Source organism: Paramisgurnus dabryanus, chromosome 2 (assembly GCF_030506205.2).
Source record: "Paramisgurnus dabryanus chromosome 2, PD_genome_1.1, whole genome shotgun sequence".
Taxonomy (NCBI): Eukaryota; Metazoa; Chordata; class Actinopteri; order Cypriniformes; family Cobitidae; genus Paramisgurnus; species Paramisgurnus dabryanus.
In genome coordinates this window covers 4139864-4211952 of record NC_133338.1, presented here as the reverse complement: position 1 = coordinate 4211952, position 72089 = coordinate 4139864, and the positions used below count along the sequence as shown (strand labels likewise).

Below are 72089 nucleotides of genomic sequence, written 5' to 3'. Positions count from 1 at the left end.
CAGGCCTTGTAGAGCAGAAGTCAACAATGATGTTATCACAACCCTACAAGATATTTTATATAGGAAAAAAATAAAAGCTGAAAATCTTTGACCAATCAGGTTCAGTTTTTGTATAAGCAAATGTTAGTCACCATAAAGTTTTACAAGGCAAATATGTTCAAATAAAGAAAACAAAAGAGATCTACGGCACAAAAAAGTGGAAAAGGTGTAACTATATTCAAATTGTAACCTCATCAATCTGAACTAATATCATATACAACAGTCGTGTCCTATAATCCTTACAGCCATGAGCAAACTATCTGAATTGGGCTCTTGACCCCTGACTTTTATTAAAATTGTTTCCTTTAAGCAATTGCAGGAATGTTTCATTCAAAACACTGGTGACTTGGGAAGGAAAGAGTTTGTTTAAATTAATCCGCAAACTCATTTGCCTGACTTTAAAGAAGACTAGAAGTGACAGACAAGAAGAAGGAGCTTCCGAGATTTATATAGAGGTTATTTTGTTAAACAAATTTGGGGTCGGTTTATATGTACTGGGACAAAGTAAGCAGCTTTTTTACTGATGTAAACCTCAACAATGGTGAGAATCAACAAAATAATTCAGACAACAAGATCGACGACAATGTATATACGGTTTCAGCAGTAACAACATAAACAAGCAGCTTCGTGGTCATCACGTAACTTGTATCCGGTAATCTCCATGAAGAATAAATAACAACAAATTCCTTTTAAAGTAGGCTAGTTTATTTATATAACAAGCAAAATAAACAACACATATAGGACCCCAAAACATTTGTTATTTTCGATGAGGTATTTGTTTAAGAGTTCAGTTTCAGCAACTAGTCAGACCATTAAACAAACGGAAACCGTAAGTAAAGTCACCGCACGTGCGCCCGATGAAACCGTCTATACATGACTTGAACTCTTGTGTAAGTTAGTTCAACATACTATTCCTGTTTTACTTTATTTGGTTTAATCAAAGGAATTTGGTTTGCATGCTTTTTTGAGTAAATTAACTTATTGGATTTTACAGTGTAATTTATCCAGTAGGTCTAAAGTTTTGACCACAAAGCGTGCCGGGCAGCCCCAAATCACAGGTGTACTCAGAGCATGGTGCAGATAAAATACAGTAATATGCAATTACTGTACCAAGAGTATGTGAAGTACTGCATTTTATGACAAAATGTAAAATGGACGATGCCCCAAAATGGTCAACCAGGAATATTTGGTATCATTCATCCCGGCATGATTTAAGCACTCTAAGGAGGGCACTCCTATAATTTTGGAGAGAGATATGTTCAAAAGAAAGTGGCAAAATAAAAAAATGTATATCTCCCCTCAGAATCATGTCTTGCCATATCCAAACATCCTTCTTGGATCTGAAATTGTTTAATGCCAAAAGTTGCTCTTTTTTTTAAATAAACTTGCGTTAGAACCTACTATCTAAGGCTGCATCAAAAAGTAACTTCGCATCTGTTGCCATGTTGGATAAACAAAACTGCTTCGGTGTGACGCATAGACGTCGTCATCGTCTTGCTGCCTCCTCCCTGTTATGTGATTGGTTCCCTATTTCAGGGGCAAAAAAGGTCCATAGTTTCCATGCTAGACTTGCAGCGTGAATAAATTCGCGCACAAGGCAGCATGGGGAAACCTAGCTGAACATTGGAACCGATCAAGGTCCATGACCCAATTATCTCTGGGATTCTCTGGAGGGGAAAATCGAGTAAGTTCAAAAACCCAGTTTACATTAGGGGAAGTATATATATATATTTTTTTCAATCTCTTGAGGTAATTTTTTTTTTATTGCAATCAACAAGAAGATACATCAATAAATAATCATTTCTCATTAAGATCATAAAGGGGAGAGAAAAAAAAAAAAAAAAAAAGAAAAATAGAGAGAGCATTTTACAAGCAAATTAAAGTAAAAGTACATTAGGGGAAGTAGCACTGATCTTTGTAGATTTAAGAGGTCAATGGGAAAAAATCACTTTCATATATGACAGCATGAAATTTTTTTTATAGAAAAACCGTTTAATAAAAAGTTGCAACCAGAAACATTTTATATCGAATATTTTATTTGCTGCTTACATTGTATACCCAACAATAACAGGAAACAAGCAAACATTAATAAAATACTAATATAGTTTGGTATTTTGCTTATTTTTATTTTATTACACAACATAATATAACATATTTATGCATATTAACATGTTTTTTTTCCTGTTATAAAAACATGAATTTATGTTTAATCGTTGAACTGAAGGTTGGATTAAACATGAAACCCGTGTTACCGTTGTCATCAGTGAGGCGACCAATCACGAAGAGCTGTGTCATCATCACAACCAAAGAGTATTCACCTTATTCCGCCACGCCCCTTTTCAATTCTTCGCTCTTCCGCATTTTGTCAACCGACTTCCGCTGCTAATATGGCACAGTTCATTCGGTAGTTAGTTTGGTGGTTAGAAGATTGTTTGTAGTTCACTATAACTTTAGCAAAATGACAAATATCGCACCTGCTGTAAATGTTTTAAATTAGGAGCACGGAGAAAACTTCATACGACGCTCGGATAGTCTTATAATGTCCCATCAATCGTCTCGTGGTTAGACGATATGAAGCAGCCGCGGCAAGTAACCTATTGGACATATTTAATTACCTCGTCCTTTCAGAAGGAGCAGCATTGAAAATTATTAAAGTACCAATATTTACACAGTGATTTTGTCTTTTTTAAAGCAAATGTGCACCTTAGCCAGTCCAATAACTATTTCGTTTTTATGTGGTAATGTACCATGATAGAATTCATTTGCAAACTTGCCAACACTTATTCCTTCAAATCAGGAGACTTAAATCCTTTTAAGTGGAATCTACAAAGCTCACATATGGTTTAAGAAATTCCTTACAGATAATATCTGATCACATAGTAAAGGTTTATATAACTGCATGACAGGTAACATCTGATCACATAGTAAGGTTTAATATAACTGCACAACATCTGATCACATTGTAAAGATTTAATATAACTGCACAATATCTGATCACATTGAAAAGGTTTAATATAAATGCATGACAGGTAACATCTGATCACATTGTAAAGATTTAATATAACTGCACAACATCTGATCACACTGTAAAGGTTTAATATAACTGCATGGCAGGTAATATCTGATCACATTGTAAATGTTTAATATCACCGCATGACATCTGATCACATATGAAGGTTTAATGTAACTTTACAACAGGTAAAATCAGGTCACATTGTAAAGGTTTATAAAAATAACTATGGACTAAGAAACTTTTCAGCAAGACCACCCTGCAATGAATTAAGACGCAGCTTTATCAGAGTCATCAGGAGCTGATCCCAAGTGTTTATCTGGAAGCTGTTGGTGTATGTACTGGTGATGTGCTTAGCGACTGTGTAATGCATGCTATATCAACCCTGCGCAAAGCTGACAAAGATGGTTGTTTCTCAGCAGAGTTATGTACATTTGTGCCAGCTCAACACATTGAAGCAGTTTCTCGGACAGGGTTTACAGGACTAGGCCTTAATTATATTAGGACATTTTAGTTTTTACAAACAAACCACATCTTGTGATAAAACAATGGCACTCATATATGTTGAGGTATGTCAGTACAAGGCGTTTTTAAATTATCGTAGCTCAAATAAGCATTTTAGCCTGGGACCAGCATAAGCCCTGTCCGGGAAACCGCAAGGTTGTTTTCCCATATCACAGTGGTTCTTAACGTTATTCCTCGAGGCCCACTGCTTTGCACATTTTGTATGTCTCTTTTATCTGACAGACTCAGTTCAGTTCATTGAGATCTCTTCTAATGAGCTGATGATTTGAATCAGGTGTGTTAAATAAGGGAGACATACAAACTGTGCAGGGCAGTGGGCCTCGAAGGAATAATGTTAAGAACCACTGCCATATCAGATGTAGGTTGCTTCAGGTTGAGTTGTGATTTTAAAGTGTAACTTGTGTTCAGAGACGGATGGATCCTCCCATTGTGTTTCTGCATCACAGTTTAGGAACACGTTGATTGTATATCATCCTCACAGTTGTCCATTGCATCACTAAACATCAATGCATCTGTGAAAATAATATAACCATAAACATTTTTATGTTAGTATTTAAAAGAAACTTGCATCATGAGAATTAATATATAAATGATATCCATACCTAAACAGAACAGTGTGTGAGAGACCGATGCATTAAAGAGAGACAGTAACATTATACACACAATCTCTAACTTCAGTGTTAAATAAGATGTCGTTTAATATGTCATTATCATCAATATCTGAATGAGAAATGAACTGACCTTCTAGCATCTGAAATCTCGGTAACTTGTATGAATCACGTGAGCTACTGTAAGAATGTAATGTACTAATATATTGTTATCTTATCTTAAATATAAAAATATAGGTGGGCAATCAAAATCATTCAAAATAATTGCATTTTATAAACTAACGTTACTTATCTTAAGTGTATTCGTAGAACGGACATCACAAATCTAACGTTAGGCGAAAGAGCACATCTTACCTGAAACTGACCACCTTTTCAACACCCGGCATGGCTTCAAGTTACCGGAACATCGTAGTCAAACCATTTCTTGGGATTAGGGTGTTCCTCAGTCGGCTCCCCGTCCATTAAAATTGGTAAGAAACAAACATAAAGGCGCTTCAGTGAGCTTTTTAAGTTTAACGCGTCGCCTTCCGCCACTGCCTCAGCTGCTCATCATATGCAGCCGGAAGTACGTTGACAAAATGAGCGCAATGGCGCTGCCCTTGTTGTCGTGGAAAATAAGGTGAATAGAAGCCCAAGAGGCGAAACTTTGTTGTGTTATGGGTAACAGTCTGTAGATGGCGCTGCGGAGCCACGGCCGCCATTATGGACTGTAAGCATAGACTGTAAAAAAAGATGGACGACGCCTGTTCACTCTCTTCCATTGGTGAAAAGTGAAGCCGCAAGTGTCCCGATATGGCGCTGACATCTTGGGTCTTGAGTCTGCGCACTAGCGATTTCGGGACCAGTCATGCGCACTAGTGAGCAGGAAGGGAAGCCGCGAAGTCAAAACCCCGCCCTCGCTCTCGTAGAATGCGCATATCACACGATATCACAGCTGTCAATCATGACGTGACACCACCGTTTTTATATCATTAAATAACTAACTAAACACAAACCTATTTTAAAAACAAACATTTGAATTTACATCAGCGTGATAAAAACTACAGTAAATGACAGAAACCAGCTTCGGAAAAAAGATAATTGAAGTGTAATTAATTTTTTTAGTTGGTCCCAAGTCCCATTGAATAACATGGGGAGGCGGGGTTTATGACCTATACTGGGACCAGTCACTGGGGGGCGATCGAGACGTTTTGGCTTCACTTTTCAGGGCTTGTGCGGCACGCTTGACTGTAAGCTGCTGAAATCGTTAGCGCGCCTCACAACTGTTCCACACTCTTCCATTCTATGTCAGTGCCTCTTCTCTCACAAAAAGAAAAAAATAAAACAAAACTTCTCATACACAAATGCTCACACAATAGATGGTGGTGTCTGATTAATTACTGAGATCTTATGGCTCCATTTTAGTACTGTTTATAGTTCATGTGTGCACTTGCTAGATTGCACATCTTTTTTGTACCTTTCCGCCTGTAATAGGACATTCACAGATTGTTTTTGTTCTTGCCATTGAAACGTTCACTGTGTGCACTTTCACTGAAGATGTTGAAAAAACTTGTTAATATTTTTGTGATATTCTATGTAAAAGATTAACTCTTAAGAAATGTTCATTTATAATTTATTTATTTATTTTTCCAAATCATATATATATATATATATATATATATATATATATATATATATATATATATATATATATATATATATGTGGTGATGTTCACTCATTTCAAAATCAACATTTGAATAAATATCTTATTACTGTGTGTCTGCCTATATATTATTTCATGAATTTCTGTTATTCATATAACAATGAAAATGCATAATAGAACATAAATATTGATAGATTAAAGGTTTGCAGTAATTTTATAATTGTATCTTTGCAAACCGTAAGTGGTAGGCTAATGAAGCCGATTCGGTGGGGGACATACCCTTACGAAAAAGTACTATAGGAATCTTATAGTATTTTGGGACAAAATAGTATAGTAATAGGAACACTATAGTAATTTGGGACATACTATAGAAGTACGATAAGACTACTATAGAAATACTATAGCAGCTTTAAAATATTATAGAGGTATTAGAACATCACAGAAGTATGTTATGTTCTGTAATACCTCTATAATATCCTAGAGCCACTATAGTATTTCTATAGTAGTCTTATCGTACTTTAATAGTAATATTTTGTCCCAAAATACTATTTTCCTAAGGATAATTAGGCCATGCATAAACTCGTTGTTTTCGTATTTAGATATGATGACCAGAAAATAAGTTATGCCAAGTTTTTGTTATGTTAAGTTGGTTCAGTGCCATTGACTCTCATTATTTTTCGGCGTTTTCCTTCAGTTTTTCAGTCCATAATGGCGGCCGCGCCGTCACGTCAAGGGGGCAACTGTTGCTATGGAGCGTTCTATTGAGCTTCGCCTCTTGGGCTTCTATACTCTTTGTCACAACTCCGTGCAGCCGCTTTAAAACCATATGACACACATGCCTTCACGTGACAAGAAATTGCAATACTTGTTAAATGCACAGTATGGTAACGATCATACAAGACCATTTCTTTTACTATGTTTGTTTATGCGTTTGTACTGTACAATGCAATGCAAATTACAGTATGATTGTAGTTCAAAATAACACTTGAGACATAAAGAGACAACCTATACTGAGCATTCATGGTTTTACCACGGTAAACATGGCTCAACTGCAGTCTTTGTACCAAAACCAGAGTAACTTCACATTGTTTTATTACAGTAACCATATTTTAATCATGATATTAGTAAAACCATGGTGGTAATGCTAATTACAACTCGTTTTCCAAAACAAGACTGAAAAAAAGCTGACTATAATAACACCACGTTTACTTGTCATAAAGGACAACAGTAGTCGTGGAACTACTGTATTAACCCCAAAATAATGTAAAATATGTGACTTAAATTAAGTTACACTAGATGTCTAAAAGAGCAAACGGACGCGTTACAGCCGATCAAGCGATGCAATTTAGTTTTACATAGCGGATACATCGTTTACAGTATAAACAGAAAGCAAAGTACACAGAAGCGGTGCAAATTTTATATCGTTCTTACCTGTTGAGTTGAGACGTTAAAGATGAATGTCGAAATATGACAATAAAACGCGAAGTATAAGTTTGTTTAAGTTTGTGAAGAGACGCCGACACGTCAAAACACTGTACAGTGCTGAGGCGTCACACCCCCGCTTCACAAAACGCGCAGTCTGTGTGCCCGCCCACCGGCCAATCACCTCGATCAGAATTCGGAACACTGACCAATGGCGCGTCTCATGCACAAACGCGTCACTACCAATCGTGATGCAGAAAAGTTGGAAAAAAAAACCCTGCGGACCAATCACGGCCCCTTACGTCGAAAGAATGAGGATGCCGGTGTCGGTCCCCCCCATAGACAGTAAAAGAAATGGACACAGCGACCCCATTGGATTCAACGGAGACAAGTGAAGTCAATTTGAAGCATGCACTTCCTGGGTGTCGAGCGTACTGCGCAGACTCAAACTGAGCTCAATGACGTGGATGTCACGTGAGCAACCTGTCTGGCAATTGTAAGTCTTCTAATAGCCGTGCCACGGGAAATCTGAATCACCTACTGAATCTTGCAGAGACGGCGAGCGTGAACAGGAGCACATTTTGGTTAGTATTCTGATTAGTAATCTCCCTTGACTTTATGCCTTCACGTCCACCCGATTGCCTCATAGTCAGTAAAAGATTGCCTGTGAGCTTCTCTCCCAGTCCATACGGTAATTTCTCTACTGTGCGACAGAAAGTCGCAGGTTATGACGCAATCGTTAGCCTATTTTTACAAAAACTGCTTCTACTGGGACATAACGTAAGATACATGGTAATGGAGCCTTTTATACATTTTCGTGTTTCTTTAGAAATAATTAATGGACAAATGGAGTCTTTAAACGCCTCAGATGTAAAGTTATTCGCTGTCAAAGTGACGCCAAAATGAATGGGAGTCAATGGGATGCTAACAGCAGATGGGTGTTCGCTAAGCAGGGAAGCTTCAATAAAATATGAAACCCTGCCCCCCTGGTCCCCCCGGGCAATTCGGTCTCCCCTAGGACCCCGATTGGTACCTAGCACTAATGCCTGCCCAAAAATGTGTGATTGCGAAATCTCGTCTGCGTAAGCGGTATAGCAAGCTAATTACGTTGTACAAATACAAAATAGAATCATAATTTTTTTTAAATAAAAGTTAACCAAAAAATAATATAATAAACTAATATTCATGTTGCAGACACGTCAGTACTTTTGTGTCATCATCTGCTTTACAAAAACAATACTTTTATTTTTACAAATTAAAAATTTACATACCTTATGGAATATATTTTTTTAATAGTAAAAGTGTAGTAATCATGGCTTATAAATTATCATTTAAATGTGTGATTCAACTATGTAGTAATCATGTTTTGTATAAGTAATTAATGAGTAAGTAATTGTATAAGTAGACAGTAAAAAGTGGAAATGGTACAGAATATAATATCAAAATAATATGACACAAGCAATGTGTAGATCTCCCACCTATAGCCTCATTTATATACTACTATATGAAACATCATTTAAAAGACATCAATTGTAATTTTAACAACGTTCTAACTACATAAATCATAACGCGATTTTGTAGGAATTGTAATAAGGCTCTAAGAAAACTACCCATGAGGAGTTTTTCCAGCCAATGGAATCACGCGGGGGTCCTAGGGGAGACCGAATTGCTCGGGGGGACCGAATTGCTCATGACACCTGGAATTCGGAACAGTGGGGACAAACCATAGGGACAAAAGGAACACAAAGATCGTCTCGGCCGAGGCGGAAAACTCTTTATCTTTATAAGAAAGAAGATATTTGAGACATTTAAAGCCATACATGATCACATCTGATACTTATTCACAGGTAACATGATGGAAATATATGAGAAATTTCTCTAAACAAGTTACTAACAATGTTAGTGTTCTGGTTCAGTTTATGTCTAAGACACATTAGACAATGTCTGGATAATAAATGAGTTAAACTAGTTTAATATACACTGAAAAGTTAATGTTTTAATCAATGTAGACTGTCATTTGATTCATTGTAACTTAAAGTTTAGTGTTGCCATTAAGTCACATGGCTTTAAGAGTTTAAACAGGAAGTACAGTATGTGGACTGTAGACAGAATGAAAAACAGAAGATGAAAATCACATTAATAAGAAGAGCGATACATGATTAGCAAATCACATGTGTTTATACATTAAACATACGGTATGTAAACTCATACTCATTCTGAGAAACATTTATTTGTAGCACTTTACAATAAGGTTGTATCTGATTAGTAAAATACATTAACTAACATGTAAAGAATAATTGACTACAGGCTGTTGAATTATAGGAAAATAATGCACACCCAAGGTGGTAATACACCACAGGTGTGCATTATTTTCTAATAATTCAAAGGACCGGAGTCAATTATTCCACTTATACCACGGTTACCAAAACAATTGCTCTGGTGTCTATTTTTGACAAGTTAGGTGTGTGGTTTACAGAAAAATAATCAACACACATGGAAACTTTCTTAGCCAATCAGAATAAAACATTCCACAGCCCTGTGGTACAAGAACCAATAATGAATACTTCTACAGCATTTATTAGTCTTTATTCATGTTTATGTAAATTCACCGCCAGCGTTTTTCATGATTTTCACCAAAGTTTAATGCCTTCCAGAAAATGTTTTTCTTTAAATATGTAAACATACAATATACCAAATGAAAGAACAGACCCTCTGCTTTCAAACAAAAAAAAAAACGTTTCATCCTACCTTCAGTAGTTCTTTTGTAATCAGCTTTTGAATGTAGGTTTCTGCAAAAACACCACATTTTGAGCAAAAAGCAGAGATAATTCCATTTTTGTGACGGACTTTTCATAGAGATCAGATGCAGATCTATCTTTTAAACAGACACGGACATGCAGCCGCTTGCCATAGGGCAATACTTCCGGGTTTAAAAAGTTGCGGAAGGGCGCGGTATTGCGGAAAGATGGAAAATCTCGTCATTGGCGAGTAGTATATTGGGGAGTGATCAGTGAGAAGTGAAAACAACAGTGACTGCGACAGACTGTTGTTTACCAATAGAGGGCGCGTGTGGCGGCTCACAACCCAACTAACAGTGGCCGTTTCTCAAATATGAAGGCTGCAGCCTCCGGAGGTCGCAAATGCAGGCTGCATACGTCATCAAGTCCGGTTTATTTAAGTTAACTGAGCATTACCTTCGCAGGTCATAAACATATTACAACAATTTACCATTAACTAAGCATAACACTCAACTTTTTGATTGTTAATATTCTGAAATAAGACAGTCTTGATGACGTATGCAGCCTACGAATGCGACCTCTGGAGGCTGCAGCCTTCGAATTGAGAAACGGCCAAAGAGCCGCATTCAGAAGGCAATGCTTTATTCACAAAATTGATTCAGTAAAACACACCTGTTTCTAAATATTGTTACTAGATATATTAATAGAAATATGCCTCTGAGATATCTATAATAACATGAATTCAGAAATACCTTATTATTTGGTAATCACAAGGGTTTGATTGAATCCCCATCAGCTCTGAGTAAAGTAACACTTGACAAAGCGACTACTAAAACTGATGCTATCCAAGACAGCAATTCAATTACACCTGCATAATCAATAAATATTAATGTACACAGTACAAAGATAAAATTATTTTTAAGATCTATCTATCTATCCATCCATCCATCCATCCATCCATCCATCCATCTATCTAGCTACCTTATGTCTATATCTATTATGTTTTGTCGCCCTCTATCGGTTATAACTCAGACTGCAATACAAGTGATATCTGGAAAAGTCATTTTTTTCTGAGTTACAGGCAAAAATTGAGCACCGCATCAACAGTGTATGACAAATTTAAGACAGATTTGTATATACAAAGTGGAAAACAACAAAGTACTGCATGTAAACCTGTATCTAATGCAGTGATAATGTTTAACATCAACACAGTTTACAAATCACAATACATATACGAGATTGTCTTGCCCTGAAACAAACATCAATCAACAAGTCCACTCTTAATGAAAGTTCATTAAATCCGTAACCCTTAAAAAACATTGTGTAATTGTATGGGGACGCATGTGAGCAAGTTCGATGCGAATAGTGAGCTTCATGGCAGGTACTTCCCCAATTTGTCTTCAGAGTTCTGGTGTTAGATAAATAATGAAACAGTGGAAGAAAAGACTGCTTCATGTCACACTGAGCTGCACTTCAACGCATTTTGGATAGTTGGAGGAGGAAAAGCATGGGGTGAATTTCAATCTTGCCTGCCATCCTTTGTTCCAAACAGCAATCAAAAAAGAGAGACGGGAAACGAGTGGCACAATAAAGTACATCGTCAGCTTTGTCCCATCACAAAAGTTGTTTTGTACACTGAAGGATTTGCTGGAGGAGTGATGGTAACAGGGTGGGCTGTCAAGACTTTGGCCAGCTGTGTCAAAGTTGATTTACAGTATGCAGACTGAGAAGTGAGAAGAAACAATGGTTGCCTACAGTGTGGTCTGCTGCATCCCTCAAAGTAATCCACACTGGCATCCATTTAGGCAAGGGTCAAACTGTGTTGTCTCAGGACAAGGCAAGCTATCACACTTTTCAAATAATTTTATTTCTCAAAACTCTTTTTCGAGCATCAAAACAGCAAAAGTAAAAGTTTTGTCTGTGATAATAATTTCTTCATGCTTGAATAGCTTGCCTCATTTAGTATACGCAGATCTATGAATATGCAAATTAGTACCCACCTCTAATTAATCGCACCAGCTTGGACCTTATTAGATATGAATATGCAAATTATTCCCAGCCACCATTCGATATATATATATATATATATATATACATATATGCACATAGATGCACATTCAGCAGTTTCAAATTTGCACACAAGCCCTTTATTTAATTTTGTTGGGCTCTATTTGAAGTATGTTTACAGTTTATCATGGGGTTTAGATTTCTTAAACAACTTTTACAAAAGTTACAGCAGTTAACATTAGGGGCCCTATTTTAACGATCTGAAACGCAAGTGCGAAGCGCAACGCGCAAGTGAGTTTGTGGGCGGATCTTGGGCGCTGTTGCTATTTTCCCGGCGTGAGAAATAACTCTTGCGCCGGGCGCAAATCAATAAGGGGTTGGTCTGAAGTAGGTTCATTATTCATAGGTGTGGTTTGGGCGTAACGTCAAATAAACCAATCAGAACGCTAGCCAACATTCCCTTTAAACGCAAGGGCGCAAGTTCCATGGCGGGTTGCTATTATTATGACGGATTTACCAGGCGCACGCCAGGAGCGGTTCACAGCCGAGGAGACCGACGTCCTTGTACGGGGGAATCCCACGCTTGCCAGCATAAATCGGGCACGCCGTGTAACGGGAGGTGGATCTGCCTCAGGACTTGACGCCAGCAGAGGACATCGCTGCGTCCACCCTCACCGCTGAAAGGGTTTGGGGGCTTTGAAATCGGACCCAAGAAACGCAAGCAAGGTCCAACCCCAAAGTACTCTTACAAATCAAGTTCATATACATTAAGGTTTCTTAAATAAACGTAATACAGCCACACAACAAAGTTATGGAAATATTTTAATCGTTATTTGCATGAGAATAAATAAAAACTATCACCACAATGCTCACCACTATGATTCCCCTTATCTCGTGTATTAATATTTTTAAGTGTAACAATTTATGATTTGCAAAAATAACTGTTGCATCTGTGTAGATTAGATAAGCAAAGTGTATGCGCGTTGTGCACCCTATACATTATGGTCAAGCATGTGCCCTTAAAATAGCATAATGAACAACGCGCAACGCGCCACTGACTTTAAACTTTTTTTTTCTGGTCAGTGGCGCAATTGTTTTTTGAAACTGCAAAATAGCATCAGGGATGGTTTGCGCCGGAACACGCCTCTTTTTTTGCGCTGAACCACCCAGGGAGCGCAAGTTCATTCTCTAGTTTGCCGACGTGCTTCTGTGACGGGAAAAACCCGCTGTGCGCCGGGGCAAAATACGAATGATACATGCGTCACGGACAAAGTCAATTGCGCTGGGTGCAAGATAGAGCCCTAGATGTTTTGCTTCATTTAACTCTTTCCCCGCCATTGACGAATTATTTTACCAATTAAGAGAAAACATTTCCATTAAAAAATATGTGTTCCTGATGAATTTATGTTAATCTGCAATACCGCGATTATGCACTAGATGGACCCAATTTATGAAAAAATTAAGACAAAAAGTTATTTACTCATTTTTAACTCTGTGTATGTTTTGATAATCGTTCTGAATCTGATCTCTTACAAAATTAATTCACAAAAAAGCATTGATTTCAGTTTTTTGCTAAAGTAATTGTATTTTTAAAGAAAATTAACCATAATTAAGAGTTTGTAAGGAGAGAAAAAAATATAGATAACATGAAAGTTTTCTCCAGGTTTTTTTGTTTGTTTGCTTGCTTGTTTGTTTGTTTGAAAAGCGGAGGGTCTGTTGTTTCATTTGATCTCTTTGTATGTTTATATATTTTTGGAAGACAAATTTCCTGCACTGTAAAAAAATTCTGTAGAAATGACAATGTTATTGCAGCTGCGTTGCCGGTAATTTACCGTAGATTTAAATTTATGTCATTTACTGGCAAGAGTTTGTTCAAAGTTAAATACATTTTAAATATTTAAATATTAAGTCTTTATCTTTACAGAATAAAACTATACAATAACAGCCTCATGCAAATCATCATCAACCTTTTTCTGTTTTTTTGCTTCAGATTTAGTTTCCCAGAATGTTTTTCTTGATGTTGTTTTTTTAGTTTTACTCTGTAAAGACAAAGACTTGTAAATGCTTAATGTTCATTTAATTTTGAACATTTAATGTTGCCACTAAAAAACATAAATTTAAATCTACTGAAAGTTCCCGGCAACCCAGCTGCAATTAATTTTTTTACAGTGTGGAAGGCATTTTTAAAACATTTCTGAAAATCACACAAAATGCTGGCGGGCAACTTTTCAAAAAATGGCTTGCGGGGAATGAGTTAACATTCATGTGAGAAATGTAAAGTGTAAAATTCAGCCTTACATTACACTAGTAAAATAATTTGGATGTAGCTCAGTAACTGGTCTTGAGAAACCAAAATGAAAGTAAATTGTACCAAGATGCCTGAAAAAAGTGGATAAGCTGGCCTGTTCACATGCTTTGATCATAAATTTGATCTAATAAAACGCATCCATCTTTAATTAAAAATCATATTAAATATTAAGCAATTTAAACAGTTAACTTAGAGTGAACAATACCCAGTTTAAATAGTGAAATATGTGTTTGATTACACTGTAACAAGTAAAAGTGTTTAAATTACTTTCTTTTTTTTACTTGCAATTTTACTTTAAATATTTAAATATTTTAGGTGTCCAATTGAAGTAATTTTTAAATGATTTCTCATCTTAAAATGTTTTACTTAAAGTTTATATAGCTTAATTTTTTTACTTGAAGTAAGCTTAAATAGCTTTCTCTTTACACAGTGTAGAATAAATGTTGTAAAAAAGATAAAAACAAACTTTTTTAACAGAATGTTTATGAGTTACAACATGATAGTATAGTGAAGGCAGACTTATTATTGTTAAAGTACAGTATGGCCAAATCTGACCACAAGAAGAGCTGAAAGAAGTGCCTTTCCATTAAACACGTACTTAAAAAAACGATGATTCAAAAATGATTATACCATCGTCAACAACACATACCTGTGTGTTTTCTAAATTAAACATAAAACGCACAAAGAAAATGTATTGTAATACATAAACATAAAATTAACAGTGTATGTTTCAGAAAGACCAACAATAATTTTAGTATATTAGTATTTTATGCCACATTGTTCACAAATAAACAGTTAAAGTAAAAACTATTATAAATTATCTACAAAATTATCCACTACACATTTATATTGATGTACGACTTATCTTCTTTCAAATCATGTGGTGTTTCAGGTTAAGCTTGAAATATAACATGGTAAGTGTAACAGATCAAAATATTTCAGGCTTTTTGTACTCCTTAAGACAGAAAAAGTTGAGTCGCTTTTCGCAGTCTTCAGGTTTCCAAACGTTGTTGTCTTTATCCAAAGCTGCACACTGAAGATTTTTGGAGGGGCACTGGAGCTCTCCCCCAGACCAGGCTTTATATTCAACATTTCCCCCATTGACCCAGAACCAATGTCCAGCTAAAAAACGCAGTCCAATCCATACATTAGCTGTCTGTGATGTCATGGTGTTATTTATCGCCTCTGCCATTATCCTCGACGAGTCGATACTGACGAGATCAATGTAGTTTTGTCTGCAGTAGTCCAGAGCTTCTTCCCACGTCTTACTGTCCTGCACCAGAATCAGCCCAAATCTCTCCATGCAATAAAATGAATAATTTCGATTGCACACAACATTGATTAGTTTCGAATTTGATTTCAGTATAGCAGTGCAAAGTTCATAATTCGTGTTTGGTTCTCCAGCGTTCCAGTAATCAAATGCTTCTTTTTCACCTCCGGACCAAATCCATTCTGTTGAGTTTAGAGTGTTGAGTCCAACCCAAAATCTATCACTAAAATTTTGATTAATGGTGAGCTGCTGTGCCTCTTGACTGCTAGCGGTGGACAGATCATCATGATGCTCTCTGCAGTACTTCTGTGCATCTTGCCAAAAAAGTTTTTCATTCACATAAAAGTGTTTTCTAAGGAGAGCAGAGCTCAGACCACAGAGACTCAAAAACAAGTAAAGAGAAACAGATGCCTTCATTTTTATATTTGTGATCTACACCAGACAGGCCTTGTAGAGCAGAAGTCAGAAGAAACAATGATGTTATCACAACCCTACGAGATATTTCATATAGGAATAAAATAAAAGCTGAAAATCTTTGACCAATCAGACGATCAGGGTCAGTTTTTGTATAAGCAAATGTTATTAGTCACCATAAAGTTTTACAAGGCAAATATGTTCATATAAAGAAAACAAAAGAGATCTACGGCACAAAAAAAGTGGAAAATGTGTAACTATATTCAAATTGTAACCTCATCAATCTGAACTAATATCATATACAACAGTCGTGTCCTATAATCCTTACAGCCATGAGCAAACTATCTGAATTGGGCTCTTGACCCCTGACTTTTATTAAAATTGTTTCCTTTAAGCAATTGCAGGAATGTTTCATTCAAAACACTGGTGACTTGGGAAGAAAAGAGTTTGTTTGAATTAATCCGCCAACTCATTTGCCTGACTTAAGGAAGACTAGAAGTGACAGACAAGAAGAAGGAGCTTCATGCAGAAGTTGTTCTGTTAAGCAAATTTCGGGTCGTTTTATATGTACTGGGACAAAGTAAGCAGCTTTTTTACTGATGTAAACCTCAACAATGGTGAGAATCAACAAAATAATTCAGACAACAAGATCGACGACAATGTATATACGGTTTCAGCAGTAACAACATAAACAAGCGGCTTCGTGGTCATCACGTAACTTCCGGTAATCTCCACGAAGAATAAATAACAACAAAGTTCTTTTAAAATAGTTTATTTATATAACAAGCTAAATAAACAACACATAGATTACATAGGAACCCAAAACATTTGTTATTTTCGATGAGGTATTTGTTTAAGAGTTCAGTTTCTGCAACTAGTCAGACCATTAAACAAACAGAAACCGGAAGTAAAGTTCGGACCAGACGCTTATCACGTCACCGCACGTGCGCCCAATGAAACCGTCTATACATGACTTGAACTCTTGTGTAAGTGTGCTACAATAAAAAAACATTTGTTAGTTCAACATACTTTTCCTGTTTTACTTTATTTGGTTTTATTAAAGGAATTGGTTTGCATGCTTTTTTGAGTAAATTAACTTATTGGATTTTACAGTGTAATGTATCCAGTAGGTCTAAGGTCTAAAGTTTTGACCACAAAGCGTGCCGGGTGCAGATAAAATAAAAGATAGTGATATGCAATATGTGAAGTACTGCATTTTATGACAAAATGGGTGACGCCTAGAGATGCGCGGATGGGCTATTATTTCATCCGCAACCGCATCACAAAACTCATCATCCGTCCGCCATCCATCCGCACCAACGTTTCTGACCAGTTTTCAAAACCGCACCCGCCCGCCATCCGCTGACTGGGCGATGCAAGACGCTGCTGATGACCGCCGCGAGACTAGAAAGCTCTAAAATATCAGCAGTGAACTCAGTCTCCGATCGGCGCACACGGGACAAAAATAAATAAATAAATAAGTAATGCCTAAATTAAACACACAAATTACATAGTCTGCACTGGTGTCATCCTGATTTACCACTTATTCCAGGCAAACCTTTTCTGACCTTCTATTTCCTTTGTTTTTAATTCTCATTTTTTGAGGCGTTGATAAGAGCTATGTCAAAATGCGTCCTCATTTCTCTGCGCTGTTAATGATAGAACGAATGGATTCTTAACATGCCGAGGCTATCCCAAACAATTAAAACCTTTATTAAATAAAAGTGTATTAGAAAACTTTTTCTTGTCACTGTTTTAGTATTATAAGTTATGTTTTGTGTTAATATTATTCTGTTTATGTTGCGTATATTTGCAACATAAGGTTGATTATTTGATATACTGTTGAATAGTTTAATCTACATCAATGTGTCATATTTTCTAAAATAAATTAATATTTTTGATTACATATTTATTTTAATAAGTCAGAAATGTCTCCGCTGTTTTCTGCTGACAGGCGCGGTGGGGGCTACTGGGGGCGCGTGCAACAGGTGACGCAAATTATGGGTCCTCAGAAGGCTAGACCGTCTCATTTCAGTTCTCTTTGAGAACTTCTGAGGCTGCCACCCTTAAAGACAGAGTGCTCACCTTTTAAGGTTGCATGCTTAGAAGGACACAGCTAACAAGCAGTCGATCCGCCACCCGCCCGAATCTAATTAAAACGTCACGTCACGTCTCGTCATCCGCCCGATCCGCGGTTTATCCGCGGAGTCCGCGGCTGTAACCGCCAACCGCGCATCTCTAGTGACGCCCCAAAATGGTCAACCAAGAATATTTGGTATCATTCATCCCGGCATGATTTAAGCACTCTAAAGGGGAGCACTTCTATAATTTTAGAGAGATACATGTTCAAAAGAAAGTGACAAAATTAAACATTTTCATATCTCCTCTCTCACTGGCTATTGTGAAAATACTGGCCGTATAATCTGGATTAAATCCTAAATATGTGTTCAGGGTAGCATGAATCGATTTGCTTGTGATCTGTAAACGTCACATTATATGATAATCTGTGCCGAACATCGGAACCGATCGAGGACCCAATTTTCTCTTAAATCTCTGGAGGGGAAAACCGGATAAGTTAAAAAAGACGAAAATCCTGTCCATTATCACTTTACAGGTCATAAGGGGCGGTTCGCAAACCAGTAGGTTTTTTTTACGGTTTGTTTGTAAAAACTACCCTAATGTCTTAATATAACTAAGGCCTAGACCTGGATAAATCTAAACCCTGTCCGGAAAACCACCCCTTAAATGCAACATTCAACCCTGTTTACATTAGGGGAAGTAGCACTGATCTTTGTAGATTTAAGAGGTCAATGGGAAAAATCACTTTCATGACAGCATTAATTTTTTTTATAACATTCTTTCTTAAAATTAATAGTGCTTCATTATTTTGGGGATAATACAGTAGTTCCACGACTTTATATCAATATTTTATATCGAATATTTGAATTGCTGCTCACACTGTTTGCCCGGAAATAACAGGAAACGAGCATACATTAATAAAATACTAATATAGTTTGGTATTTTGTTTATTTTAATTTAATTCAACAACACAATATAAAATATTTATGCATATTAACATGTTTTTTTTCCTGTTATAAAAACTTGAATTTATGTTTAATCGTTGAACTGAAGGTTGGATTAAACATGAAACCCGCATGATCATTGTCATCAGTGAGGCGACCAATCACAAAGAGCTGTGTCATCATCACAACTCCGTGCAGCCGCTTTACTTTAAAACCATATGACACATATGTCACGTGCCTTCAGCACCAGCTCAAGTCGGAAAAAATTTCTAACCGGCATGCACTGTTTCAAGTCAGCCGCCGATTGGTCTGCGCAGCGCCGCATGAAGTCGAACACACATAATTCAGGGTCTCCTCCTCCAGCATTCACACAATCCATGGCCTCCTCCTCGACTCTTGTACAAAATCATACAAAAAAATCTCACCGTGAACTTCATCATACAGTAAACTTTATTTTAACATCATACAGTCAACTTCATAGTCAGCAACAAGAAATTGCAATACTTGTTAAATGCACATGTATGGTAACGATCATATTAGAAGAGCATTTCTTTTACTATGTTTGTTTATGAGTTTGTACTGTACAATGCAATGCAAATTACAGTATGATTGTAGTTCAAAATAACACTTGAGGCATACAGAGACAACCTATACTGAGCATTCATGGTTTTACCACGGTAAACATGGCTCAACTGCACTCTTTGTACCAAAACCAGAGTAACTTCACATTGTTTTATTACAGTAACCATTTTTAATCATGATATTAGTAAAACCATGGTGGTAATGCAAAACAAGACCGTAAATAAACGCTGACTATAATAACACCACTTTTGCTTGTCGTAAAGGACAACAGTAGTCGTGGAACTACTGTATTAACCCCAAAATAATGTAAAATATGTGATTTAAAAGTTACACTAGATGTATAAAAGGGCAAACGGACGCGTTACAGCCGATCAAGCGATGCAATTTAGTTTAAACCACTTGTACATAGCGGATACGTCGTTTACAGCAGTGGTTCTTAACGTTATTCCTGGAGGCCCACTGCCCTGCACATTTTGTATGTCTCTTTTGTCTGACAGACTCAGTTCAGTTCATTGAGATCTCTTCTAATGAGCTGATGATTTGATTCAGGTGTGTTAAATAAGGGAGACATACAAAATGTGCAGGGCAGTGGGCCTCCAGGAATAACGTTAAGAACCACTGGTTTACAGTATACACTAAACAAAGTACACAGAAGCGGTGCAAATTTTATATCGTTCTTACCTGTTGAGTTGAGACGTTAAAGATGAATGTCGAAATATGACAATAAAACGCGAAGTATAAGTTTGTTTAAGTTTGTGAAGAGATGCCGACACTTTATTTTTTATTGAATATCATCAATAAGTATAAGAGATGCCGACACGTCAAAACACTGAACAGTGCTGAGGCGTCACACCCCGCTTCACAAAACGCGCAGTCTGTGTGCCCGCCCACCGGCCAATCACCTCGATCAGAATTCGGAACACTGACCAATGGCGCGTCTCATGTACAAACGCGTCACCATCTATGCGCGTCACTACCAATCGTGATGCAGAAAAGTTGAAACAACCCTGCGGACCAATCACGGCCCCTTACGTCGAAAGAATCAGGATGCCGGGAATTCGTAACAGTGGGGACAAACTATAGGGACAAACGGAACACGAAGATCCGATCGGCGGAGGCGCAAAACTCTTTATCTTTATAAGAAAGAAGATATTTGAGACATTTAAAGCCATACATGATCACATCTGATACTTATTCACAGGTAACATGATGGAAATTTCTCTAAACAAGTTACTAACAATGTTAGTGTTCTGGTTCAATATGGTTTATGTCTAACTAAGACACATTAGATTAGACAATGTCTGGATTATAAATGAGTTAAACTAGTTTAATATACACTGAAATGTTAATGTTTTAATCAATGTAGACTGTCATTTGTTTCATTGGAACTTAAAGTTTAGTTTTGCCATTGAGTCACATGGAGTGGGGCCCCAGTTTTATGACATTTTATTGAAATACATTAATTTATCATGAATTCTGTGTAATTAAACCTAAAAAAGTAAGGCTACTAACCAAAAGCACTAATTTTTGGTATAATTTAATGTTTTTTTATTAAAATGTTGAGTTTTAGAACAGTTTTTTGTCACAAATTTTCTTTGGGGGGCGCGAAGGAATGCACCGTACACAAGGGGGGGGCCACACGCTGAAAAAGTTTGGGAACCACTGCATTAGCTAACATGTAAGGAATACATTAGCTAACATGTAAGGAATAACTGACGATGGGCCGTTGAATTTCAAGAAAATAATGCACACCCAAGGTGGTAATACACCACAGGTGTGCATTATTTTCGAATAATTCAAAGGACCGGAGTCAATTATTCCACTTATACCACGGTTATCAAAAACATTGCTCTGGTGTCTATTTTCAACACATTTGACAAGTTATGTGTGCGGTTTACAGAAAAATAATCAACACACATGGAACATTTCTCAGCCAATCAGAATAAAACATTCAACAGCCCTGTGGTACAAGAACCAATAATGAATACTTCTACAGCATTTATTAGTCTGTATTTATGTTTATTTATTAAATATTAATGCACGGTGAAATAACATGAACAGACATTATAGAAAATACATTAACTAACATTATTAAATATTAATACCGGTAAATAATTTAAAACATCATTGCTTACTAGGCATGGGCAGGTAAGAGATTTTGACGGTATGATAACCTTAAGCAAAAATACCACGGTTTCAAAGTATTGCGGTTTTGCCATTGCAACACATTTTTTTTTCAGACGTATACAAACAACAACTTTTTAACTGCACACAGTACATTTTATTTTTAACCCATTAGGCGTCACCCTATTGAGTTAAATCTACACTCTTGTAGCTTTCAAACGATATACAGTTTGTCATGATTAGATAAGAATTCACATGCAAGCACTGGTTAAAATGTAGGCATCCTGCTGGCGGGACAGTGACATTTAGCAGGATATAAATGTTTATAGGCACACTCTCTTCATAAAGAAATCAATTACTCTCCCTACATAATTTATTTTATAAAACACTGTTGAAATGTCTATTCTAGAGGATTAGACCTTTCCAAAACTATATAGTGTGTAGTGATAGATTAACAATTACATCAACAATATTGGAGTAAATTTAGGTGTCCCATATTCGGGACGGCGACACTTAACAATTTAAGCAACATACAACATGTATGCTGGGTGAAAATAAAGCCTTTAAATTATAATTATCTTTAAACAAAAAAAGTGTAATATATATTAAATGTAAAGTACATGACTTAATGATTTAATTAATTTTGTGTAAACCCAGCTCATACCTTGCAAACGTAGGGCCCTATAATTTCCGCGATCACGGAATTGGCTAAGTAACATAGAATCTAGCGTTAACGCGGAATTTAGCATATTTTGAATAAAATTCTGTCTTTGTGTGGGGGACAGTGATGCGCGGGTCATAAACACCCAACCGACGTTTTCTACTAACCCCCCACCCCCCGCAACTCGAAGCGCAAATAAATAAAAAATAAATACTGTACCCACTGATCTATTTAAATGACTGGATTGCGCATAGAACGCTTGACTTAACTGCGTGAGGTGAAGCCAGTGCAGAGTTCGAGCGGCCATCTTGGTATACCCAACCAGCAGAGGGGGTCATTGACTTCCATTCAAAATCATGATCAAAATTTACCCCCTTTACAGCGTATCAGTTACACAAGGTTAATTTTAAGGATATGTGTACGTAAATTATTTGTTAATTCTGGTGTTATTTGCAGTGTTTATGTTTTAATCAGGCAGGATAATGGATTTATAAAAAAACGTTAAGGTGAGTGTGTCTGCTGCATTTGTTAATGTCACGGGTATAAATAAAGTTTTTTTTTTACATTCAGCTACACGGTGACGGTCAGCGTTATTTCTCTAAATAAGTTTAGGTAACTTGTAAGTTTAGATAACATAATTACAAAAAGTTTTTAGAAAGATTCAGATTCAGTGGCCAGTTCTCCGTTTACGAAGGGAAATGTCTCTGTTTTTCAAAATAACCATGTACTTGTAAACAGGGCCTAATGTGGCTTTCACATAGGACACGGTGTGCGCTATGAAACCCATTATTTTTAATGGCTTGTGCTGTGCGAGGGCGGATTGTTGTTGCATTGAGCAAAGCGCAGCTTGCGCTCACGCCGCGGTCAAAGTTAAAAATAGTTAAACTTTTGCGCTGCGCTCTGTGACGATTACCCCGCGGCCAATAGAAATGGGGCATCCAAACAAAATGGAAGAAAGGCTTATACTCGGAATTCTCGGAGACATCGGAAGGAAAGTTGTGTCAGATAACGTAAGTGAAACAATAAAAAGGTAATTAACAAGGAGACAAGGGGGCAGGGTCTGAAAACGAGATGAAGCCAAAACAAAAGGCCATGTGCTACCACACAAAACACATGGGCCTGTCAGGATCTTCTCACATAGAGCTAAAAAACTGTGACATGAAGTTTTTTCATGACTGATTAGACTAAAAAGTTAATACAGTTGATAAAGTGGGTGTCAGATGTGATTTGTGTTGTGATTATTTACACAAAAGCTTTAAAGAGAAGACAAACGATGGCAGAATCTTCACCAACATCACCCAAACAGACCAGGAGAAAGAGTATGGAGAGAGTTTCATGTAAGTCAACAACTCAAAATAAATGAAATGATTATGTCATTGAAAATGTTGATGATTTCTCTCTGTGTTTTCAGCTCTGTCATCCTCCAATGTTTCTCTGTCTGAAGAGCTTCAGTGTTGTGTGTGTCTGGATGTGTTCAGTGATCCAGTCAGCACTCCATGTGGACACAACTTCTGCAGGATCTGTCTGAAACAGTACTGGGACAACAGTCAGATCTACAGCTGTCCATACTGTAAAGAAACATTCAGTAAAAGACCAGAGCTCAACATCAACACAACACTTAGAGAGGTCACGCTGATCTTTAAGGAAAAGTTCAGTCTGATAAGATCTGAAATCCTCTGTGACATCTGTGATGAAAGAAAACTGAAAGCCCTGAAATCCTGCCTAACGTGTCAGACATCTTACTGTCAAACTCACCTGGACCTTCATGAGAAAATGAGTTTAAAGAAACACAAACTGCTGGATCCTGTGGAGAATATAAAGGACTATATATGTGAGAAACATGAGAGACCTCTGGAGATCTTCTGTAGAGATGATCAGACATGTGTTTGTCTGTTTTGTGCTTTTGGAGATCACAAGAATCACAACACTGTTCCACTAGAGGAGGAGAGTGAAGAGAAAAAGGTACAAGTTGTTTTTTTATTATTGGGAATCTAAACGGGTATACAAAAGTATACAAACATATTAACAACAAAATCACAAGACAAAAAAAAAGAACTAAAATGAAACGCATACAAAAAATAAAATACAGGGCCAGGGGTAATATAAATTATATCATAAAACAACCAGGCATAAGGTCACAGAGTACACTGTTATCTGTACACTATAGCAGGGCTTAAAATTAACTTTTTTATTTGGTAGCACTGGTGCTCCCAACGTTAAAAAGTTAGGAGCACCAGCAAAAATTTAGGCGCACTCATCCAAAAATTCTGAAGCACCACAACTACAATGTATAAGTTAATATATTTATTTTACTAAAAATAAACCCCACAACTGGGCTTTACACATCCTATGGCCAGGATTTGAAATTTGGTCTTTTTTGCTGCATAGTTTCCTAAAATAATACCCAAATGCTGTTTAAATAATATAGCAGCAATAATAATTTAACAAATTCAGCCAGGTAACATAATTATGATTACAATAGAAAATCTAGCAAGCATGTAAAACACTGATTAATTGTGACATTACAAAAGTGAGCCTAATGTAGAAGGCTAATATATATATTGGTATTGATAACTGCATTACCAGGATGCTATTACTACTAAATAAGCAATGTTTTAAAAAACATACCATCAGCATTGTCGGGTTCCACCTTAACATGGAATAGAAGGATGTTTGTCGGATGTCCCTCAAGCAGGATGCGCACATACATCATCAAACACTATTTGATAGACAGGTCGGTGTCTCCATCAATAATTAACACATTTGTCACGACACTTCTTGTGTTTTTGGCACTTTCGCCATGTTTAAGCAAGGTCTCGCGCTTAAAATGTGTGGATTCTGCCACCAACGCCGTTTTACCTGCAACCTCCGTTTCACAGGATTTACAGTAAACACTAGTGATGCAACAATACACTTAGTTCACGGTTCAATACATATTTCGGTTCTTGTCCACAGTTTTCGGTTCGGTTTCGGTTCTGATGCCTTGGCCTATTAAAGTGTTTTTAATTATTCTATGCTTAGGTAACAGGAACAGTGAGATGTTAAGAAGAAAAAATACTAGTTTTAACTGCAGTTCTCTTTATTTTATGTAAATGCTAAAATCATCTTACATATTTCTAGTGTATTGATACAACCATATAAGATATAATTAAATAAAGACATATAAAAATTATATCCTGTTCAAACTGGGGAACATGTGAATTCATTACATTACATTACATAAATTGGCCATTTTATATACCTCTACTTAGTAAATTAAACTTTACATTGTAAATGAAGGCTATACCTTACTGCACTACTGTTAAATCCAACATCATGCTGCCTGTGTAGAAACCAAAAATGCGTTCCTCAATCAAGATTACTGGTGGGATTTATTTTAGCATCATGCGCATTCTCTCTAGAGTTGAACTTTTTCAACTTGCACGGAAGACGTGTTTGAGGCAAATAACGCGCGTTTGCATCAATAACAAGCCCAATTTGCGTCATTCCCATTGCCCTACGCGAATTTGCATCTTTACATTGATGTTGTATGTAATCTACACGCGCAAAAAATTAATCCACACCTCAGTTTTAAAAGACAGTCGTGCTGCTTCTTTTTGTTATCGTACTTCTGTTGGGTGTGTGTGCATGCGAATGAAATCTGACACCAGCATTGCAAGCAGAGTTCAAGGAGAGTTAAAGCAGCAAGCGCACAGTGACTGGATATCAACTCGCTGTGGGGTTTATAAGCGTGCAGATCACGCGGATGCGCACATTAATAAAAGTGCAGGGAATATAAAACTGACAGATTTGGATGGATTAACCAAAAAACCGAAATTCACATGTGCGTATTGGACCGTGGGGGTCGAACCGAACGGTTCAATAATGTATTGAGAATTGTGGCATCCCTAGTAAACACCGTAACATCGAGCCATTTTTACAGCGGAGCCACTCGTAATCTTTAAGCCACTCCCTCCGAAAGGTTTAACGTTCAGCCTTATTTTCCGGTGGTGAAGTTGCATTTAAATCCGGACTGTCGTTATGAATTAATACAGTAGTAACATTGGCTGAAGTCGGCTCGTTCTCTTCATTCTCGCGGTTCGTTTTTTAACATTTTCGCACTTTGCGTACCAACGTAGCACGGCAACAAGGCATGATTGACATTCATATTAGCCAATCTGTGCTCTTTATTAAACACAAGGGGCCCTATCTTGCACCCAGCGCAATTGACTTTGTCAGTGATGCATGTTGCATTCGTATTTTGCACCGGCGCACAGCGGGTTTTTCCCTCCACAGACGCACGTCGACAAACTAGGGAATGAACTTGCGCTCCCTGGGCGGTTCAGCACAAAAAAGAAGGCGTGTTCCGGCGCAAACCATCCCTGATGCTATTTTACAGTTTCAAAAAACAATTGCACCACTGACCAAAAAAAACTAGTCTAAAGTCAGTGGCGCGTTGCGCGTGGTTCATTATGATATTTTAAGGGCGCATGCTTGACCATAATGTATAGCGTGCACAACGCGCACACACTTTGCTTATCTAATCTACACAGATGCAACAGTTATTTTTGCAAATCATAAATTGTTACAATAAAAAAATTTAACACATGAGATAAGGGAAATCATAGTGGTGAGCATTGTGGTGATAGTTTTTATTTATTGTGTGGCTGCGTTAAAAAATTCTCATGCAAATAACGATTAAAATATTTTCATAAGTTTGATGTGTGGCTGTATTACGTTTATTTTATGTAAAGAATAATTAAAATGTTTTCATAAGAAACCTTAATGTATATGAACTTGATTTGTAAGTGTACTTTGGGGTTGGACCTTGCTTGCGTTTCTTGGGTCCGATTTCAAAGCCCCCAAACCCTTTCAGCGGTGAGGGTGGACTCAGCGATGTCCTCTGCTGGCGTCAGGTTCTGTGTAGAGATTTGATTGGTTATGTAATGTTGGAGAGAACGCTGAACCTGGAACAGCACACAGCATACACAATCTAAGTCAAGTCACATCACAACAAAATAGGCAGTCCGAAAATGCTCCCAAATATATTTTAAGGTCGCACAGATTAAATTTCAATTAATTTAAATTTGGCAATTTCCAGCCCTGCTATAGGAAGGAACAAATATTATAAGATGCACACGTTGTTGAGGAGGCTTTAAAATTGCTGGAGGAAGATATTGTATTCTAATAACACTTCAAATCTTTACAAAATATAGGAAATAGGGGCTTTACAGACAAAAATTATACTTGTGTATAAAAATATAGTAAAATAAATAGATTTGTTAAGAAATATTTGTCCTTTAAGTTCTTTTCAACCTGATAAATCCCAAACAAAACATCCTTGTATAACAAAGAAAAATGATTCAACAGAGAAGCACGTATAAATAAACTGCATTTTTCCCAAAAAGTAGCTACATGAGCACATTCCCAAATACCATTCCACAGAAAGAACAAAGAGGATCCTTCTCCGGAAACATTTCCTTTTAATATAAATATTCACAGGGTAAACTTGATGTAGCAATTAAAGGATACCTCTTTAACCTTGTTTGTGATTAAATATTTATTAGGTAAAGACCACACCTTTTACTAATTACTCCAGTGAAACACAACAGATGGAATAGTAGTTAACTCATTCTGAGAGATGTCGAATTTTCCTGTTCCTTGAAAGAAGTGCAAAACAAAATTTCCCTATCACTTGTTCGCAGGGATTATTCAGGGAAATAAGGGAGGGTATAAAAGCTGAGAAACCAAAACAATATTATTTTTAATAAAATAATATATAATATAATTTATTTTTATAACAGATTATGGTTATTCCAGATGTAATAACGGTGGGGACTAAAGTTGTGACTTGACACATATAGACTTCTCCACATACAAAGAGAGAGCAGGCTAGGTTACTCAGGGAAGGTATACCTTCAGCTTTAGCAAGGAGTGCTCTTCCTCTTAGGCTATGTCCACACGAAGCCGGTGCATTCCCTATCCGATCATTTTTTTTCCTTGCTCTAAAAAAATAATCCGTAAACACGAAACCACTGAAACCGACTGAAAGAGGTGTAGTATATATGCCGGACCAGTATGGGGCGCTGTAATTCTGCCACAGATATACACTATACACGGAGAAGAAGACTTTGAGCATGCGCATAGCCAACGTATGGTGTTGTCCATTATCGCTTGTTGGTCACCACAATTGCATAGGAGCAATAGATTTTGCTGTAATAAAGCTAGTAGGCTTTAGTAGCTTCTGTAGCACGAACACAATCACGTAGTCCGCCGTTATTGTTGTTGCTGTTACGTGTGATGCTTCCGACACGTGATGTGATGACGTTTTCGCTTCACAAAATATACGGATCGCTGTACAGACGAAACCGCAAGGGTGTCGGTTTCAGATTTATCCACTTTAGGACCCGGTTTCAAAAAATAGCGGATTCAGTCTCCCAAAACGCCGGATCCGTGTGGATGAAACGCCAATACGATAACAAATGTATGCGTATACAGTGATCCGCGTCTCCGTGTGGACAGCCCCTTAAAGATAAGTTCCTTTGCAGCCAGGAATAAAAAAAAATCTTAGTTTTAGCTACAACTGGACCAAAATTTAATCTACCTCTAATTTTGTCATCTTTGCAGATAGTTATACCCAAGTAACAAACTTGAGATTTAAAGGTATGTTATAAGGGGAAGAAGCAGAGCAGGACTTTATGACAAGCATCTCATGGTAATCGATACATTTCAAGAATTACTCTTTTCCATTCTAAAGAAATAAGCTGTAATTTGCTCTTCCTGCTCAAGCCATATTCTTCTAATAAAGGGAGCCGCCTTCTCTGTATTTGTATATTGAGTCTTAACTTAATTTGCAAATCAGCAAGTTCTAAGAGCTGGGTTTCTGAAAAACCATGCTGTGCTTTGTTATGAAGGGACACTATTTTAGAAACTATAGACTACTCCTCCCGTTTAAGTTTAGATCGATGACTAACCAAATTTTTTGCACATTTGCAAGCTTCGTGTTTAAGAAGCTCCCAGTTCAGACCATATTTATTTTTTTATTTTTTTGCTTTAATTCAATAATATTTAATCAGAAAAATATTCATAAATCAAAAGTAAGCAAAGAAGAGTGACATTTCCAATAAGATGCTCTAGGAGGACCTGAAGAAATATTGACTGAGGAAAGAGGGGATTGAAGGAGTCAATACGAGATTGTCTAGAACAACTTTTGTTACTTCAAGTATAAGATTTTGTATTTGGAAATGTTTCCATCCAAATATTAATGACATTAAATTTGTCCATGAATATTTTGAGTTTAGAGTTAACAGAAGAAGCCTGTCTAGGTGGTAGTCTATCCAACTGGTTATTGGGTACAATGTCTCTCACAATAAAAACTAAAGCATCCTGGTATGTATTTAGCCACAGCCGAAGTTTTTCTTCTATTTTTCAAACATCAAGTCATTCTCATGAGTGACATTATAACCATATACTGTATATTAATCAAATATTATTTAGGCATATTACCAACAGCAGAAAATGTCCCATCTGGTCACAAAATTGGTGTAAATTATCTCCAGCAAAACATTTTAAAAATATCAAAACTCCAGCTGAATGTTCTGAGCTGTGAGCCAACCAAATGTCATTGTTCCACTGATTTTTCCAAAAAGCAAAATCACTAGGAATTGAGTGGGACTCTTGAAAAAACAAAAGTCAGTATTGAACGATTTTGCATAAAAAAACAAGGTTTTCCGTTTAGTAATGTCTCTTAAGACCCCAGGCTTTGAGTGAAATAACCGAAACAGACATGAAATAAAAACTCTTAACTAGAAAATCAAGCTTACTTGTTGAAAACGCAAAGGGAGATGACAAAAAGGCCATGTCAAAAAAGTCTACAGCCAATCGCAATATTCAACTCAAAACAAAATGGTTCAGTGAACCTCTCTTAATAGAAAAGTTTGAACAGATCATAAAGGGTTAATTTCAGAACCTTCATTGAAAGCACGGTGACCAACAAAGTAAGCTCTCTTCCCCTCCTTATGAGCCTTTTCCACAGCCGGCCATAATTGGAGCTTTTGTAAGGAGCCACCCATTGGCCCAACGACGGAATCTTGTGTTCTTTAGTGTTTTAGCACTATTATCAAAATAATTCCATTTATCAGGATTAAATAAATTTCTTTGACCTCTATGTTTAAATTATTATCTGACTCAAATTTAATATACTAAGAATTTGATGCATTATATCAATTATCTGTTGATCATAATTTAGATGTTTGATTATTTATAAATTCTCATAATCTTAGTTATTCGTTCATTAGTGACCCGATATCGCACAGAGTATACGTCGGCCGTTGCGTATATCTCACGGACACAAATTTGTCTCTCTGATCTTAGTCAGAGGTTGCCAGGTAAACTAATACTTTTACGTCTGGCCGCCCCATGCTTGCTCCGATCATAAAAATAGTTACTTTAGTCATGATCATGCAACTTGCTAAGTCAGGTGATAGACATAAATCTGAGAGTCCTGGTGAATGTGCCCCCATGCTCCATTCAACATCAAAACCCCAGTATGATCATATCCTGACATACTTATTTTGCGGCAATACCAGACTCCTTCTTATCTAATGGAAATAACAATTTCTGAAGAATAAAAAAAAAATACAATTTCTGAAGAATTTTGATGAATCAAATGTAACAATTTATTATACCAGGCAGGTTCCAGCTTCAAACATCAATCAAAGAATATCATACAGAATATGATTCAATTCCAGTTAATTAAAATGATCAACAGTTGCAAAAGTTACAAAGTCATACCTGGCAATAGACACTCTGGCTACAGAGTACTTCCATCATGGATATAATACACCCAAAATGGTGTAGGATGATTTTTGTTAAAGATTTCTTCCATGATGTTTTAATACACACATAGTGTGGGAGCTTCTGGTTACAAAATGCCTCCCCGAATATTTTGCCAGTGTACCATAAATACTGACCAGAACAAAGACTTCGTAAAACTACAAAGAAATCTAGGTAGACCTGTTCCAAGTGACCTTAAAGGCAGAGTAGGCAGGTTAAAGTCTAAAAAAAGTCTAAAACACTTTTTCCAAATTTGTTTAAGCTGTCTTTATATACCAATTCATAAGTAAAATGTAAGTACTCTGAAAAAGAGAGTATAAAAATCAAGTGTCTGTAGACCTCTCACGACTGTTTCAACACAGTTTTAAACACTGTTAAAAGCAGATGTGTCAGCAGAACACTATAAAAGTAGACTTAGCAGGACGCAATCTTGGATCCTCTCCAGTTACGAGTTCATAACATATCGGTTACATATTTAACCCACATCCCTGAAGGAATGGAATGGAGATGTCACGTCATGACTGACCAATCTACTTCGAGAAGCTTGCAGGAATTTGCATCTGCTGGCGCCACCCCTCCATGTGAAGATTTAACGAGAGGCAGGTGCAATACGAAGTTAGCCTTTTCTGCTGAGAAAGCCGAGGAACCTGCCCTGCTTGAATCAGCAATGGCACAGCAAACTGTGGCAACAGGATGTGACGCTTCCGTTTCCTTCCTACAAGGAACGAGGGTTACATGCGTTACTGAGATGTTCCCTTTCAGTCCGACAAATTTTGTGACTGACAAATTGGGAATCCCTACCAAAGCGCTACTGAAGCTGACCCTTCCAGTGCCTGCGTAAACCTTCTGCCATCTACGAAGCAAACCCGTGAACCCGTCTGGGCCGAGCTAAGAACACTGCAGAAACCACCCCCTAAGAAGGTTAACAACCGAAAGGTTCCCCATATCGAAGTCTCTGAGGGGCTGTTTAACCTTTGTATTAAGATGTGTTTTGTTGATCGGATCATAAACACCCGTTGGCGGTAGAGGAAGATGGGCAGGTTTTTGACCGCTTATAATCTCTGAGTTCCTGTGGAGACCTGGAGAAGGAAGAGCAATGCGCTCTTTTTTTTGTGTTTTGTGGGTGCCGGCTGAAAAGCAAGCAGAACAGAAATAAACTGAAACAAAAGATTCTCCACCCGGTCCTCCTCTGGGGGAGGGAGTGATGTGATCACCATATCCCGAAGAGCGATCCTCTTCATTTCCAGGTCGCTCGTCTCAGGGCCGCTTTCATTTTCCTCCTTTGGGAAGCAGGCGGGGTGGGCAGCTGATGACCGGTTTCCCTTGCGCTGCCAAGATGTGGTTGGAGGTGGGGGAACAAAGGCGGGCGCAGGATACCCTCAGCAAGGAGCAGACTGAGTAGAAGGACCTGGGGCAGCTTTCTTCCATTGAGGCATGATCTGAGTGATCGCCTCAGTCTGCTTCTAGGTGGCCGAGAACTGCTGGGCGAAGTTCTCTACCGACTAGGGATGCACCGAATATTCTGCCACCGAAAATTGTTGTGATGACGCAAACAGAAACCATGACCTGCACATGCTTGTCTGAAGCAACTAGGGATGCACCGATAGGATTTTTTTGGGCCGATGCCGATACCGATTTAAACAGACAACTTCTGGCCGATAACAATGCCGATACCGATATTAAACACTTGTATACAATACTATACAGTTGGTCTATTAGCTAGTTTATTTTTGCATCAAATTATTTTTACTGAACATGGCTTTGATCTAATTAACATTTCACTGACCAACATAATAAGAGAGGCACAAATTAAGCTAAAACAAATATAATAAGACAGCATGACAACCTTAAAAGGTGGTTTTTGCTATTCAGCATTTATTTTATTAACAACATTAACTATTTTTTTTTTTACATATAATGGATTTCTTTATGCAGTTAATTAATAAACAATCGGTATCGGCCTTTCTCAGGCTATTGCCGATATGCCGATGGTTTCAAATTCATCAAAAATCGGCCGATAAATATCGGCGGCCGATACATCGGTGCATCACTAGAAGCAACAGATGCGGTGTGAATGTATTTAACCGCAAAAAGGCGCTCAAGTGAGCAGTTGTCTGTACGCACAAGGGCACATGCGGTTGAAAGTGTCCGGTCCAGACGTGATCATCACAGTATGCCCTTCAAAGATCAGAACTCTTGGTGTGTAAATTTGAGAGAGTCACGCAAATGTGTCTCATACTGTAGTTCATTAACATACATTTGCCGAATAAAGCAATGAAAAACAACATAACGTTTTTATGCTGCGCTGTTTGGGATTCGCCCTCGGTCTCTGTGTGCGTGCGCATTTAGAAGTGCCCTCAATAGTGCACACATGAGTGAGACGCGAACATAAAATCTTTCTATTATTGGCAGGACTCATATAAACAAAATTATCTCCACAGTATTCTTTTTATAATAAAAACATTTGTTTATATCTTAAGTGTATGTATAGATTACAGTCAAAAACCAGTCTCTGCTTATTTGGTCTTAAAGAGACAGTGACCTCAATTAAACTACTTAAGTCTGTGTCATTAATGTTAATCAAACAACCCAAGACAAAGAGAAAATCACTTCTGTAGCTCAAAAAAAAATTATATATTTAATTTATACAAAGACATTGTTATTACTCATTTAATTCGATTTCTGTACCTAATGCTAATGTTAGCCCTTATTTATGTGCAACTTTGTTCTTTTTTATAAATGTTTGAAATTTCTTTATTTGTTATTAGATTTTCCCCACCCCCTTTTTGCTGATCTGAAAAATAATCCAATCCGTGCCTCAAAAACTGTAATGTGATCCGAACTGTGAGTTTTTTATCCGTCACACACCCCTAGTAAAGTTAGTACACAGTGATAGCCATAAATGCATTTGTACTAATAATTGGCATAATAATTTATTTCGTGGTTTCGGTTTCGTTTTTTCAGCCTATTATGCCAATTATTGGATTATCTTTTTCGGTTTCGGCCAAGAATTTTCATTTCGGTGCATCCCTACTACCGACTTGCTGAAGAGGCTGGCCTGGGAGACCGAAGCATTCAGGAACTTGTTCTTATCAGTGTCTTTCATGTCAGCCAGGCACAGCCAGAGGTGGCTTTCTTGGACCACCAGGGTGGACATCGCACGGCCGACGTCTTGTGTGGTGAACTTGGTCGCACAGAGCGCCAGGTCAGTAGCCACACAGAGGTCTGAAAAGACAGCCGAGTCGTGCCCTCCCTAGTGGAGTTCGCTCAGAACCTTAGCCCGATGAACCTGCAGCAGTGCTATGGCAAGCAGGGCAGAAGCTACCTCCCCACAAGCCTGATTTCCATGAACGAGTTTGCTCATCATGGACCTCGAGAAAGAAAGTTGCCAAAGGTGTGGGTTGAGACGCCGGGCAACCCCAAAGTACCAATCATCAAGGCGAGATAGTTTGGGTAGGGGAAGTTAACTCCACTCCAACCCTACCGCGCCACCGCTAGAGAAAACATGGCTACCATCTCCGGGTCGAACTCAAGCTGCGCAACCTGACCCAAGGGTGGGAGCAGTTCCAAGTCGGCTTCGAAGAGAGACAGTCCCCCTCTGATGCAGCAACAGACATAGAATCAAATGGAGGACTGACGGATGCCGGGGGCAATGTAGAACACGAGCCCACCGTCTACATCGACATCTCAGCTGGCTGTGGATCAGTCCACTGAGAGCCGGAGGACGAATCTACCGACCGATTCAGCACCGTGATGCGGAAGTCATCCTTTCAGAGGCAACGCACACACTCAAACTCAAGTTCAAAACTGAAAAGAAAGAGATGGAAACCATGAACATCCGCTGTGGTGCTGTCTGTCCAACCAACGTCAGAAAACGGTTTACTCCGGAGCAGGAAAGGAGAGAGCTTCTCAATAGCAGATCCACTTCTGGCTTTGGAAGCGTAAAAAGCTGATTTGGTATTGCACCTGCCTTTGTTAAATACTCACGTGGCGGGCCGGTGCCAGCAGATGCAAATACCTGCATGCCAACTTCATTTTCACTTAAGTAGCTTCTCGAAGTAGATCTCTCTAAGTGAGGTCCCAATTGAAAGGGAACAACATTTATACAGGCTTTATAAATATGTTACACATATTCAAACAACATGATTTTTTGTCAGAAGATGATCAAATGTGTCTGTCTATAGACTCAACTGTTAAAGACACAGACAGACATTCAGCAGATGATCCAGAAGAGAATCAAGAAGATTCAAGACATCAAACACTCAGCAGAACTCAGAAAAGTAAGTTGAGGATGTGAAATATTTGATGGATGATAATGTTTTGATGTTTCTTATAAATAAAGGTGATGAATTGTAATGAAAAACTGATTTCTCAGAGAAGCAGAGAGCAGGAGAAAGCAGCGAGTGTTGAGCTCTTCAGTGATCTTATCAGATCCATTGAGAGATGTCAGACAGAGCTGCTGGAGATGATGGAGGAGGAACAGAAAGCAGAAGAGAAACAGGATGAAGATCTCATTAAAGATCTGGAGCAGGAGATCACTGAGCTGAAGTTGAGAGACAGTGAGCTGGAGAAGATCACACACAGTGAAGATCATCTTCATCTTATACAGGTCAATATCTTCTCTTTTCTCTTGCTGAGAGTGTGTTGCAGACTATGAGTTTTTTCTTATTCTATTCTTTCCATGTTTTCTTGGGTTTTTCCTTTTGCCAATGTTATTGTTGTATTTATATCTCAGCTTTTGTTTGATGGCAAAGGCTGCCGCCGGCGTTGCTAGCCAACATGGCTTTGGACGAGAAGTTTAGCTTTCACAAACTGACACACAGACATGTTATTAGATTGTCCCCACCTGGTGGGAGTTCAGTTGAAGAGTGTAGTATAGCAGTGGGCGAAATTGTTGGGTTTGAGAGTATTAAATCTGCTGCAAGAATGAATAGTGCCGATGAGATTTTCTTGGATAATGTGGACAAAGCTAATCAGCTGGTTCAGAGTGGGGCAGTGATTCAAGGTACTTTTACACCTGTTCTGTCTCTAGTAAGTCCACGAAAAAAATTATGATTTCCAATATACCACCTTTTCTAAAAAACAAGATGTTGGAGAAGGAGCTGAGAAGACACTGAAAACTATTGTATTTGATTAAAATAATCCCCATCAGTTACAAATCTCCACATCTCAAACATGTAATGTCTTTAAAGTGTTTATGATCCCTAAATAAAGTCACGAGGAATTTCAAATGATTTTCAAATGATTTTCAAGTAACTTCAGAAACAATTAGATGTTTTGAGTGCAGTACTGTAGGTCACCCGAATTGTTCGTGTCTGGAGAAAGTAAACAATAGCCAGTTAGCCGCTAATGTAGCAGAACAGGCATCTGTCAGCAGTGATGTTTTTACTGAAGGATCCACAAGGAAATATACAGATTGTGCAGGGAGAAAACAGTGAAGACAGTGATCAGGAGAATGAAGTGTTGGAAAACACAGATTTAAATGTGATTTGTCTTTGGTTTTGATGGACTTAAATGCCTCTAAATTAAGCAATCTCCCAAAATTCTACCTTGAACTATACACAGTGTGGGGGTTGATTATTAAACGGAGAGCAGAAGACTGCACTTTTCGTGTGAGAGTTAGATCCTCACACAAACTGAACTTTCTTTATTAATGGATTACCGTAATTAACTTTGTCCATCAAACGTTGAAGACCCTTTTCCTGATTTGTCACTTTCTTCTGTTTTAAAATCTATACTGGTCAACTGTTAGGTTGGATGTTATAGCAAAAAAAAACATGTAAAAAAATACTTGTTAAAACTGAACAAAAACCACCTAAATGGTCGAACTGATACTCCTTGGAGGGCTTATCTAAAGATTAACAGTAAAATCAAACCTCTGTGGAGAATGATTTATAAACCACCGTTGACAAAAAAGATTGGAGATTTACAATGGAAAATCTTGCATGGTTGTGTGGCTGTAAATGCTTTTGTTTTGTTATCAAACCTAATGTTAGCGATAATTGTCCTTTTAGCTTGAACGGGGAAAGAGTCTTTCATTGGTTTCTGAATTGTGATAGATTAGTATTTTTATTTGAGCTGTTACAGCAAATGTTTAAACTGTTTGGAGATGTTTTTTCTATATAAGACATCTTTGGCTTTAGGTACAATCAAAAGTGAAGACTGAAATGCCTATTGTTGAATTTTGTCTTTGGACAAACAAAAATGGCCATTTACCTTAGCCGAAGAAATAAGACAGATGGGTTTTTAGACTCTGATGATTTTTTTGAGAATGTTAAAAGCCAGATTGAAGATCATTTTATATATATAATGAACATTTAACATGTATATAAAGTGATTCAAAATCAAATCTCTCTCTCCTGCTTTAGATTGACTCATCATCCCTGTCCAGAGCTCCAGACATGAAGAACTGGTCTGAGATCAGTATGAAGACTCATGTGAGTGTGGAGACTCTGAGGAGAGCTCTGACTCAACTACAGGAGACTCTCAATGACAAACTCACTCAAACTGGTATGTGAATGTTAGTTACAAATGTGTATTCTGAGAATTCTGAGATTAAAGTCAGAATTCTGAGATTAAAGTCAGAATTCTGAGATTAAAGTCAGAATTCTGAGATTAAAGTCAGAATTCTGAGATTAAAGTCAGAATTCAAAAAAAATTTTCACCAGTGGCCCTAATCCTCTTCCGTAGCAGAGGGTCTGTTCTTGTATTTGATATATTTCATGTCTATTTAAAGAAGAATATTTTTTTCTAGAAGGCATTAAACTAAAACTGGGTGGCAACTTAAAAAAAAAAAAACGCTGATGGGGAAAGAGTTAAGTATGCTTCCAAGCATATTTGATCATCACTTCAACAGTTGCACAATATAAATGTTAATGTATAAATTTGATGAATGTTTATTAGTGGGGGTGGTGATGGCGCAGTGGATAAGACACTTGCATGTGGTGTGAGAGACCCGGGTTCGAATTCACTGTGACACACTATTGTGCGCCTGAGCAAGACACTTAACCCCTAGTTGCTCCAGAGGCGTGCGACCTCTGACATATATAGCTATTGTAAGTCGCTTTGGATAAAAGCGTCAGCTAAATTAATAAATGTCAGCTTTAAACATATTTTCATTGTGTCTTTGCTGCATCTGTGTTGCTTGAGCACCGCCCTCTTGATTCTGAGGAACTACTTTGTTTGGCGGAAGAGTAATATTTGTACTAATATAATTATAACTTCTTTGTGTGTTATTTTATGAAATCCCGCTATGCATATGAAGTAACCATTTAATAAAAGCAATAAGCCCCGCAAAGCAGTGGTGTTACAGTGCATTATAACAGCTAAGGGGGTTTTAGGCACTCCGCTTCACGTCCCACTGCTTCTTGGGGGTTTATTGCTTTATTACACTCTTAAAATAAAGGTTCTTCACAGCGATGCCATAGAAGAAACTTTATTGCTTTCTCAAAGAACCTTTTTAATCAAAGGTTCTTTCAAGAACCATTTCTTTTATACATTTTTATGAACTGGAGAATTTTTTTTCACCTTAAACAACCTTTTGTGAAACAGAAAGTTTCTTCAGATGTTAAAGGTGCTTTAAAGAACAATTCAGACAGGAAAGGTTTAAGGAGTGTAAGATTAAAAAAATACTGAGTATTTAAAAAATCATATACAGAGTAAACAAATGAGACAAAAAGTGTAATCATCCTTGTTATCTGTCAGTGTTTTTAAGTTTCTTCTCTAAACTCTTGTTGATGTTTTATTGTGATTTGTGTTGACAGTGTTGATGAAGATGCAGCAGTATGCAGGTACAATGTGTGATCTACACTCGTCTCTCACATTCACTAACAATAATACTTTACATACACAAACTCATCTCTACTATTACAAACACATCAACATCTTTATATTGTCATTCATATTCTCTCATCTCTCTCTCAGTGGATGTGACTCTGGATCCTGATACAGCTCATCCAAATCTCATCCTGTCTGAAGATAGAAAACAAGTGAAACATGGAGACATTAAACATGAAGTCACAGATAATCCAGAGAGATTTGATTATTGCCACTGTGTCCTGGGAAAAGAGGGATTCACCTCAGGGAGATTTTATTTTGAGGTTCAGGTGAAGGACAAAACTGAATGGGATTTAGGAGTGGCCAGAGAATCTATTAACAGAAAGGGAGACATCACACTGTCTCCTGAGGATGGATTCTGGACTGTGATGCTGAGGAATGAGAATGAATATTGGGCCTGTGATGATCCCTCTGTCTCTCTGTGTCTGAAAGTGAAAACACAAAAGGTTGGGGTGTTTGTGGATTATGAGGAGGGTTTGGTTTGTTTTTATGATGTAGGGTCCAGGTCTTATATCTACTCTTTCACTGATCAAACTTTCACTGAGAAAATCTTTCCTTTCTTCAGCCCATGTCCTAATGATGAAGGTAAAAATTCAGCTCCTCTGTTCATCTCACCTGTTCATTACAACAAATGAATGAACATCTAGAATATAAAACACTAAATTAAACTAAAGCTTTATGAATAATAAAAAGTAGGGATGCTCCGATCGATCGGCCGCCGATTGTAATCGGACGATAACGGCATTAAATGACGCAATTGATTCTGTTTACTTTTTACTTTTCTATTTACTTTTGGTCATCATCAGTGCACGTGTAGAGAATGATCCTTCCCACGTCTTAAAGCTACAGTATCCTAATTCATCTCTCAATGAAATTACTCTCTGCTCATCTGTCGTACTTCATACGAATGCGTGTATATTTAATTTATACAGTAAAGACTGAAGTGTTTTATCTTAATTACTTTTAACAGACATAAACCTTTTTAAAGGCATATTACATTTCTCTTTGCAAGAAGAAATATTTGTTGTGCTTATTTATTTGATTTTCTATTGAAACAATAATATACCTAATTTATAGTTAATTTCATTTCTACAAATGGTGCAAACTCTGCTAGATTATAGTTAAAAGATTCCCATTCCACTGCCATTCTGTGATCGGCACTGATCGGCGATCGGCAGATCATGATCTTTGTAATCGGTGATCGGAGCATCTCTAATAAAATAAACAATTATATTTACACATCGAATAGTTATAGAATTTAAAATTCTACATTTCTTCCAATCTTGTAATGTATGGCATCAGAATAAAAGAGTTAAAAGTTACATGAAAAGTAATTTTACTAAATTTTGTATTTTTAAATAAAGCTGCAGTCGGCAACTCTGGAGGATTGAGCAGTTTCCAAATGTTTACAATTTCATGTCCCTCCCCCACTACCATCGAGCAACCTCCCTTCATGAGCTCGTCCTCGTCAGCGCGTGTGCACCAGTATTATTGTGAACGCATACTTAGCAAGAATACTTAGATAACTTGCATAACACTCCGAAATACAATAAATGGTTGATAAAGCACAATTACCTGTAGAAAAGATATGGCAAGCTCTGCATCCAGCTTGAACCCTTAGATTCAAGGGTTCTTATAGATTCCGCCGCCTTTCAAATGCTGGTCCGATATTGATCCTAGTTTTATTAAGGTCAAGGTCGCTTCTATCTTTCTTTCCTTCTTTTCATTGGTTGTTTTCCTAGCTCTGGTTGTTAACCGAGGAATCGAAAGTTTATTAGTGAAAGTTCTCTTCGCCATTACGCTGCGTTTAATCCAACACGCTTGTGAACTTCAGACGGATGCTCGTGATATTGTAACACGCGTAAGGGGGAGGGGGATCTGTGGCGCGTGCAGGTACTGTGATTGACAGGCAGATTTTACACAGCCCTGCACTGATTGGACCAAATAAACCAGCCTGCGCTGATTGGACCAAATGAACTGGGAGCGGTGGATTTTTGCAAAACAAATAACAGGCTCTAGGTGGAGCTAGAAGCACGGGGTTTTTTCTTAAACAGTCTAATTTATGTTGTTCTGTCGGAGCATAGTATTGGTTTCAGTGAATATGGTAAAAAAATATGATCAAAATAGTTGCTGACCGCAGCTTTAAATAAATCTTGAATTCATGTTGTGTTGGTTCATTTAAGTTGATTCTAATATTTAAATCACATTAATATTAACTTAAGTTATAGCCCCCATTATAAAATCAAATTATTTTCCACAGAAATCATCTGTAATAAATAGCCAAAGTCAAGGTTATAATGTTTTTCACCTGTGTTTTGCATGTGAAAGAAACTGAATCCCACACAAACATTACAGTGTAAATGCTAAGATTAAGATTGATTTTATATATAACAGAAAATCTATATACATTTAAAACATGGTAGGCTAATGTTTAAATGTTTTGCTTCAGTGTTTAAATGTCAGACAATCATTAAAATGTGGGATAAATGAAGAGAACGGCAGCAGATATAGCATCCTTTTTCAGGAAGGGTAGCAAGAAGCAGCCAAATATCTTTTTTAATAAAATGCATTTCAGTAGCCTACATAATTAACATGATTTTCTGGTCTTAATACTTGATTGTTTTTTTTTTTTAAGTTTAGCAACGGGAAATATAAATTGTGGTTTCAAAGTTTAAAAAAAACATGAGGATGAATTATGACTATAAATTGTATGTGAATTTCAATTCATTTTAATTTAAATTAGAAAGTAATTGCATGTTATATATCATTTTGATTTCATATCTATACTACTTAAAAGTATTTTAAGGTTGGATGATTGATATGTTTGTATGCATAATGACCTTTTGAAAGACATCAAAAACATGTTACACAGTGCACATCTGATTAAAATAATTGTAATAAACAACCTTTCTGAGTCTCTGGTGCTGTGCTTAGAGACTAAAACAGAGCACCCAAGTTCTGCCCCCTAGAGATTGTAACCGGTAGCCTGACGTTGTCATACTCAATTCTAGTCAGAATATACCGCTCCATTGGGCTATGATTATGAGGCGTGTCTCAACCGAAAAATGCCTCTGCACTCAATTGGATATTCCTATGACCAATCAGAGCAACGGAGTATGTGACGTATGTTGAAATGACGTCTTTTGCAGCCTGACCGAACTGCTTGTTATTTCGAGCAAACGTACATCAACACCTACTATGTTTACAACATTTCATTTATATCACAACATTAAGTATTTACTAAGTCATACATTAAGACTATCTCTTACCATTTGTACATTAGGTGAACTTCATCCACGACGATACCCATTACGTTTGCTTGAAAAATATCGGAGCCTAGCATGTCCCTCCACTTATTCAGCAGCCACGATTCCGGGGTCTCGAAAAGAAGCTGGCAACGACCGCTAATTATATCCATCTCGTCGTGCACGCCGAGTTGCATTGCCATGATACCCATTTCAGTTGCTTCTTTAACTCGGTCCTCCATAAGTGCGACCAACTTTTGCCGAATCCCGTAGGATGGACGGCAAAAACATCTTTCCGATCAACAACTGCCTTGATCGCGTTTCTCTATTCCTCTTGTTAAATCAATGCTCTGTCGATATCTTTTAGAACAGACTCAATGTCAGAATCCACACATCTGAATTCTACAGCGGCAGCCATTTCGTTGTTAACAGATTCAACACACACTCTTTGGTGACGTGGTTGATTAAGTTACTGTTGACCATCTGTCAATCATCGTATAAAGCCTGCCCTGACAATTTGATTGGTCGACCAGCTTTGGGTCTCGCATAGTAGCTCCTCAACCGAGAAACCCCAGACCGATCTTCCCGTCCTCAAAATTTTGTGGCCGGGGCTAAGATCGGCTGGCACCCAGGCTATGTAACAGGACAAATGCGGATCAAACCATGTTCCAAGCTTCTCGTGCAGAAAGGTAACCAGTGACGTCTGCAACAAGGTGAAGCTTATGGGAGCAAACCTTTACTTCAAGGGACCTTCATCTGCATGTTCCAGATTGTTAAGGACCTTCTGCTCAGGTAGGGACCTCTCTGTGCTCCAGGAGATCAGTATCTCGTAGCACTTCGTGTTCAAGGATGTTAAACTGAATTGGACATTTGCAGCACGGAAAAACTTGACCCGTGGCAGATGCGCCCCCACCAGACTGCTCATTCGACCGCAAATATCAATTTGGTGTATTCTATCAGTAACTATTTACCATAGATGTTTCTCAAATTGCATAAGTGATTTTTTAAATGTTTAACAGATACTACTTTAATTATTAGTGTTATGAGAAATAAGGTTGTCACCTTATTAGAAACAGAAAACCTTCTGCCATAAATTCAACTCAGTCACTTCTATTTTCTATTCTTTGCACTTTACTTTCCATCTTTTTCTATTCTTTAGTATTTTAGGATCATTTAGTAATGTTTTATTTATTCTTGTTTTTCTTTTTTATTTAAATTATATTTTATTACCACTGTGTCTTCCTTGTGTTGATAATACAGTTAAATGTTCTACAAGCCAGAATCTCACAAATTCCTTCAGATAAATTTAAAATTTAAGTACTGTAATTGAATGCTGATTTGTTGATTTATTTAAACTTATTTTACACTCTTTCTGATTTACTTGTTTAATTTCAAACGCGAACATTAAATGACATTTACATGTCATTCAAACGCGAGCGGGAGTAATTGTGAGTTTATATGGACGCAAACTAATATTATGTCGGAGTCCACTGCTTGTTTAGCAAGTAAACATGCTGCACATTTTTGTACGTGTCTATGTTAAAGCTTTCTCTGAATTTTCAGCGCAATTGATGAAATAGGATCGCACAACTTTCACACGATTTCAAAACAAAACTACGGAGATCAGACGCTTTAGCTTTATCAATGAAAGGCTAAAAATAGGGCTGTTCACCGTATGTTCACAGCAGAAGTCAAAAAAAGATGTAAAACTTGTGTTTAATACCTCAGATTAGTAGGGCTGTTCCGAATACCATTTTTTTGAGCTTCAAAGCTCTAGTAGAAATCAAATCGAATATTCGAAGCTTCAGAAGGAGGGGCTGAACATATTCTTCTCTTTAATAAAGGCAGGAATCTCTGTGTGTGTGTGTCTGTCTACAGTTTTATTATGTGGCGGATGTGTTGCTGTGGACCCAAGAGAGTGTAGTGCCTTTTTTCGTGCAATATGGACATGTGACACGTTTAGAATTAATAAACTTTAAAAATACTACAGAACAGCGCAAGCCGGAAGCGGCGTGCCTGTCACGCGTCCTGCGAAAGAAAACACAAGAGCAATAATTTTAATAAGGTAGCCTAACATTTTTCTAACAAACAAACCCGTATCAGAAATTAGCAGCACAGCAATTACTGACAACGTAAAGGGTAGGCTATTTAAATAAAACAACGAAAATAAATGAACAAAGTTCAACAAACTGTAATAAAACGGTAGCATACTTTCAAAATCAAGTTTATTTATAACACTTACATCATCCAATATGTTTTATCATCAGTAGAACAATAAAGAAGATATTTTGCAGAAACCCCAGTGCTCCGTCATGCAAGTCAACCGATCCGCACACTTCGAGAGCTAAAACATATATATCCAATACTAAAGTAATTCCCCATAACTCCGTGTGACATATTGACGTCTTGTGAAGCAAATCAATCAGTTTTGCAAGAAACTGAACGTTATTTACAACACATTTAGCGTGAATGCCAAAGCAGGAAGCGCGCTTTACGTTTGAGGCGATCTCTTCTACTGGTGGCGTTTGGTGGCTGTTGATGTTGGTCTCTCTGTGCCACCTATAGAGCGGGAGCGTGAAGCGCACTTACTGCTTGGCAAAAGCTCTGCATTAACGCTGTAAAAATATTTATGTATATATTCGAATCTCAAAACTGAAAATCGAATGTCAACCCACGGAACAAATATTCAAATACTCTGGTCCAGCCCTACAGATTAGATAAATGGGCGGAGAGAAGGCGGTCGCGTGTGGCTGTTCGAACACATTCAACCACATATGCGTTCCGCAACTCCAAAGCGATCCGATCGAAAGTGGTTTTGACTACCTCTGGATTGGTTGAAAGTGGTTGAAAGTGGACGAGCTCAAAACGTTTTCAACACTGTTTACATCTGGCATTAACGTCGTCCACTTGTGATACGATCGACGAAAACGCATGTTAATGCCAAGTGTAAACAGCCTCAAATACACACCTCACCAATGTTTCTTCACCTCTGTTCACACCCTGTCCTTCTCCTCTTTCTCTTAAAAGCCATTCGCACAGCACTTTGATCCCAGAAAATGTTTGTGAAATTGGCAGAGAGCCTTCTGTGTAAACACAAACACACCCCATAAATGTTCTGGGATCGCGCCAGTAAAGGAGACCTAGTAATATTGCTGTAATCTTTATAGACAGTGTTGTGTGTGAACAAAGACAGAAACGAAACTGTAAGTCTTTACAAACAGAAGTTATGGTATAGCTCTTAAAAACTGGTGATTTACATGCAGATTAACATTCATGACCAGAAATGTCTGTAAACTGCACTGAACCAGAAAATGCTGAAGCTGTTGTTAATGTATTGATTGTGATGATTGTGTGTTTCAGGAGTTTATAGTGCTGATGATGTGTGGGGTGTGAATTACAGCTCTTCATACATCTGTGCACTAAAGGGTTCAACGGTGATAATAAACTGCACTTATAAATACCCTACTGGACATCAGATCATCAAAGTGTTCTGGACCAAAACTAATGTTAAAGCAGAAGATGAAGAGTTTCCAGATCTGTCTGAGGACTCTGAATACAGTCAGATGATTCAGTATCTGGGAGATAAACATCACGACTGCACCATGAGACTGACTGATGTGAGAAAGACAGATTCACTGATAAAGACAAATGGATTGTTGTTCCTGGAGTAACTCTTGATATCACATGATGATAATGTGTGTTGAATGACATTTAGATATCTGTGTTGTGTTGTCAGATCTTCAGTTGGAGTCTTCAGGTGAGAAAGTGATGAAGGGACATTCAGTGACTCTTACATGTAAAAGCAGATGCAGTCTGACTGATAGATCAACATTCATCTGGTTTAAAAACACACAGTTATTAAGTGAGAGATCAGACAGAAACAATCAACTCATCCTGCAGTCAGTAAGAAGAGAGGATTCAGGCAACTATAGCTGTGCTGTACAAGGACACAAACTCACATCACCTCATCGATATCTCAATGTCATCTGTAAGTTCATATTCAATAAGTTTATGAAATCCATTTAAAGACTTGATAATACAGATTGATTATGAATGTTTCTCTAGATCCTCCAGAAGAGACTCGTGTGCTGGTGAATCCATCTGGTGAAATAATGGAGGGTGATTTAGTGAATCTGACCTGCGGTGAATCAAATCATACGTTTCATAACTACAGCTGGTTTAAGGTGAATGAAACATCATCTGTTGGATCTGGACAGACGTACAGCATCACTAACATTAACTCCAGTCACAGTGGATGGTTTTACTGTGAGGCTCAGAATGAAGTCGGATCTCAAAGATCTTCTGCTGTTTCAGTCAATGTTAAAGATTTGAATATATCTTTATTTTGAGGTAGGGCTTGTGTATTTTGTGTAAGATGCAAATTATTCAACGTTTATAAAGCAAGTATTTTAAACCAATTTTATAAGTAATCCTTAGGATCATTTAAAACCTGTTATGTTTTTGTTTGACTTTATACTTTAAGTGGAGTTTAATGCAAAGTATGTTAATCACTGAGTTGGGAATATTGACAGCTCTTATATGGCATTTTTAACAAAATAGATCAAAAGCAGTTTTGTATTACCTAGTTTATTAGAACAGAGAGAAAAAAAACATGTATTAGAAAGAATAAAGCATGAGAGATACATTACAGTTTGATGGGATGATTTGCAGGCTTGTTGTCTGAAGAAGAAAAAACAGAAGAGCTCGAAGACGACAAAGAAAAAATATTTAAAGAGTTACCTAATAAACGTAACATGAAAGCATCAAAGGCGTTCCAATGGGCCATTGATGTCACCAAAGAATTGGACTTGAGACCTTGTCTATAAATTGAGGTAGTTGGAGGACTTGGAGAGATCTGGATGCCACCAGCATCTCCATTCTGTGAGAGCCTGAAACTTGTGCTTTGAACTTTAAACTTAGTTGGAGACCGTGTATTTAGTTTTTCATAATTTGGAAAAACATATAACTAACCAACTTGTATTAATAAAACTTATAAAGACAAGAAGAAGTCTGTGTGCTTCTACTTGAACCTTAGCTCAGAGAACACCAACAAGGGAAGTCTTCTGCCAGTCAATATGATCTAATTCAGATTATATGATGTTTTTTGAAAAAGTTCAGGAGGAGCACGTTCAAATAATCCACCAAATAATCTCGTAATTACGGCCAGCTGCTAACAATCATCAATTACCTAATCAGCATTAGCGGAAGTCTATATAGACATGCAGTCAACTCACCCATGTTCCTCGACCGATCTCGGCATGGCCGAGAGGCCTGGCAGCGGCAGAATCCGTAACAAGAAGCGGAAATTAACTCTCCCTTTCGCTCCACTGAACCCCACAGCTTTCCCCAATCCTGCGACAACAGCCGTCAACGACACATGTCGTCCTCGCAGTGTGAGCATGCCTTCACCAGCAGCGCAGACTCAGTCAGTACAGGCTTCTCTCCTATATCTGTGGCCCGATCGTACACTGTAGCACGAGGCTGCCTCCACTACTGTCACAGACCCCAGATGCCTTATTTTCTTCCTCAGCTACCTTCTTCCTCACACATTTTTGGGGCATTTTTTCAATTGGCTTGCTTGCTGTGGTCCAAGCCCGAGTGCGACTATACCAAAATCCCAGCACCCCCTGCAGCGTTGGTCTAGTTTCACACTTACTCGATTAAATTAAACCCCGGTTCACTTAAGAAGCCTCGCATTATCACCAGTGCGCTCATACAGCAGGATTTTAGTCACAATGTAACTCTGCATATTTTTTATGTTTCTGTTGTCATGCAAACCAAGGGAAGCAAAAGCTGCGCATCAGTGTTTTGGAATGTGGAGATTCTCAGTTGGCATGGTGATCATGCGTTGTGGAAACCTATGATCGACTTCATCGACTAAGGTACATTTTAGAGACCGAAGAGAACATGGGTAGGTTTCTTCAATAAATAAATGAAATAATTGCATTTTGTAAAGGAGTTTTGTTAGAGATCAGATTCAGAATGGTTATTAAAACATACACAGAGTTTAAAATTAATTACATTCATTTTTGCTTCAGTTTTCTATAAATTGGGTATCTAGTGGATAATAGTGGAATTACAGATTACTGTAAAAACTCGTCAGGAAAGTATCATTAGCAGGGAAATTATTTCTCTTGAAGCTACAGTCGGCAACTCTGGAGGATTGAGATGATTTTGAATGTTTACAATTTTTATGTCCCTTCCACAATACCACCAAGCAACCTCCCATTAAGCTTGTCCTCATCAGTGCGTGTGCACCAGTATCATTGCCCATTATACTACTGTTTAAATAACAGAGTACACACATTAACAGTCTCTAACACAGTCTGAACATGCAAAGAAAGATAACGACGAACCTGACCCCCCAAACCAACATATTTAGGCAAGCATACTTAGATTATTTAATTAACACTCAGAAACAAAATCAATTGTTGATGAAGCACAATTACCAGTAGAGAAGAAATGTGGCAAACTCTGCATCCAAACGTGAACCCTAGAAAATCTCGTAGATCTCTCCACCTTTTAAATGCAGGTTTGATATTGATCCTAGTTTTATTACGGCACGGTCGCTTTCTATCTTTGTTTCCTTGTGTTCCTTGGTTGTTCCTAGCTCTCAACTAGTTAACAGAGGAATTGAAAGTTTGTTAGTGAATGTTCTCACCGCCATCACACTGCGCTCAATCCAACACACCTGTGAGGCAGACACACGTTATATTGTAACACGCGCGAGGGGGGGGGGGGATCTGTGGCGTGTGCAGGAACTGTGATTGACAGGCAGATTTTACACAGCCCTGCGCTGATTGGACCAGATGATACGGGAGCGGTGGATTTTTGCCAACCAAATAACAGGCACTAGGTGGAGGTAGAAGTGCAGGTTTTTTTCTTAAACAGTCTAATTCAGGGGTTTTCAAACCTGTCCTCGAGGACCACTAGTACTGCACATTTTGCATGTTTCCCTTTTGTGACACACCTCATTCAGTTACCTTACTCACCCAGTTCAGGTCTTGCAGTCTCTACTAATGAGCTGAAGATTTAAACCAGGTGGGTCTTATGAGCAGTGATGGGAGTAACGCGTTACTGTAATTCCACTACTTTTATCAGTAACGAGCATGTAACAAAGTATTTTTTAAAATCAAGTAACGCAATTACAATTACTGAAATTTAAATGAGTTTGTTACTCGCGTTACTCTGTATTTTGTAAAAAAGAACACTTACGGACAAGACATTTCTGATTTAACGTCGCAGGACCATGGTGGGCGGCGCAATGAATCATTAAACTTCATGGCTGACAGTGCATATAGAATGAACATGAAAAATCTAAACAGGAAAACATACCTTTGTTTAAAAATTGTGCGCAAGTCATAATCCATCCGGTCTCATGTTTGTAAATTATCTTTGCCAAGCAATCCCAGTATGACATTAACTTGCATTTGTAGTCCACAAAAGCAATAAATCTGAGAAATGTTATTAACCCCCAGGGGTCCAAAAACTTAAAAATTTATTATGAGCTCCGCGTTGTTTACACGGAGACGCGAGCTCGCGCACATCCATTTGCGATGTGTTTTTAAAGTTCATACTCGCTTACAGAAATGCGTTTAAAACAGAAGCTAGACGATAAGGGGATGGGCATCTGAAAACAGTCATCTGAAAACAGCTTTTTATATAACTAATCATTGCAGATGTTTATTTGAGATACTAATTTAGTTTATGATAGTTTATCTGAATGTAGTGCTATCATTTACCCATCAGTTATGTATGTAAGGGTATTTCTGTGGACAATTTGTGCTGACAGCTGTTCATAACTCTCTTACAGGTCTGCATCTCTCTCATCAGTACAAAACTATGAAGTGGAAAAACATATTCACACTCTTTGGACATAAAGTTATATGGTAACATGAGCCACATGAAGTTTACAGCTCTATTGTTTATCAGTTTCTTATACAAGTTCAGTGTTTTAATAGGGTTTGTTTCCAAATAAATTGAAAATGTCCTACTGACCTTCATTTCTATTTTGATTATATTGTTAACTTCTTAATAAACCTCAAACAAACATGTCCATTTGTCCTCACATTCTTTACTGTAGTTCCCTCCTGCCTCATTATTATGCAGCTCATTATGCGAGCCTTTGTTTGCTAGCTGTCAATCAATCCTTCTCGCATACGGCCACTCTAAACAAAAAGTGTCTTACAATTTCTAAAATAATATATTGGTTTATGTGAATGAGTAGGCAGGATGATTTTCACATCATTTTAAAGAAAAAACTCTAGACTACTAGATTATGTTTAGGAAAGTCTTGTTAAAACATGTTTAGTATGGGTTTTGTGAACTTATATCAGTGACTTAAAAATTTTGCTTTTTTAAAAACCACGCATAAACCTTTTTCTCTCAAAAATACAAACATGTACATACATGTAGCTCATATAATATTTTAGCCCAGTTTGTGCTGAACACAGTGGTATGAGACACTTGCCATTATTATGTTTTAAAGCAACTGAAAAAAGACCAAATGTAAGAGCATGTCAAAACCTCTGACAGTGTCCCAAAATGGTTGGACCCCAGAGGGTTAATTCTTAGATGTTTACATCGACCTTCATGGAAGAGAACGATCCGCGATTGTTGTTTCCAGTAAAATATTCACACTGCGCTGTACAACTGTTAAAACGTGTTAAAACTCCATAGTATGTGTGAGTGCGCTTTAGTTTCTGTTTCACTCGCTCCGTATCTGACAAACAATCCACTCGGTCTGTGTCCGTCAGACAAAACAATCCACGTACTCCGTTTTCTGATTAAATATCTTCCTTTAATCCTGTGTATCATTTAAATCCAACAGAAAACATAAACAAACAATATATGACCAAAGAGTGCACTACCGCCGCAAGCTTCACAAGCTGTGTCCCAATTCCATGGCCGCGCCATGCTAAGCATGCAACCTAAAAAGGTGATCACTCTTTCAAGGTGGAAGCCTCAGAAGTTTGCAAAGAGAACTGAAATGAGACAGTCTAACCTTCGGAGGACCCATAATTTGCGTCAACTGTTGCACGCGCACACCGCACCTGTCAGCAGGACACATCGGAGACGTTTCTGGCTTATTAAAATAAATATGGAATCAGAAAAATGCTAATTTATTTTAAAAAATATGACATGTTGACACAATTGTCTCCAAATTCTTAAAGAGACAGTACACAATTTTAACACACTATATATTTTCAATGTAAACACACAGAATATTTGTCTAAATGGTCTAAATGATATACATAAATAAACTAATCTTACAAATTAATATAATTTCTAACAAAAATATTCAACGGCTGAATCTAAAGCAAAATAGGCTCCTTCAGTATGTGATATATTAGAGTCTTACATGTAAAATAACCCATCCATATTATTTTATTGTTTGACTGTTCAGTCCTGTTCATATTTACATTTAAAAAGCAGACATAAAAGTAACTTAAAAGTTACTTTCCCCAGTAACTAATTACTTTTGATATACAGTAACTGGTAGAGTAATTCAATTACTTTTAAAAGAAGTAACTAGTTAGCCTAGAAATCTAGACGCACCCTAGCGGCCGCAAAATATATTTGCTGCCAGGGTTTAGTCTAGGCACTCACAATACACTTAACAGCTCCAAAAACCAAAATTTGGTCAGGCCAATCACATCGTGTGTAGTGTCTGTGGGGTGGGCTTAACATGATGACGACAGAGCTGTGACGGTTCCTACTTGAAAACAAAGAATGGCTGCTGCTGCTGTGCAGTACTAGTGGTCCTCCAGGACAGGTTTGAAAACCCCTAGTCTAATTTATGTTGTTCTATTGGAGCATAGTGTCGGTTTCAGTGAATATGATCAAAAAAATCTTGCCGACTGCAGCCTTAATTGATGAGATAACTCTTCAATGGCGGGAAAAGAGTTAATCCTTTCAGATGTTGAAAAGCCCGTCTGATATTAACTCTTGATATAAACTGCAGTTTGAGCTTTCAATGTTTTTCACATTCTTCTTCACCATCACAGGTAACAATGATTGAAGTGTTTTATAATCTCATGGAAGAAGCCATAAAATAAACATATCACAATACTGTGTATTGTAAATATGATGATTATTTGTTTATAATGTCCATGTTAACTTGTTTAATTGTGTTTTACCCTGTGATGAATAGAGGGAATTGCACCTGCTCTTGCATTTCCTGTAGGTAGTCATATTAGACAGGAAGTTGTCATGATTTCACAGGAAAGGGACCCAAGTGCAAGGTAACCGTGAACTCAAAAAGGTGTTTATTCAACTCAAAAGCCAATGTGGGGGCAAAAGACAAAACATTAACAGAAAACTCTAAAGGACAAGACTAAGACGAGCACACACTATGACAGACTTGACTCGACTTGATTCTTGACTAACTGATAGACATACAAACAATACAAAACAATCCAGCACAAGACACGACACACTGGGGCCTTAAATAGAAAAAAACTAAACAAGATAACGAGGGAAGCTCAGGTGAGGGGAGTTAACCAATAATAAATAATTAACGAGGAGACAAGAGGGGGACATAAATGAGACACAGCAGCACACAGACCAAACAAAGGCCATGTGCTACCACACAAAAAGTGGGTACCACCACAATCCTGCCACACAGGGACGGATTGGTAATTTGTGCATTGTGGAAAAGTCCAGAACGGCCGTTTACGGAGGGCCGTCGCCCGGCCGTCGGCAAAAAAAGTCTAATAACACAATATGAACAGCCAACCGCAGGGGCACTAATGCGATCAATTATTTGATGCTACGTGTAAAAAAACAAGGAAGAAGAGTCGGCCTACTAGCTACCAGCCGTGATTGGTCCACGGATTCTTGGAATTCGCGAGCCTGAGCATCCACAGCCTGGTCATGATGAGGGACAGACAGAGCTAACTTCACATCAGCAAGAGCTAAGTGCCAGTAGTAGCAGGACACGTGACATTATAATATAATATACACGATATAAAATAAATAAAACTCGCGTAAAAATTAACGTAATGCCCAACTACTGTTAGAGAGAGACGTCACGTGATGTGAGTGTGTGCGTGCGTGCGCACGTGTGTGTGTGTGTGAGAGAGAGAGGCGCGGGCGCGATTGAACAGTAGAAACGTAAAAACAATACATACTTCGTCATTTTGTTCATATGGGACATCAATTCATCATTAATTTGTATACAGTCGCAACATTGTGGTTTTGTCAAAGTGTAAAGTCTTGTCAAACTGTATTATCTACAACTGTCATCTAACCAAAATCACACACACACACCAAAGCAAAAAATATTTATCCAGCCCCATTTAAAACAGTCTGTGGGTGGACATTCATCGTATTGCATTGGTTTTTATTTCTTTCATTGACTTTATTGTATATGAGAGGTTGTAGTGAGCTCACATTTTCTGCTACAATGAAGACTATTGAATTAAACGAGAAAATATCAGGCATGCATTGCTACCACTCTAAACGTGCTAATATATCAGAAAGGGGGCTAAATAATTGACCAAATTTTTGTTTAACCAAAAAAAATCCTAGCTTGCACTTTCTGTCTGTCTTCCATCAAAGTGCAGTTTTTCCTTGTCTTTCATATTTGTGTTTAGTGGAATTGGCAAAGACCTGGTGGTTGTTTGTGAAAGCTTTACAGACAAAATTAATATAGGGCCTAGCCATTTTCATTATTTCACAGACTTATTATACATCAAAGTGTAATATGACATTGACAAAATATTAAATAACCTTGTCTGATAGTCTGACAGTATTGTGGCATAGTATCACATCCTTGTGTCTGTTGCGCATGGCTAGGGGCGAATGGCCGGATGATGGGCCTATTTGGGAGAAAGTCCAGGGCTGTTTTTTAGCCCCAGTCCGTCCCTGCTGCCACATGAGTATGAACAATTATGAATAACTATGACGACGACATCAGGATCTTGACAGGAAGTGATATGAGAGGCCACTACACTAATATATGAGGAGGAAGGGGGGGAGTGGGTTGTGAAGTTCCTGTTTCTCCTGGACGTCACCCAACCACACATTTATTTGTCAAGTTTTATTTTCTTACCTCTATAAAAGCAAAAATGCTGTGTTTGACCTACAATGAAATTGTTTATCATCATGAAATAATTACTTTTTATTGTGATTAAACATGTTTATGCAAAAACAAGGTAGGCAAAAATCAGTTTCTCAGAATTTCCTGCCAGAAATAAACATCTTAAACCAGCCCATGATGGTCTGTGGGTCTTAATTGGATTTAGCTGATCTTACTTGAGTCCAGCTGCTCTTGTGTACTGTATCTTACAGGGAATGTATGTTATGCATTGTGTATGCACATTTATATTTATTAATTTGGCTTGAGCTGTGTCAGACTGAAGATGAGGTTATACAATAGCACCTTAAATTAAAGTTGAGCAGTTGGGTCACACATAGTTCATTTTAAAAGAACCAAACCCAGTTCAGGAACCAGTAAAGGAACTAGCTGAATATGACCTCAGTCCTTTTGGTATTCACAATAAAGTGGAATCAGAAGAGGACCCAGTTCTTTTTTGGTCCTCTTCAGAACTGAAGTGATCTCAGACCCTTTCATGTTCACATCAGACTCTAGTTTTCCATGCAGGAGTAGTTGATTTTGATACATGTCAAAACCACACACAAGACAGACCCGGACCTCATTGCTGTCAATCGAACCACAAAGAACCCAAAGGCGAACCATACTCAGACCACCTCTGGATGTGGTCTGAGTACGGTTTGCTTTTGGGTTCATGTAAGGGTGGTCTGGTAAATATACTTTTATATATCACTTGGTAAATATACACTCTGAAGTGCTCCCAAAGAGTCTGGAGGGCTCAAGTAAACTAGGTGTGAAAACACCCTAACCGCAGCTGTCCAGAAGCTAAAAAACCTCAGCGATGCTTTTAACTCCATCATTTCTACTGGGGTCTTTGAGTGATAAGAGCGTGTAAAGGTAAGAGAAGGACTTTATTAATTTTATACGACACACATTAATGTTTTTAATTTCTAAGAGTTCACTGTACCTGATAAAAAATGAAAATGTATACAGTAGAAAACTTTTTTTATATACATAGGCAGATCATTCCACTTATTTATAGAAAAGATGAAGGTACAAAACCCTTTGTGTCTGACATATTTTCTTGTAAGTGCGCATTTTTTATTAGACTCATAATGGATTCTGCCAACAAAACAGTATTTCTGAATGACCAGAGGCCGGGATTAAAGGGATAGTTCATCCAAAAAATATATTTTACCCATTATTTACTCGCCCTCAAGCCGTCCGAGATGCAAATGTTCATTTTTTTTCAAACAAACACATTTTGAGTTATTTTAGAAAATTGTTTTGATCTTTCAGTTGTTTAAATGTAAAGGTTATGAAACTCTACTGAATACAGAGTAGTCAAAGATGTGGCGTTACCGGAAGTTAATCATTTTCATTTATAAAGTTTTAAATATTTAAGTATTTAAAAAAGAAAGGTACATTTAAATTCAACTCAATCTCATGGAAAGTTGTGTTATAGTCATGAAATATTTAATTCATTTGTTTGTCTTATTGACACAATTTTCAGCTTTTTTTGCCATTAAGCATGAATGTCTTTTTTGTGTCACTCTGCACAAATTTCTATAAATAGTTTATCGCGTCTGTGGCACTTTCTTTATCATGTCTTTTTTTTCATGTTATTTTAATGTGTGGTATTGTAAATCATATTTACATATTTAAAATGTAATATTAAATATAAAATCAGATGACCATTCATCATAGTATAACTGAGATATTTCAGTGAGTTTATGAGAAACAAAGAAACTTAATGTGAAAAAGCCTTTAGTGTTAAGCTGAAAGAGTTCATCATGTGTTGAATGTAGGTGTTTCTATGGTGATGTCAATCATGTTGGCTCCTCCTCCTCTAATCATTCTCCTCATGATTCACGGTGAGTTCATTCATTATTCATTTAAACCTTAAATTTACTTATAAATTTCCTGTTGCTTATAAAATTTAGGATTATTCATGTTTTTATAGTTTCTGTACAGACTGTATGGTTGTCTTAACTTTGTCTGTTATTTGAGATTAATTTGTGTTTAAGACAGAGATCTTTACACTATTTGGGGGTGGTTTTCTGGACAGAGATTATCTTAAGCCATGGTTTTAGTTTAATTAGAATATATAACTAGTTTTAACAAACATGTCTTACTTAAAACATTACTTGTGTGCATTTTGAGGCAAAACAAAGTGCACTGATGTATTTTAATAGCCTGGTTAGCCAGACCTACATCAAGATGTAAGGTCTGGCAACTCTTCACACAAACGGCTCAATGCAAGGGGCGGGATATAAGGTTGTCCCTCAAAATGCCTCTGCACGCAATAGGATAGCGCTATGACCAATCAGAGCAACGAAGAAGGTGACGACGTTACCGTAACCAGTCGGCAAAACTCCAAACACATCTTTCTTGCTTAAAAAGGACTTCAGTAGGGTTATTTGCTCTTCTCTCAAAGAAAAACATAAGTATAATTCCTCGAGAGTCGCGGCCAAAGCCGCTTCAAAAGAAAGCTGTTCGCCAGCAGCAGCCATTCTTTGTTTTCAAGTAGGAACCGTTGCAGCTCTGTCATCATCATGTTAAGCCCGCCCCACAGACGCTACACACGATGTGATTGGCCTGACCAAATTTTGGTTTTTGGAGCTGTTAAGTGTATTGTGAGTGCCTAGACTAAACCCTGGCAGCAAATATATTTTGCGGCCGCTAGGGTGCGTCTAGATTTCTAGGCTAGTATTTTAAGATATGTCCGTGCAAGTTGTTTTCAGTTTGGACGTTTAGTCTAGGACTAGTCTAATCCCTGTCCGGGTAGCTGCCCCTATGTTTATAAGTTTCAGTTGTGCGTTTGTTGAAGCTGTTGTTATTGAATTCATTGTGATCATTGTGTGTTTCAGGAGTTTATAGTGCTGAAGATGTGTGGGGTGTGAATTACAGCTCTTCATCCATCTGTGCATTAAAGGGTGATAATAAACTGCACTTATAAATATCCTACACGATATCAGATCATGAAAGTGTTCTGGACCAAAGCTAATGTTAAAGCAGAAGATGAAGAGTATCCAGATTTGTCTGAGGACTCTAAATACAGTCAGAGGATTCAGTATCTGAGAGATAAACATCACGACTGCACCATGAGACTGACTGATGTAAGACAGACAGATTCACACAAATACTATTTCAGATTCATCACTGATAAAAACAAATGGATTGGTGTTCCTGGAGTGACTCTTGATATCACAGGTAAGTGAATCACTCACTGATGATAATAATGTGTGTTGAATGACATGTAGATATCTGTATCTGTGTTGTGTTGCCAGATCTTCAGGTGCAGTCTTCAGGTAAGAAAGTGATGAAGGGACATTCAGTGACTCTTACATGTAAAAGCAGATGCAGTCTGACGGACAGATCAACATTCATCTGGTTTAAAAACACACAGTTATTAAGTGAGAGATCAGACAGAAACAATAAACTCATCCTGCAGTCAGTAAGAAGAGAGGATTCAGGCAACTATAGCTGTGCTGTACAGGGACACAAACTCACATCACCTCATCAATATCTCAATGTCATCTGTAAGTTCATATTCAATAAGTTTATAAAATCCATTTAAAGACTTGATAATACAGATTGATTATGAATGTTTCTCTAGATCCTCCAGAAGAGACTCGTGTGCTGGTGAATCCATCTGGTGAAATAATGGAGGGTGATTCAGTGAATCTAACCTGCAGCAGTGAATCAAATCCACCTGTTCATAACTACAGCTGGTTTAAGGTGAATGAAACATCATCTGTTGGATCTGGACAGACGTACAGCATCACTAACATTAACTCCAGTCACAGTGGATGGTTTTACTGTGAGGCTCAGAATGAAGTCGGATCTCAAAGATCTGCTGCTGTGTCAGTCAATGTTAAAGGTATAAAACTGTGAGTTTAAAGAATATATGAAAAAACTAACAATTATTTTATATAACATCACTTTTCATGTTTTAGGAGGAAAAGACTCAGTCCTGTATGTGGTTGCTGGATGTGGATGTTTCTTTTTCATTCTCTTCATTGTGTTTGTGTGGTGAGTTTATTTTGACTGTTAGAAAAAGAAAACTTTAACAACAAACCCTACTGAGAGTCTCATGAAGCCCCGTCTTATATCTTAGATCCTACACAATATTTTGATGATAACAAAGGGCTCCCCTACATTTTTACCTGTTGTAAAATATATCAATTCAATAAGTATTATTTATCTGTACACAGCAGCAGAACCGGTGCTATACTAAATAAGCCATCATCACTGTTACTATACAGGTACTGGTCGTATAATTACAATATCATCAAAAAGTTGATTTATTTCACTAATTCCATTCAATAAGTGAAACTTGTATATTATATTGAGTCATTACACACAGACTGATATATTTTAAATGTTTATTTCTTTAAATTTTGATGAATCCCAAACACTACCAGCAGGTGTCTCCAGCGTGTGTGGTGTTTTAACGCTTCGAAAAACTAAATAATTTTTCGAAGCAATTGGTTTAATTGATTCGAAGCTTTGAAAAGCTTAGGTTCTCTCACTAACATGACAGGTAGACCATATAAAATAAAAGACGTACTAATTAAAAGTAAGAGATAAAATGGTTAAAGCTTACATAACACAAGTTGTTTCTGCATTTCTGATGTTAATCTGGAGTACCTATAGAGTTGTATTACATCCTTTATATCTCCAAAAGAGTCTTAAGTTTAATCAGATTTATAAAAGAAAGATTAACTTTACTGATTCTTTCTGATAACATACGAAAAAATGAAGAAGGAGGAGTTATACCGCGGGAGAAGCGAGTACGAGTCATGCAACACTGTACAACACTGTTTAACTTATGATTCACTACATGTTCGTGTCATTTATATAATATGCACGCGCCTATTTCCAAAATAACAAAAAAATCTTACTTACCGCATGCAACTAATGACCCAGTTGGGACGTTTCAATGAAATCCAGCACTTCAAATAAACACGCAAAACTCCGCTGCTACCCCGGATAATAAACTCAGGGCCGGCGCTACCTATAGGCAGAGTAGGCAAATGCCTAGGGCCTCAAGCTTGGAGAGGGGGCCTCCATAACTGCTAATTCCATGTGCGTTAGCCTGACAATCACTACTGACAGCAAAAAATAAAGTTTTAAGGTGAGTTCGACTTTATGCAGCGCCGCCGCAAGAACTGCACGTGGATGATATCAAAGTAACGCGAGAATGATTGATAAGCAGACTCATCTCTATGATATCATCCACCAGTCAGTTCTTGCAGTGCCTGCTTATAGCGGCATGCAAAGACAGTTCAGCGCATGATGCAGGTATTTTGACATAATGCGTTTTGAAAATAAACTTAGCTTTTTTCTGTGTATCAATGTAATTTCAGGACAGATCAAATTTGAGTGCTGCTGACTCTGTTTAGACATTTTGAATGCGTGTGCACAGTAGCATTGCGTGGGGAGCTGACTATTAAAATAGTCAAGTTAAAAAAGTTTGTTTTTTAAGTCAAACAGCAAACAAAACTGCCGTTATTAAAGTATAATGTAAACTGTCTGTATATCTTGTAAGTCCCCTACACTTCATTTTAGTTTTCAAATCATGAAAACATGATGCATATATTGTTTATAAGAAACTATTTAATTATTCTGCTTAGTAGCTTGTCTATTTAACTTCCAGTGGCAACTGATTTGTATGGATATTTAAGGTATAAAAAGGTATTGAAATACATATGAATATAATACATCCATAGTCTAATAGATAACTTTATACTGTATATTGGTTCAGTAAGAGGGGAATTCCTCTTCATACCCAGATTAAAAATAATAAAAGTTTTCTAGTAGGTGTTCATCTGTAGTTTTTTACAGTTAGGGTTTTTGCAATGTAGTGTTGTCTTTTTAATTTTACTCTTTGGAGAAAGGGAAACGCTTAGGTTACTCACGTAACCCCCGTTCCCTGAAATAACGGGAACGAAGCATTGCGTCAGTTAGCTGACGCTATGGGGGGAAACTCCTGTTTACTCCGTGACTGAAGCCTATTGGTTAACGTCTGTACAAGTACAGACCAATGACGTTTGAACCCGCGCGCGAGATGCACACGTCCTTATATAAGCGCGGTTCAAGCGCCAGGAGCTCATTATTATTCGACTGAAGCGCGCAGCCGAATAACACTCGCTGCGTAGACGTTTGTAGCACGGCAAGAGACGCAATGCTTCGTTCCCGTTATTTCAGGGAACCGGGGTTACGTGAGTAACCTAAGCGTTCCCTTTCAATACGGTTCACTTCGCATTGCGTCAGTTAGCTGACCCTATGGGTGACCCTATATAATGACCCTATACCCGGCATATTCACAGCTTGAAAGCAAATGTGTAAGCACCATATAAAATGTTGACGCGCACACGGTGGGGTTTTAAACGCACCGGGGGCACATAACATAGCACAAGACGGCGAGATACCGAGCGCACCGCGGGCGTGCTAAATAAGTAAATTCAGAGTCACGTTGGTGAGCTCGCTGAGCGCACCGTGGTGTACACATAAAACGCATGAGCGTGCATGATTGAGCCGAGAGAACCTGCGCTCATAGGGCAGGGACGTCTAAGCTGTACAATCTGACAACGTAGACGGCGAAGACCAGCCGGCCGCGTAGCAGATATCAAATATAGATACCGCTGTAGACCAAGTCCATGAAGAAGCCAAACTCACACAGAGTGGGCTCTATATAGGACATAGCTCATAGAGGGGCGTGAGCCAGTGCGATGGTTTCAACGATCCATCTAAATAACCACTGTTAGCAACAGAAATACGTAGTGAGTGATCTGCGAAGCTCACGAACGGCCGATCTGACTATAATATGCGGCAGAACGTTTCGTAGCGTGGGATATACAGATACCACAATAGTGTGAACCCAGGTGCGCCCTCGAGCGCATCGGGATGCATATAGGTAGCATTATAGTGCACAGATCGGTGAGCTTTCCAAGCGCGCCGTAAATGTGTATTGACTATAAATTGCACGGGCACAGGTGAACACTTGAATACATCGTGAATGCATATAGATGAATCAGAGTGTTATAATGCACAGGCTGGCAAGATTCTCGAGCGCGCCGTCATGTGTTCTGATAATAAGTTGTGCGCACACGAGTGAACCCTTCAGTGCACCGTGAATGCGTATAGATAAATCAGTGCACAGAACGCGCCGTGAACGTACACAGATTAACAACAATGTACGTATGTGTCACAGCCGTGTATACAGATGAGCTTTTCGGAGCACATCTTTAGTGTATACCGAAATGTTATAGCGTGCATATGTGAGCTTCTCTAAGCGCACGGTGGACGCATATAATTAAAACCCATATCGTGCATACAGGTGAGCTTACGCGGCGCACCTTTAATGCAACAAACCTCAGTACTGCACGAAGCAGGGATGTCGAAGCTGTAAACTGACAACGTGGACGGCGGGGACCAACCGGCACGAGCCTCTGTAGTGAGGAGAAAGGTGTTCCACCCACAATTCGCGGGGGGTTAAACTTTCGCTGTCACTAGACAGAATAGATCAGACTTTGCATAAGGACGCCTCGCAAAAGGGGTCCTAGCAGCTCGTGTCAACGTGTAAGGCACGTAATGTAGGTCGTGTCCCACGGATGCAATCTCCGCACGCCCATCGTAACGGGTTAATACTGCATCTCAGTAGTTTAAACACGAGATGCGTATCACTCTGATTGAACATTGCTTATAAAGCGATGCAATGAGTTTATAAAAGGAGATTACTCGCCAGCTTGTACAGGGGGCGAGATCTCAGTCTGGTCCGGTAAATAATGAAACCACCGTAGTTTGCCTGACCGCAATATCACAATAACACGGTCGAGAGTGCTGCAGTGCTAAAATCATCCCCTTAATGGACCGTATGTACAGTACAAGGTGATTGATATGAGACAAACGGGCGTTCCACGCGCCAAAGGCTGATTGCCGTCGTAAAGCGTGTTCAACCCACAGCAGATGCTGGCGATCTCGTAATGGTAGCACTTCATGCAGCCGTGTGTAACTTAAGCATAAGCTTCCCGCCCGTCAGCTCGGGGCGGGACCTTTGCTTAGTCAAACTGAAGTGGACTTATGAACAGAATGCCACGATATTCAGCTTTCTGAGGCTCGCTAGAGGGGTACGTGAGCCCGTCTTAAACGAGATGCCTCAAAGTGAGGTATTCGGGCCTCAGTATATTATAAACTTCGTTCTGCCTCTGATTCCGTCTAAACCAGAGAGAAATGACCGGGCAGACGAATAGTGGGCTCTCCGAAGTGAGATAGACTCAGGCCGGTTTAAGCTCTATAATAAGTGTTTTAGCGCTCCAATAGAGGCGTGTCCGCCTTATCGAGCAGACAAATGAGATCGCGCCACTTTAGGAGGGGAGGGGCATGAAGCTCTGTATAGACGAATAGTGAGCCGGTTAGCTCTTATAATGAGTGTTCTTGGTGCTCCAATAGCGACGAATCCGCCCTATCGAGCAGACTAATGAGATTCGCCCCGCTCCAGGAGGGGAGGGGCATGAAGCTCTGTAATCGTTGAACACTATAGCTGCATTTATAGGCAGCGAGCCGTAAGACCACGTGCTAACTAAGCCGTTAAGGCTTAGTTAGCACGCAGGGGAGACCTCGTCGGCCGCAGGGGAGACCTCGTCAGGCATGCGTCCGCTGCACAGGGCTCGTACCACGGCAAGCGAAGGCTATCTTCGGTTCTCGGCCGGAAAGCGGCAGGGGAAGACCCTAGACCTGGACTCTGCTATCTTCGGTTCTCAGCCAGAAAACGGCAGGGGGAAGACTCTAGGCCTGGACTCCGCTGCAGGGCTTTTGTCGACGGCGAGGTAAGGCTTCTTCTTCTTCTGAGCAGCGAGAGGTTCGCACTGAAGGAGAAATTAATGAGCTCCTGACGCTTGAACCGCGCTTATAAAAGGACGAGTGCATCCCGCGCGCGGGTCCAAACGTCATTGGTCTGTACTTTGTACAGACGTTAACCCATAGGCTTCAGCCACAGAGTAAACAAGAGTTTCCCCCCATAGCGTCAGCTAACTGACGCAATGCGAAGTGAACCGTATTAAAAGGGAACTGTTATCCTGTGTTATCCCAAAAAGGTGTTTTAAAAAAATTACTGCATCAACAACAACAACAAATTTTACCTGCCTTAAAATGTTTAATACACTTGGTTTTGCATAATTTCTAATTAAATTTTTACATAAATTTAATCAATTTGTTAACTTGATAAAACAGAAAAGTAATGAGGAAAACATGTTTAATCACTGTAGTGCTTAAATGACTTCTTACAGGGTAGAAAAAAACACTTTCTCAGAATATTCTGAAAATTAGAGGGGTGTGAGGGGCCTCCAACAAAAATTTTGCCTAGGGCCTCAAAATATCTAGAACAGGCCCTGAATAAACTATATCCGTTGTTTCCATAATGCTGGCTTTCTTCTCATTACATCCAAAAACACACTTCTTTCGTGCTTTTGTTACATTTTGCGCCCATGGGCGTTCTGGTCTAAAAAACGAGGTGTGTTCAGGCGCATTGTTGGCGCGTTGCTATTTTGAGGCAACTAAAATAAACTACGCCATTGACCAACAAAAACCTGGTCTAGGGCCCTATTTTAACGATCTAAGCGCATTGTCTAAAGCGCACAGCGCAACGTCTAAATGGGCATGTCCGAATCCACTTTTGCTAATTTAAGGACGGGAAAAATGGTTTGTGCGCCGAGCGCATGGTCGAAAAGGGTTGGTCCTATTGTAACGTTACAAATAAAGTATTTTTAGAGTACAAACCTTATCTTACATACTTGTAAATTATGTTTTGATGATATTGGATAGCCATACATTTAAAGCAATTACAAGCCTGCTTTTTACTTCCAAGACTAAAAGAAAACGGGTTTTAAAGGTTTTAATAAAAAAATAACAATTTCAATACAAGTGAAAAACAACACAATTATTTAACATTAATCTTAAACTGGGGGTCTTCTTCCTCCGCTTAGTTTTTCAGTTTACAACGTCCATCATCTAAATAGGGATTAGACATAGCGCCAGCGCAACTTGCTTTTAAAGGGGATGAGAGCTGTGACTCTTATTGGTTTACTGCACGTTACGCCCAAAATACTCCCATTACAATAGGACCTACCCTTTTCGACCATGCGCTCGGCGCACAAACCATTTTTCCCGTCCTTAAATTAGCAAAAGTGGATTCGGACACGCCCATTTAGACGTTGCGCTGTGCGCTTTAGACAATGCGCTTAGATCTTTAAAATAGGGCCCATAAACTATATATATATATATATATATATATATATATATATATATATATATATATATATATATATATATATATATATATATATATATATATATATATATATATATATAGATTGAGGGGTTAAAACATGTCTTGTGAACACATGATTGAATTAAGTTTTCTTAAACAGAAATTAACTTTTGAGGTTGTAGCCCTTACCTGCAAATATTTAATAACATAATTTTTTTCTAATAATTTTATATAATTATTTGTTACAGGAAGTGCAAACACAGAACTGATGACATCAGACAAAATCAGGTAAAACAATAAACTGACGGTAGATCAGTAAGAATTATTCACAGTGGAAATCCAAATGTCAATTTAAGTTTTGTAGTTAAACCAACATTAGTGAGAGTTAGAAGTTCGATAGAGTAAATTAGTTTTTAATATTTTATGACTGGTAAAGTTAATGCATTATGAGGTTTTCTACAAATTTTTTTATTCAGAAATAATGTTTTATAACAGTTTTAAAATAATAGAACGTAATGTTTCTTTATCATTTAACAAGCAAATAGCTTTTAAAATATAGAAAATAGGCATTTGAAATATTGTGTGAATATTAAAACATGACATTGTCATAACGTTTGAAAATTATAGAAAGTAACATTCCTCTAACTTTCACACAACCAAGAAACTTTTCTTTCTTACTTTTTATGTTGGCATAATGTTTTTAGGGAAAGTTGGGAACTTTCAAGGAGCGTTCTTAGAACTTTTTTCTGTTAGCTTGGATGACAAAGTCATAAAATGTGTTATCCTTTTTAAAAATAGTTTATATTGGCATTATTAATAAAAAATCATGAATAGCACCTTTTAACAGTTTGTTAACACAGGCTTTTTATACAAATGCTACCTTATTATAATTATTATTATTGTTATTGATATTATTATTATTAATTATGCAGACTGTAGTTAAGAGAGTTTTCTTTCATTGTAGGATAATATGTATTCATCAGGAGTCTTTGCTCCTAAATTCAGTCATGCTGAGGAGATCCTGTATTCAACTGTCCAGTACATCATAGACATAAAGACTGAAAACAATGAGATGTTGCTGGAGAGGTGACAAATTATGACATATTAATAAAATAATACAAATATTATGATTATCACCAGCTCCTATAATGAAAACTCTTCAATTGTTCCCTAACAAATGCAATCTTCAGCTTCTCCATTACATGATTATGAATAACTATGACAAGACGTCAGGATCATGACAGGAAGTGATGTGAGCGGCCACTACACTAATATATGAGGAGGAAGGGTGGGAGTGGGTTGTAAAGTTCCTGTTTCTCCTGGACGTCACCCAACCACACATTTATTTGTCAAGTTTCATTTTCTTACCTCTATAAAAGCAGTAATGCCGTGCTTGACCTCCAGTGAAATTGTTTATCATCATGAAGTAATTACTTTTTATTGTGATTAAACATGTTTATGCAAAAACAAGGTAGGCAAAAATCAGTTTCTCAGAATTTCCTGACAGAAATAAACATCTTAAACCAGCCCATGATGGTCTGTGGGTCTTAATTGGTTTCAGCTGATCTTACTTGAGTTCAGCTGCTCTTGTGTACTGTATCTTACAGGGAATGTATGTTGTGCATCGTGTATGCACATTTACATTTATTCATTTGGCTTGAGCTGTGTCAGACTGAAGATGAGGTTATACAGTACTCGTGAGTACGAGTCATGCAACCCAAATGTGACCTCAGTCCTTTTGGTATTCACAATAAAGTGGAATCAGAAGAGGACCCAGTTCTTTTTTGGTCCTCTTCAGAACTGAAGTGATCTCAGACCCTTTCATGTTCACATCAGACTCTAGTTTTCCATGCAGGAGTAGTTGATTTTGATACATGTCAAAACCACACACAAAACAGACCCGGACCTCATTGCTGTCAATCGAACCACAAAAGAACCCAAAGGCGAACCACACTCAGACCACCTTTGGATGTGGTCTGAGTACGGTTTGCTTTTGGGTTCATGTAAGGGTGGTCTGAGATCACTTGGTAAATATACACTCTGAAGTGCTCCCAAAGAGTTTGGAGGGCTCAAATAAACTAGGTGTGAAAACACCCTAACCACAGCTGTCTAGAAGCTAAAACACCTCAGTGATGCTTTTAACTCCATCATTTCTACTGGAGTCTTTGAGTGATAAGAGCGTGTAAAGGTAAGAGCAGGACTTTATTAATTTTATACACCACACATTAATGTTTTTAATATCTAAGAGTTCATAGATACTGTACAGATAGTTCGGCCAAAAGTGATATCAAACCCATGATTTAATCACCCTCAAGCAGTCCGAGTTACAAATGTCCATATTTTTGTGTCCATATTTTGTATTAGAAAATGTAGTAGTCTAAGATGTGGCGTTACCGGAAGTTAATAATTTTCATTTATAAAGTTTTAAATATTTAAGTATTAAAAAGAGAAAGGTACATTTAAATTCAACTCAATCTCATGGAAATATTTAATTAATTTGTTTATGTTATTGACATGATTTTCAGCTTTTTTGCCATTAAGCACGAATGTCTTTTTCGTGTCACTTTGCAGCAATTTCTATGAATAGTTTTTCGTAATTTTATTTTTTCATAGTTTTTCCTTTTTTTTTACAATTGTCGCTTGGGGTTGGGGTTAGAATCACTTTCTGTGACATTTCAGACATCCTAACCCAAACCCCAGCTCTAACCCCAAGCGAGAATAGTTTTAAAAGTGGAAGAAAAATAGGTAGAAACCAATACATAAAAGTACATCCAAACCCAAAATCTAACCCCAACACCAAGTTACAATGATTTAAAAATAGGAAAAAAACAATGTGAAAAAATATATAAAATGAGATGATAAAGTCGGTCGTGCCCCAGACACCAAAAATTATTTATAGAAATTCGTGCTGAGTGACATAAAAAATACATTTGTGGTCAATGGCAAAAAACTGTGGAAAATCATTTCAAAAATATTAATAAGTTAATAAATATTAGTGCAGTTAATGTGCATTGATTAAGAATATAAAGTTATATCATTAATGTGAATAGCACAGTGAGATAACTTACACTTGGGTGTTATATAATGTGTGGTATTGTTAATCATATTTACATATTTAAAATTAAATATAAAATGTAAAATCAGATGATCACTCATCATAAGTACTATTCGGACAGGATTAGTTTTACATAGGGAGGTGGGGTAAAGCAATTTTTATCAGAGCTTCTCAGTGATTTTAGTCCTGTCCGAATGCTCCATGTCAGTAAAGATTACGGAAAATGTCAGTAAAGATTATCGCGACTTTTAACTTTTGTAAAAAGGTCCGGAGAAATTACCTCAGGCAATACTAATCCAGTGCGAATAGACCAGCTACAAATATACATGTAAATTGTGTCATTTCCTTTCAATTTGTGGGTTTCTTTTAAATATAATAGCGCTTGAAACATTTACTTGCGTTCTAGGCGGAAAAACAAGTCAGTGGCAAGTCAGTTCCTGAATAACACGACACAAACGTTTTTTTAAAAAGGTCAAATTTACTTCTCAGAGGCACGGAACTGTTTCTGAACCTGACGTTCTCCACAAGCTGAAATGAATCGCAGTGTTTCGCGTATTCCTCGTCTGTGTCATGTTGTTTGCACATCTGATATCAGGAAGCAAGGTAATGTGCACGTGACGACGAGAGAGGTGACGCACTGCGCAGTCGAGTTACCCCTCCCACTTTTGAATCTTTCAATGAGATTTCAATCCCGTCCGAATTGACCATTAATATTACAGACGTCCTGTGGTAAAATTACATTACGCCATCTACCCCTGTAAAACTAATCCCGTCCGAATAGTGCTATAGTATATGTGAGATATTTCAGTGAGTTTATGAGAAACAAAGAAACTAAATGAGAAAAAGCCTTTAGTGTTAAGCTGAAACAGTTTATCCTTTGTTGAATGTAGGTGTTGCTATGGTGATGTCAATCATGTTGGCTCCTCCTCCTTTGATCTTTCTCCTCATGGTTCACGGTGAGTTCATTCATTATTTATTTAAACCTTAAATTGTGTTGCTTATAAATACTTTTGATTATTCATGATTTCAAAGTTTCTGTTCAGACTGTACAGTTGTCTCAACTTTATCTTAAACACACATTAACCTCAATTAACAGACAAAAATCTTTACACTTTATCCCGGAGAGGGATTAGTTTAAGTCATGACTAGGCCTAAATTAGGAATATAACTAGTTTTAACCAACATGCCTTACAAAAACATACATTTTTGTGTCTATTACAAATTAATAAATTAATTACAGATACAAATAATTTTCTTCTTTATATACATAAATTATTTTTTTACTTTACCATACTTTAACATCTATTTGCCTTACTGTAAACCATAAACCTTACAATCCACTTTTTCTTACTTTGTTGTAAATGCTTTAGGCTACTTTAACACAGACTTGAGTAAAGAAATCACAATCTTGTGCTGTAATCACTTAAAAATGTCTCCATGCACTCTGAAGATATCATTTGTCCAGGACTTGTAAACTCTAATCTGAGGTACTAAGCAAAATGTTTTACATCTTTTCTGACTTCTAGCCCGAACACACAGTGTACAGCGCTATCTTTAGGCTTTCAGTGATAAAACTAAAGCAGCTGATTTCCGCATAACGTTATTTCATTAATTTTATTTTACGCGCGTGTGAAAGTTGCGCAATTTTATTTCATCAATTGCTTTTAAATCTCAGAGAAAGCTTTTACATACAGATGTACAAAACACTAGGGTGGCCATACGTGCCATTCTTCCCGGACGCATCCCGTCCAGGATTTTGTATTCGTCTTCCGGAAGTCGTATTTGTCGACCGTATACGTCATAGAGGATTATTATTATTATTACAGAAAAGCAACCGTTACATTTTAAGGTAAGAATGAAACTATGATTGTATATCTTATGTTTTTAACTGAATGGCGTATGCGGTCAACAAATACGACTTCCGGAAGACGCACCAAAATCCTGGACGGGATGCGTCCGGGAAGAATGGCACATATGGTCACCCTACAAAACACTGTGCAGCATGTTAACTTACAACACAAGCAGCGGACTCTGACATAATGTTAGTTTACGGCAATTTAAACCCGTCAACTCCCGCTTGCGTTTTAATGACTGCAGAGAGACTCCCCCACCGTCTCCACAGACCACCCCTCAAAGAAATAAGGACAGAAGTGGTCGAAGGTGGACAAAAGAGACTGATTTAAATACCAGGTTTAAATTTTTGGCCACGCTTCAGACCAGCCTTTCATCAAGCGTTAACAAATTCGCCCGTGTGAATGTACTGTCAGAGGGTGTGGTGATAGTGGGGGGGGGGGGCAGCAACAAGGGAGAGTAAACTGGATGCGCTGTAGACGTAATTGCCTGCGCATTATATTAATACATTTATATTTAAATTTCACAGTCACGCCAGAGTGACCTTATATAAAAAGTGGTCGCACATGTAGGAAAAATACAATATGCGACTATTTACTCACAGTCTGGAACCCTGCCTTATATGTTTATCAGTTTTAGTTGTGCGTTTGCTGAAGCTGCTGTTATTGTATTGATTGTGATCATTGTGTGTTTCAGGAGTTTATAGTGCTGATGATGGGTGGGGTGTGAAATACAGTTCTTTATCCATCTGTGCACTAAAGGGCTCAACAGTGATAATAAACTGCACTTATAAATACCCTACTGGACATCAGATCAATAACACATTCTGGACAAAGATTAACAGTGAAAATCCTCCAGATCTGTCTAAGGACTCTAAATACAGTCAGAGGATTCAGTATCTGAGAAATAAACATCACGACTGCTCCATGAAACTGACTGATGTAAGACAGACAGATTCACTCGAATACTATTTCAGATTCATCACTGATAAAGACAAATGGCTTGGTGTTCCTGGAGTGACTCTTGATATCACAGGTAAGTGAATTACTCATTGATAATAATAATGTGTGTTGAATGACATGTAGATATCTGTATCTGTGTTGTGTTGTCAGATCTTCAGGTGGAGTCTTCAGGTGAGAAAGTGATGAAGGGACATTCAGTGACTCTTACATGTAAAAGCAGATGCAGTCTGACGGACAGATCAACATTCATCTGGTTTAAAAACACACAGTTATTAAGTGAGAGATCAGCAAGAAACAATCAACTCATCCTGCAGTCAGTAAGAAGAGAGGATTCAGGCAACTATAGCTGTGCTGTACAGGGACACAAACTCACATCACCTCATCAATATCTCAATGTCATCTGTAAGTTCATATTTAATAACTTTATGAAATCCATTTAAAGACTTGATAACACAGATTGATTATGAATGTTTCTCTAGATCCTCCAGAAGAGATTCGTGTGCTGGTGAATCCATCTGGTGAAATAATGGAGGGTGATTCAGTGAATCTGACCTGCAGCAGTGAATCAAATCCACCTGTTCAGAACTACAGCTGGTTTAAAGTGAATGAAACATCATCTGTTGGATCTGGACAGACGTACAGCATCACTAACATTAACTCCAGTCACAGTGGATGGTTTTACTGTGAGGCTCAGAATGAAGTCGGATCTCAAAGATCTGCTGCTGTGTCAGTCAATGTTAAAGGTATAAAACTGAGTTTAAAGAATATATGAAAAAAACGAAACATTATTTTTCACAATAACTTTGTATCACTTTCATGTTTTAGGAGGAAAAGACTCAGCCCTGTATGTGGTTGCTGGAGTCTCAGCTGGATGTGGAGGTTTCTTTTTCATTCTCATCATTGTGTTTGTGTGGTGAGTTTACTTTGACTGTTAGATAAAGAAATGCTGAGAGTCTCCTGGGGCCTCATTTATAAAATGTAGCGTATAAATCGTCTTAAATTTGATGTAAGATCATTTCTGAAATTTGCGTACGTGTGATTCAGTGAAAACAGACGTACGCACAAAAAACCGTGCGTACGCCTCTTAACCCAGATGTGAGATCTATAAATCGCAAATGATCTTAAAATTGAGCGCAGCTGAACAGTTTTAGATCTCCGCCTTCTAAACGCCTCCTAATTAATATCATTACAATATAAAAGAGCACAGGTCAGTGTCCTATTTCCTATGTTGAAAATGACAAGTACAAAGAAAAAAAACTTTACTGAGCCCGAAATTGATGTCCTGCTGGCGGAGGTTGAGGTTCGTGCGGGGACGCTTTTTGGAAGCCTGTCCAGTGGGATTTCAAACAAAACCAAGTATGTGGCATGGCAATGTGTGGCGCAGGCTGTGAACGAGGTAGGGGGGTCAATAAAGGTCCCTAAAAGAAAAAAAAAATGGTCTGACTTAAAACTAAATTCCAAAAAGCGTGTTGCTCGTCACAGAAGAAATGTGCAGGCTACGGGAGGTGGAAGTGGCACTTTACCCCTCACACCGGAGGATAACCGTATAGCTGCCATAATTGGTGAGAGTGCTGTTGTTGGCGTTTTTGCAGAAGGTGATACAGATCTTTTGTCTGCACAA

The 72089-nt window shown here is 37.9% G+C and overlaps 2 protein-coding genes and 2 pseudogenes across 3 annotated transcripts; 3 read left to right on the top strand and 1 right to left on the bottom strand.

Moving 5' to 3' along the window:
* Nucleotides 1-14937: 14937 nt before the first annotated feature.
* On the bottom strand, nucleotides 14938-16200 carry LOC135731389 (macrophage mannose receptor 1-like). The gene has a single exon (XM_065249356.2). The coding sequence runs from the start codon at nucleotides 15985-15987 to the stop codon at nucleotides 15229-15231; it is 759 nt and encodes a 252-aa protein (XP_065105428.2). The 5' UTR covers nucleotides 15988-16200; the 3' UTR covers nucleotides 14938-15228.
* A 4461-nt stretch (nucleotides 16201-20661) lies between these two features.
* LOC135783474 (E3 ubiquitin-protein ligase TRIM39-like) lies at nucleotides 20662-41929 on the top strand. 2 transcript variants are annotated; one of them, XM_073811865.1, is made up of 8 exons: nucleotides 20662-20790; nucleotides 23628-23711; nucleotides 23786-24336; nucleotides 35373-35468; nucleotides 35630-35797; nucleotides 37557-37698; nucleotides 38952-38978; nucleotides 39112-41929. In XM_073811865.1, exons 2-8 carry the CDS (start codon nucleotides 23648-23650, stop codon nucleotides 39657-39659), a joined length of 1596 nt encoding a protein of 531 aa, XP_073667966.1. In that variant the 5' UTR covers nucleotides 20662-20790; nucleotides 23628-23647; the 3' UTR covers nucleotides 39660-41929. The 2 variants fall into 2 exon arrangements, with proteins under 2 accessions (XP_073667966.1, XP_065150282.1); XM_065294210.2 differs by having other exon boundaries at nucleotides 35564-35797.
* Nucleotides 41930-42918: 989 nt separating this feature from the next.
* LOC135731343 (B-cell receptor CD22-like) lies at nucleotides 42919-46618 on the top strand (annotated as a pseudogene).
* Nucleotides 46619-56137: 9519 nt separating this feature from the next.
* LOC135731344 (B-cell receptor CD22-like) lies at nucleotides 56138-65690 on the top strand (annotated as a pseudogene).
* Nucleotides 65691-72089: the final 6399 nt, after the last annotated feature.

Coding starts and splice junctions, on each gene's coding strand:
- LOC135731389 (XM_065249356.2), bottom strand. CDS start 15,987: ATGAAGGCATCTGTTTCTCTTTACTTGTTTTTGAGTCTCTGTGGTCTG.
- LOC135783474 (XM_065294210.2), top strand. CDS start 23,648: ATGGCAGAATCTTCACCAACATCACCCAAACAGACCAGGAGAAAGAGT. Junction 23,712..23,785: donor GAGTATGGAGAGAGTTTCAT/GTAAGTCAACAA, acceptor CTGTGTTTTCAG/CTCTGTCATCCTCCAATGTT. Junction 38,979..39,111: donor GAAGATGCAGCAGTATGCAG/GTACAATGTGTG, acceptor TCTCTCTCTCAG/TGGATGTGACTCTGGATCCT.